The sequence below is a fragment of the Lolium rigidum genome, chromosome 3 (assembly GCF_022539505.1).
Source record: "Lolium rigidum isolate FL_2022 chromosome 3, APGP_CSIRO_Lrig_0.1, whole genome shotgun sequence".
Classification (NCBI taxonomy): domain Eukaryota; kingdom Viridiplantae; phylum Streptophyta; class Magnoliopsida; order Poales; family Poaceae; genus Lolium; species Lolium rigidum.
Window position 1 is genome coordinate 36007132 of NC_061510.1, and position 72089 is coordinate 36079220.

Consider the following 72089-nt stretch of genomic DNA (forward strand, 5'->3'; position numbering starts at 1 on the left):
AATCCATCACATGGAGTATATATGTGAGTGAGGGAAACTAGCTAAAGGCTCACCGAAGGCGACGCCGGATCCCTGGCCGGCGAAGACGAAGATGAGCGTGGAGATGAACTCGGCGACCGCCGCCTTGAGGGCACCGGTCTCGTACACCTCATGGTGCGACCCCACAGCGATCCTGCTGACCGGCATTTTCTCTCAGCTGGCTAGTTCTCACACACCTGCAGAGGAAGCTAGAGGAAGAAGATTGGCCGGAGCTGAGAGAGATGAGTTGGTGAGGAAGGAGCGGGGTAGGGAGGCGGTATATATACACCCGCGCGGGCTCCCTCGACCGACCAGGTTGGCGCGGGCAACCGGGTGTGGCCGGTCGCCATAAACCACTGGTGATTAATCAGATGGCGTGAAACACCGTATCAGGATCACGATCACGGTCACATGAGTGCTTGTTTTGCGTGGTGTCTGTACTACACCGGAAGCGCGCCACCCTGTAATTGGAAGTTTCTAGACGAGGTCAGGTGGAGGTGAAGGCACAGGCACGCTTGTTATTTTGGAAAACAGTTTTGCTATTTTGTTTGAATGATTGTGATTTTTTGGGGCCTAAGTTTGCACCGGAACCGTCGATATGATATTGAGATCCGCGCACAAATTTACATTTGTTCATTGGATGAACAAATTATTACTAATGTCAATGTTAATTCTTACTCGACAGAGACATCATGCACCCTTTGGAGAAACCTCTAGATATAACTACATGGCGGACACGTATAGGTTCCATTATATCCGTGGAAGTACAGTTAGTTTCAAGGTTTGTTGGAAAGGGATGGACAGAAAATATAATGTTTAGTTTGCTAGGACAAAGAATGAAAAAGATAAGGTAATAGGCTAAAGTAGTAATATCTAAAGAAAAGAAAGAAAGAAAGAAAGAAATATGTTTCTTTTTTCCTACAGCTCACATCATACGGGTACGAAAATGCTTTTTTTTTTCTTCGGGCATGCCATCAATTGACACTAATGAGAACAGTTTCATAGGTGGAAAAATGTACATATGTTTGGAGGCGGATAGGAGTACTTTTGGTATTTCAAACATGGTTGCGAAACATATTCACCAACAAAAACCTTCTTGTCAAGCCATCCTCTTTCGTTGTCCAACCTCCGACCTAGACATGAATGTGTTCCACACTGCTGCATCAAAAGTACCGAAGGTGTGGAAATGGGAGGAGGAGACGAGTCTAGGGTCACAGGGTTCGGTGCTGACGGGGCTCTAGCGAGCCGAACTCATCACTAACAAGCTTGGGCGATGTGAGGCCGGTGCTCCGTAGACATATTTGCAATTTTTTAGATGATGCACATGCTTTTCCAGTATGCTGCGATATCATATATGCATTGCTAACAACACACAATTTACTTGTTGCGATGATCTACGTGTTTGCTATAAATATCGCTTGAATGCTGCCGATTTTCTTTTATTGTGTTGCGAGTTTTGATACCATGTTGCTCTCCCCATGTTTTCATCTTTTTTATCATTCGGTGTGTCTATTGCCTTCGATCCGGCCACCGGGTGCACAATTGCTTCAATGCCTGGCAGCCGTTCAAATCCTTGCCAGGCCTCGTGGTCCAGCCTCGGCTCGTCATCCAACCTTCTCTTGGAACGAAGCTCGTCGACCAGCCTTCGCCGCTTCGATGTCCTACTACTTTGCTTCTCCCAGCTATGACAGATGTGCAGTCGACTCTAGCTGAGCATGCCATGTTACTTTGTTCCAAACTCCACATATGTTTTGCTAGAGTGGAGAGTTTCTTGGTAAGACCATGGATTTCTCTTGGCACATCCCCAGTTGCGCCTGGAGCCTCTCCTCCGACCGATCTCAATTTCGGTCCTGCTAAAGTTGGGGAAGAAGGTCTCTATGGATGTTTCTCGCTCCGTGATAGGCCCTCCCCATTGGCACATACCCATGTGTTTGCTGCCTTTGAGAGAGAGGACACTTATGGGGCAAGGACCTCTGTGATGTTGATCATGCCCGAGTTGTAGGAGTTTGTGGGGAGTCGGCTCTTCCTCTTTCGTTGGTGAATCTGGAGGTAGACTCCCTTGTGGCTTCAGAGGTGGCTTCCACGACAGCTTCACTTGAGCCCAGGCATCTTCTTGTCTCTCATGCCCTCTTTTCTGAAGAGCTTTGCAACTTGCTCATATGTTTGGAGGCGAATAGCCCTAGTTTCGACAAAGAGACTGCTCGCCTTCTATCACGGAAGGGTACCACGCGGGGAGGGGGTCAAGAAGGTGAAGGATTATCTCAGAAGTAAAATCAAGAACCGTGGCACAACAAGGAAAGTGTCTGTTTGATGCATGGTTCTTATCTATTTGGGGTGTCGTGTTCGGAATCTTTGATCTTGTGTTTTCAATGGTGTTTCATTCTATGTGGGTATCAATGTGTCGAGAGTTGGGGTCACAGCGGATTGGAAGAGTTGGTTCATCTGCGTTCTGGTGATCAATGTGTCGAGGGTTGGGGTCAAAACGGGTTGGAGGAGTTGGTTCATCTGCATTAGGCGAGCGGGTGTGGTGTTGTTGTAAAGGTTTTCGCCCGATTTTCCGTTATTAACCGACCAACCTTCTTCTTAGTTCATAAATTGAGGCTAAGCTTTTGCCTCCGTTTAAAAAAGATGTTTCTATTTTTCCATTTCTCATTAATGTCGTCTCCTTTTTTAAATTTCTCAACATGCCCTTATTTGTCCAAGTATATTTTCATCTGCCCTAACGTGAATCCCATCATCAGCTGGTGGGGAACAAACTTCCCTCTTAGCACCAAATTTGCCAGAAACAAAAGGAATAAGCCTGATATGCAACCAGGAACCAGCAGCACAACCATTTTGTCATTTTAAAAACAGGCACAAACTAGTTAAACACATTTGTCAATATATGTTTATAACCAGAGTTAGTTGCCGGTCGACCGGTACACGTGTACACTCTTCGAAGAAACATCTAGCTATTGCTACATGGCAGACATCTACCACGGAACGTACTAGTAGTGTCAAAGTTCGCTGGAGAGGGATGGAGGATAGAGATAATGCTTGTTTTTGTTGAAACAAAATGGGAGAGATAAGGTTGATCGACTGAAATAGAGGCCTCGCCATAAATAAAGAACATACAATGCGGAGTAAGCATTTGGTGCACATGGGCACCACTGCTCTCAGTTTTTTAAATATTAAAAAAATTATATATCCGTTTTTTAAAAAATCATCACATTTATTCTATGAATACATATATATGTTCCGAATACTCGTGAGAAGTTTTGGTAGAAATTGCATTGTATTTTGAGCTACAGGAAAAAAACAAATTTATGTATACGTATAGAGACGTATATTTGTCAGAATTTTTTATTTTTTATATAGCTCAAAATATAACATATTTTTCTCCGAAATTTCTACCGTATCTTCGGAATGTTTATATGTATGTAGGTATTTAATTTCAATATTTTTGGAATACAAATAATATGACTTTATAGCACCAGGAGCACTGGTGCTCACGTGCTAAAGACACTTTTCGATACAATGCGTTCTTATGTGCTATAGCTCACACTATAGAATGCGAAAAGGAAACGCTTCTTTTGGCATGTCATCGGTGAACGTTAGTACTCCCTCCATCCCACCAAAAGTATCTTAAATTTATCAAGGCTCACAAGTAAAAAAAGACACTTATTAAGTTTTGTATATTAGTATCACGATACTTATTATAAATCGAAGGAAGTAAATAATTTTGTTCTTTTATGTGGGTTCATGTGGAATTTTTCTGAAGTCACCAGTATAAACCTTGCGAGTGCGATACAACTATTGGGTACACGCAGGTATATAAAAGATGAGATGGGAAAATTTTGACTCGACTCTATCGAAAAGTAATTTTGGCTCTCGAGCACCAGTGCTCTTGGAATACTAGAAAAATTAAAGATATATATTTACAAATTTAAAAATATTATGAAATCACATTCTAAAAGTAGATAATGATATATCTCACTAACGTGCAAAATCTTAATTTCAAATATTTTATATTTTGAGCTACACAAAAAATGACAAAGTCTTGTCTTTTTTAGACATTTGAGATCACTATGCTTGCAGCTATATTTTTATCAGATATATTACTAGCTACATCATGATTTGTTTTCAGAATGTTTTAAAACTCAAAAATATATTTTTTGTTTTTTTGAATAAAAAGATTACTAGTGCCCATGTGCACCAAATGATCTCCTCTTTCGGTGAAAAAGACCACGTCCCGTGTCACCCCCCCCCCCTCCTAGGCAACACCGGGGCTAAACCCTAGCCGCCAAACAACCAAATCCCGGTGACCTCTCCCGTCGCCACTACATCTGGCCTAGGCGGCGGTGGCGGCAGGCCTGGTGCCAAATGTAGCTCCGAGTTTCGGAAGGCTCGGCCAGCGAAATCCAATTGACGACATGCCGGAGATTGCTGGAATAGATGGTATTCAGTCGCGTGCAACTATATTTTTTCTAACCATTTGGTTTCAGAGGGAGCGATGTGAAGCTCTGGAGTCAGTTACCATCATGTGACATGTCCTTAGTACCATGGTGAAGTCTGTCGCGGAGAATGACATGGAAGCCGAGAGATCTGAGGACTGGTAATGGTGGTTCGAGTCCTGGTGGCGATGAGGTTTTGGCTTGATGACTCGTGACTAGAGCAGCGGCATCAGCAAGTGGAGACGAAAGTACATGAGAAATTCATAGTCTAAACTTGTAAGGTGAAAACCCAAGTTCTGGCCTTAATTGGTTGTGCCTGGCATTGGTCTTGTTGAAGGCATTGTTTTGTGAGCGCAAACTCTCTCCTGTTTGAAAACCTATGATCTATGATCATGACGATGACGACATTGTGCATTATTTTCTTCTTGGAAACTTTGCTTTCAGAGAAGATGGATTTCTGGTGCTTTCTTGATGGTGTTTGGTCTGCTGCTACAAGGAACTGACTGTAGCGGGGTTTTTTCTGGTTTTTTTTTTGTTATGTGCATCTGTATTTGCCATTAGGGTATTGCGTTGTTACGGGTGCTAGGTGTAATTGTATATTAGTATATTCTCTTTATAAAAAATTGTGCACCAAATATCTATCCCGACTCTATCCACTATTTTAGTAGCCAACTATTTACAAGTCGGCAGAGGCATGCACAGTAAAGGACCTTGGCATCGATCATGTGTGATGTTTCGTTCCGAAGAAAAAACACGGTGTGGTGGTGTAGTAGTTTTGTCTGTTGCACGCGTAGCACGAGGGGTGTTATACTGTTATCGATGCTGAGAGAGAGAGCCCTGGGCGAACTCATTTGGATTGCGACAGCAACCGGCCGGGACAGCGTCTCCGGTGTGGTGCGGGCGCGCTGCCAGCTCACGCGCGCCGGCCGCGAAGCTGTCAGGGTGGCGATGCTACTGGTCCGTGTGGGTTTGGAGGCTGCCTGACGTGACCTCTCCGCCGGGCGGCGCCGAGATCCGGCCGGTGACGGCGACCGTGGTTCCGCGGAGGCGCACGGAGAGCCTCCCATTGGCCGCGCGGCGTCGCTTGGTTGCTTCTAGCTCTAGAATTTCCAGCATGTGCTCGATCCAAAACCAAGCGCGACGGCCGACGGCGATGCTCCTCTTTAATTTCTTGGTGAATTTATTGATTGGACGCAGGTCAATTTTAGCAGAATTTCATGGCGCTGGTCGGTCGAGATTGTTTGATCTTTCTTCCGCAGTTCCGCAGCGTTAACAAATGCTACGGAGTAGCTATAAACAATTCTGTGCTCCGTCTCATCATTGCCGTCACTCGACAAAAACGAGCATCCAGCCCATGTCACCCTTTAACTCGCCTGGTTCGACGGGGACACGTCACCCACTAAAACAGCCAGCTCCTTGGCTCCTTCACGCTAGACGCGCCACGCCTGGTGCTCGTCACCATACCTGCATATACGAGACTAATAATTGGCTGACAGCCTCGACCAGGATTACAATCCTACCCTCTGCCGTCCGCTTCTCGAACTGTCCACGCTCCATTCACTCAGAGGTCACGGATCCAGACATTTTATACTGCTCCTTCCGATCCATATTAATTATTACTAATATAGATGTACATGTATATATTTTAGTTTAAGATACATCCAATAAGAAATATGAATATGATGGAGTACCTCTATCCAAAGAACGCAAGTCTATATCCAAATGTATCTAGATATTTAAAGTGTATAGATACATCTGAATTAATAAATCTGTAAATATCTTCTTAATTGATGCAGATAGATTATTTCTTAACTTGAGACATTGTGTTACTATGCTATTCACTTAGGAGAGCCTTAATAGAGGCTAGTGCTGAGCATCATGGAAATTTGGCCAAAAAGTTCCCTGTCCCAACCGTCTGAATCGTCAATGAAACACGAAATTTGATCCATTCAATCAATTTAGCACGCCTCTCACCTGATTAGCATATTTCATATAGAGTACTATTGGAGGATTGTTGCAGAATTTAATCATGCAGCTCATAAAAAATAGTGCAGAAAAAAAATGTGTCTGCAGCAAATTCTCCCTAGACGTAGCAAATCCCATCCTATGGCCGCAAAACTAGGGCAAAGCAGTCAACACATGTATGCAACATTAGTGGCAACGTTTGCAGCATCCCTTGAGAACCTTTGGAACATTAAAGTAACATTTGCACATAAAAGCAACATTTGTTGCAGTCTTTCAGATGACTAGATAGAATCATCACACCATTTCGCAACAAAACGCATGGAGCTTGTAGCATAGCAAATAAACGTATGTAGCATCAAAAATCCGTAAATTACTAACCTTTGTGTTGGAGCACCGATCTCGCTGCCTTACCACATGGACAATTAATTCGGCATGTCAACGCTAGATCCGGCGAGCCAAAACTCATTCCCCCGTAGTCCCACCTTTCTCGAGAACGGGATCGCGAAGAACTCTAGATCGAGCTCCCATCATGAGTATCCATGGCAACACCACAAAATGGTGATGGCAACACACAGTGAAGCGCTAATCTGGTGAAGATAGCAACCTACACGTGCAGTCTTCACGAACGAGTAGTATTTTTTTCCTTAAAATAAGTGTACTCCCTTCATTTTAACGAATAAGAAACCCTCGTTTTTCGTGTTTTTTTCTTTAACTAAGAATTGCTTCAAATATATAAATAATATTGGTTCAAAACTAGCATCATTAGAAAGTGTTTTCAATACGAATCCAACGATACTAATTACGTAGAATATAATAAAGATTTTGTTGCTCAATGTTTTGGTCAAAATTCATCTCGAACTTCGCGTGCGCCTTATTCATAGAAACGGGGTAGTATAAATTTTGCCAAGAGTCAAAAAATATACTAAATTTTAGCCAAATTTTAAATGTAGTATTCAACTTCTACAACATCAAATCAATACTGTTAGATAAATTATAAATATAATTTTTACATCTTATTTTAATCATCGTTAACTTTTTTTATAAACTTATCCCAATTTTGCTTGGTTTGGCTGTCGACAAAATTTATACGTCTACTTAAACTAGTATCCACGTGAGACATGCGTGTGTCTCGGCGCCAAAGAAGGGGATCGAAGGGCATCCATATCCACATGCACGAGCTGCTCCTTGGCTCCCACTATAATGCAACTGTGTGTTCGTTCATGTTCTTGCTACCTATAGGCTGTGTCATCTCACGTGCATCACCACGTTACGCGCGGAGCCCCTCTCAGATCAGATCGGCTTCAAAGAAGAAGAACGCATATATAAGAAGAAATCCAGATCAGCCGAATGGTCGATACAACTCGTTTGGATTTTTTTTTTTTTAACAGGGATCGGCCTAGAAAGGCCGAGAGAGATCATTCATTGAAAGCGGTGGAGTTACAAATCATGGAAAAAAATAGCGCGCTATTCCAACGCTAATAGCACGCTATAGCATATCTGGAGAGGCGACGGTACGCTATTTCGGCGCTATAGCGCGCTATTCGCGTTAATAGCACGCTATAACATGCTAATAGCGTATTTTTAGACCCACGCTATTCCCCGCTCGCTCTAGATCCTATCAGATCTAGATAGATCTCAAGACGAACTGCTCCTTCCGCCCCCATGACGGCAAGAACAGCGTCAGAGCCATCCAGATCTTGCAGCCCTGAAGCAACCTCGAGCTGATTCTTCATGGAGGGTGAGGGGACGCTGCTGCTCACCTCCGGCTCCGCCCTTCGGAGCTCCGCAAGCAGAAGCCACACCACCACCGGCCACCAAGCACCGCCCGTAAGCGTCGGCCACCAGATCTCCAACGGCATAGCGCCAAACTTCACTAAGGGAACAACAACTACTCCTAGACTACTATGTACAGAGGGGAACCGGCCTCCCCTTTCCCAGTCACTCCGGCCGGCGAGACCGCCGGAGGAGAGGGAGAGGGGAGCCGGCAGAGAGGAAGAGACTCTCAAGGGGACTGTTCACTCGCGAGAGCTGGGAAGGGGGGAAATCAACAGTCTCCAACTCGTTTGGATCGGTTGAGATCCCATCCATTACGTACTGTACTATACCTTCTTTTGAACACGTCCAATGTTAGCGTGCACACATTTGGGAATTTGATCTTGCTGCTTGTGGTAACACTTGCTTCTTCGAGCTTGGGCATACTTGCATGTGCATGTGATGTGATAGATCGCTTTGACTTATAGTTCTAGGACTGGGAGAACCATTCTGATCTGGCCCGATAATGCTTATCTGCCGCAGCTGATCATCACTTGATCCAATCGCCTTCAGTAGGTCATAATGCGTTGTCTTTTTTTTTTTCGAAACGGGGCAAAAGCTTTGCCTTTCATTGATATAGGAGAAAAGAGGTGGCCCGTTTATGAGGAAAACTGGCCGAAAAATCATACAACACGACACCACACGCCAGCCCCGAGGCTGCGCTCCACACGGGTCGACGACCAGCCAGGTCGACACCACACCTCAACGCAACAAAGCGGAGGCGAAAGACCGGAGCCACCGCTCCAACTACCACGCCGGCCCCGAGGCCGCGCTCTCCCCGGCCGAAGACGCACCCGCCTTCGCCGAAAACCACCAAAACACTCCACAAGTCCCCTTGTCCGGTGGACATCCAAAGCGAGGCCCCAAGAGGCAAAACGACGCAAGAGCGCCGCCCACGCCCGATCCCGCGAGGGATCTAGGGTTTCCCCCGGAGAGCCCGAGCGGAGAACAAGAAACACCCGCTTCGACGACGCCTTCAAGAAGTATGTGGCGCCCACAAGCGCCACCGTCGGTCGGTCCCGGCCGCCCGCCAAGACGCAGCTTTCGCCCGGCGAAGAGTTCCAAGACCTCGCGCCCGCCAAGAAGGACCCGGCACAAACCACCACCTTCAACCGCCGAGCAACCTCCAGGCCAACCTGTAGCCGCCGACGCGCAGAGGGCAGCACAGCCCGAAGCCAACGGAGTACCGCCGAAGATCACCGTGGGCGCCGCCGGAACGCCACATAGAGGGGACGCCGACCAACACCGACACGGGGCTCGATGACGAACGCCGAAGCCCACAGACTAGAACTCCCCGCACCGCCCGAAGCCGCCACCGCACAACCAACCCGGCCCAGAGCCAAGGCCAGCACCGGGCCACCCAGCGCCAAGACGAAGACGCCGCCAACGCCAACAGCAGCCGCGGCCCGCAAAGCCCGATAGGCCCAGATTGGGGCCCGCCCAACACCGCAGCCTCCCGAAGCAGCACCGCCGCCATGGCCAGCAACAGGCTCCTCTGTCGCGGCCTCCTCCTCCGTGGCCACCACCGCCGCAGCCTCCATCGTCGCAGCCTCCCGCTGCAGCCCGTCGCCGCGGCCAAACCGTAGATCCGCCGCCGCGGGCTCAAGCACGCGCCGCGACGCCTCAGGCACCACCGCCGCAGCCTCCCGCTGCAGCCCGTCGCCGTGGTCACCTCAGATCTGCCGCCGCGGGCTCGAGCGCGCGCCACGACGCCTACGCCGCTGCACCACCGCCAAGCCCCGCCACGCCTGCGCCACCGCACCATCGCCGCTCCCCGTCCGCGTGCCCTCCGCCACGCTCAGCCGCCGGCCCCAGCCCCCGCCGCCCCGCCCCGCGCCCGACGAGCTCCCTCTCGCCAGGGGACGCGGGGGAGAGAAAAACGCCCCGCCGCCACCTTCCCCGGGGGGCGCGCGGCCTGCCGCCCCTCCGGCGGCGCAGGAAGCAAGGAGAGGAGGTGGAGGGGGCTTCTGGCGGCGGCGGCTAGGGTTTCCCCCTGGTCGCCAGAGGAGGGCGACGCGGGGGGGAGAGGAGTAGGGCGACGTAAGACTCGCGACTAACTAATTTCTCATGACATATAATGCGTTGTCAATCTCATCCTCCTAGCTGCCTCCTTGCTGGAAGAGGGATTCATTTATTCTGCGAATCCTTTTGGATATCTCAAGCTGATATAATCAATTAGGTACTATGATATGATAATTTTGTATAATCATGGATTAATATGCCCTGGAGAAACTTGAAAACGAGACAGTTTGCACGAATTATTATTAGTTGGCCCTGCTGGTCAATGGGCGTACTGCATGCTTCTGAGCTGGACAGCTTAACTCGTGGGGACATAACAAATCACATGAGTTTGGTTAGGTGGCGGCTATAAACTCGATCATTAGGCCCCTACATTGTCATCACTTGATGATAATGTAGCACCCATTACCTTTTCCCCCCTTTTGGAGTAAAGACTAAAGAGTCACGAGTTTTTTTTTTTTTTTTTTGACACAAAAAGAGTCACGAGTATATGCACACCGGGCGCGGCTCCTCTGCAGTAAAGTAGATACTGTACCGGTACAGTAATTCGGTTGTTTTACCGTTCATTTGCATCCAACGGTGACCTGAACTTTACATCGCCATGAGCCTGTTGTCTTCCTCCTAGCTTGCGAAGACCATGCGCCTGTCCAAACGAAGTACTTGTGCCGGCTCTCGGGCTTGCCGAGGCGGTGACACGCACTGCGCATCGCAAGGCCCGCCGCAGACAGGCCCGTGTGCGCCTGTGCGGGAGCGCGTGAAGTTGTGGAACACGCCGCGGTACGCGCCCACGTCTTCGTCGGCGGCACTACTTGGCATCGCGTGCTCGCATGGGTCCGATAAGTACAACAGGTACCCGGTGTAGCGCCGCGATAGGAAGTTTAGGCCGGATGTTTTGGAGAACCGGGGCACAGGGGGCGAAGTAGCCTGGCACAGCGTCGCAGCAGTTTCGCCATCGCCAGCGCCGGCCACACGCCGCCGAAGAGCCCCAGCCCCCTGCGCGGAGGAAGCCCCCGTCGTCGTGAGGCGGACACCATTCGTGGCGCCCTTGAGACGCAAAGCTCGCGCCAGAGCACCCGCTCTGCCATGGTGTGCACGCGGCGGCTAGCCCACGCCACCGCTCAGAGCGCCTCTGGGTACCAGCTGGGCTCCAAACAGCAGCACCTGCTTGTCCAGGATCCACACGTTCACGCCACGGACTCGGGCGCCGATGCAGCGCACTCCGCCGCGTAGGCCAATGCTTGCGTCGGGCCGCCTTCTCTCCCTCTCGTGCCTTCGCTCATAATTCCCTCCGTCACTGGGCCAGCCAGATACCTATCCCTTGTCGAAGCAGTCAACACACGGCGGTTCAACGTGATTGCATTTTGCTAACAAGAGGCAGAAGAAAAAACAACTTGTTTCAGATCACCGTTAGATGCAAATGAACGGTAAATCAACCTAATTACTGTACCGGTACAGTATGTACTCCTACTGCAGAGGAGCCGCGCCCATGCACACCTGTTCTTTAATCAACAGGATGTCCATAAACAAGGAAATCAATCACTCGCCTGTTTTCGTGTACTACTATTTTGGTCAGTTGGTCACCTGCTCCTTCATGCTAGCTACCGACATTTATTACATTTGATAATTACACAATGAGAATCTTTTTTCACATTTAATGTTTTGAGGAGCATGTCCCGTTTATTCATTTGCTAGATTCTAATAAGTTGCTCACTACCAGTTTTTGATTTGCTACAATACATTATAGTTGAAGAAAACAACTAAACGAACACCCTGAACATAGGTCTTAGATTAAAAAAAATCAAGATCCTTTGAAAGCCGCCTCTAGGGTCCTCACATCTTGACATTCGACATGCATCACGCCAAATGTCCATATTTTTCGATGTGCGTCTTTTCGGTTTCTACTTGTTTAGGTCATTGTCTGCCTGGTTCTCTTGGTTTTCCCTTTCCGGGTTTTGTCCCTACCTTTCCGCTTCACTTTTTTTATCAGTTCTTTTTATATTTCCTCCTTCTCTATCTTTTAGGTAACAGTGTTTCCAACTGAAGAATGTTTATTTAGATGCATATGAACATTTATATCGACACATACACACGTTTATTGATCTATTTTTGAAAATCCGTTTTGACATATATGACATATATGAATTTTTTTACTTCAAAATTAAATTTAAAAGGTACATAAATTTTATGATTTCAAAAATCATATATAAACAACTCACTGTTAATGGGGCGGCCCGAACTGCAGCTCATTTAGGAGGATATATAAACAACTAACGGTACTCTAGTGTACTAGCTTGGAGCGCCTATTGTTTTTTTTTTAAAGAATCGCTTGGAGCGTCTTTTTTGTTTTTGAGAATCACTTGGAGCGTCTAATACTCCCCCTCGTTTTATTCTGCACGACCCTGGCTCTGTAGCTGGAACGTCGAAATTGCCTGGGCCTTTGTACTCCGAGACGCCCGGTCCACTTTTAGGGCGTGTCAGAGCCTGCTAGACCGTCGTACGAGAACACGAACAAGTCCAGCCCACCAGTCCGATCCGTTCCGGGAAAGTTTTATTTTTTGCTACTACAATAGTTTATTTTTGCCGGTTTTGCTTTTTTTTTTTTTTTTTTGAGAGACACAGTACAACGCAGACGCTCACATACACGCGCATACACTCACCCCTATGAACGCACACACGCACACCCTACCGGTTTTGCTTTTACCGCTGTAAGTTTTGATATTTTGCTTTTTTTTATTTGATAGGCAAAGTAAAAAAAGCAAAACGATAACAAAATGGGAAAAAGCAAAGTGAAATTTAGATTTATAGTTTTTACCTTTTTTGCCCAATAGAGGGTAAAAAATCCCCTAATTCCCATAAAAACTATAATACCAAACAAGGTGAATAAGTCAGATTGAGATTTTACGGGGATTTTAGAGATTCACCCAATGCGCTTAGGGATTATCCCCTCTAATTCCCATAAAAACTCTAATATAAAACAATGCCTTATTAGGTGGGTCCACCCCTTTAAAAGGGAGAAAAACCCCAAATTTGGTCTACCACGTTGTCTAGGATGTGCATTTTTTGTCACGAACTTGCAAATCGTGAATTCTAGGTCACTAAGTTGCCCCGTGCGAGTGTTTTGGTCACTCTGTCAAGGTCAACGTAAGTTTGCTAACGTGGTTAATTGATATTTTTTTTCGAATTGCCCCCTAAAATTTGTTTTTCCTAATTTTCTAGTCCTCGGTTTGACTTTTTTATGGGGGAATTTGCAAAAAAATTAGTTGGTCACATCATCAAACTAACACTGGCTGTGACGGAATAACCAAAATACTCGCGCGTGGCAGCTACTTGACCCACAATTCACGATTTGCAAGTTTGTGACCAATGCGCACATCATAGCAACTTTTTAGACCAAATTGGATATTTTCTCTTAAAAAATCCTCTAGGCTCTCTATAGAAAGATTCTACTTACTTCAGTTTCTATAAATGTCTATATTTCTTACTCACGTTAAATGATGTAAATATTGAACATGTATATATAAAAGTCTATCAAAAAGTAAAAACAATAATACTCCTTCGGTTTATTATTGTAAAATATTATAGATATTTTAATATGGACTATATATGGACCAAAATACGTGAACCTATACATTGAAACATGTCGAGATACATGTATTTTCAAAAAAAGAACCTACAACTTAACTGCGGGAGTACCATGTGGATAATATATATGAAAGCGTAGGTCATGATTGTATCTAACAGTGCGTTTCGATGTTTGCATTCGGGCATGGTATTGGATATTGCATTGTTCATGCCCGAATATCTCAAATTCATGCTGTTTAAGTGGGTAGGTATTTAGGCTGTGTATTCGGGCCGAATGTTTAGGTGAACCTTCCTTCTTTTTTTTGAGAGCTCTTCCTGAGGTATTCGGCCTGAAAATTTTCCTCTCGCTCTCTCTTGTTCTACATCGTACATTGTCTTAGACAAAAAAAACCTTGAACGCTCGCTCACCTCCGCTCCCAGCGTTGATGCCCCCCCTCCTTCTTCGCCTTCGGCAAGGCTGGCCGCCACCCCATACTTCTCCATATCCTACGAGGCTGGCTGTCGTTGCCCCCACATCCTTCTCCATCTCTTGCGAGGCTGGCCGCCTCTGCCCCCATTGACGTGGGCATTACCCTTCGGGTAACCAATGTTGCCATATCCTATATTTCCTAGTTGGAGGCCCATGAAGGCACTCAATGACGAGGCGGGCCGCTGGAACGGTGCGGCAGAAGATTCCTTGAAGTACAAGACACGGAAGGAGCCAAACAAGGAAAGTCTGGAGATAGATCTACTGCAAACCTAGTCGTACTCGATTAGACCTCTTGAGACCTGGCCTCCTATATAAAGGCCGGAGAGGGGCCGTCGAGGGACACAATCAATCTTAGCAATCTTAGCCAACGAAGCTTAGAACTAGGTTACCCTAGCAATTAGCCATCTCGACGAGATCTCAGCCGAACTATTCGGCACCCCATTGTAACCTCGTTTTCATCATAATCAAGAACGTACAGGCAGGACGTAAGGGTTTTACCTCATCGAGGGCCCCGAACTCCGGGTAAATCGCTATCCCCGCTTGTCCGTGAACCGATGTCTCGTGTCGCCTGCGTGATTCCATCAACCCTAAGTCCCTATCGGAGGGCATTGCCGAGGAGCACCCTCGACAATTGGCGCCGTCTCGTGGGAACCCCGTCGGCACAAGGCAGGCATCGGCAGCATCCGATCATGACATCGGCGACTTCGCCGACAACTTCATCAAGCAACTTCGTCGACACCATCGTCGCCAATCCTCGGGAAGCCCGATTCGATTCGGCTCCTACGAGTTTACTCCACACAGCTGATTCCTCCCGCTCGAACTTCTCGGATCTACAAGGGAACATGGAGATGACCTTCGGCAGCGTCCACTACAACGTCAACGCAGAGGAATCCTTCGATTGCCGGAATCCCCCACTTCCGGATCGACGGGTTCAAACGCGTCATCGTCACTCGATCCGTCGGCCGGTCCGACGGGATCGACGTGCTCACCCGTGCCCTCGACTCCCCGCTCGGTGTCCTCCATGTCGGTAGGGTCGGATGATTCCTCATCTTCGAAACTAACTTCGTACTACCGCCCGAACCGCGACACCGGGCATGGGCTGGGATCAAGCGACACGCCGTTCATCCGCAACGCCCGCATTCATCGGGAGAGGACCGTATCGACAAGCACCATCCAGGGAACCACCCGAAGAACGGCACACCATCGGGTTTATGTCGCCAACAACACGGGAAACACAAGGCGCGAGGAGACGAGGACCATACCCCCCGTTCCAGTAGAAGGGCGAGTTTTGAAAACAGCGCCAACAACCGCGACAGCGATTACACCATCGCGGATGAGGAGTGGGCAGCAGCAAGGGCAGCAGTACTCAACAACACGCCGCTCTCCGCAGGAACTTCGGTTGGAACCCTCAATGCTTACCGCTCCATACTGGAGAAAAACCGGGAACACCTGTCAAAAGAGCAAGCAACCCTCGAGAGACGCCTATCTGCGGCGGACCGATCCAGCGAACGGCGAAGGGGCTCGCAAGGGAGTGCCTCCCGAAACACTCAGGGAACAGAAAAGCACCGGTCGAGACTATCCAGAGCTTTCGTAAGATGACGCCAGGGAAATAACGTCGAATCTGACCAAATCCTTTATGACTATGGATAGCGCCGGCATGCCACGACCGAAAACCGTTGCAGGAGCAACAGCCAACCTCGCCGCGTACCTCATCAACCAACGCCCCGAAGGGTCGATGGCTCAAGCTCATCGAGGTGCCCTGGAGAGTCTCGCAATATTGGGGAACAACCTAGTCCCGCCAAAGGAAAATACCACCGTCCAAGGCAGTGGGTCGAAACATCATGCGAGAGATGCTCGGGACGAAATTACCCAGAGCAAGATCGACAAAGCAAGGCGACGACGCGCCGCTAGGAAGGACGACGACAGCGATTCTTCGGATGAAGACCAGGAGTACGACGGCGAGCTCAGGGGAGCCGATTGTCTAAGTTACAAGATCCACGAAACGATGCCGCCCAAAAAATTTAAGCCTACCCCTACCGATGCTGCCAAGTACGATGGGCAACAAGAACCAAGATCCTGGATAGACGACTACCTGCAGACTGTGATCCTGCACAAAGGAAACCAGATAGCAGCAATGCAATGCTTGCAGCTTTACTTGAAGGATTCAGCACGGGCCTCGCTAAGGGGGCTGCCGAAAGGTTCTGTTAAATCATGGGACGACCTAGTAGATGCCTTCGTTGCCAACTGATGTCTACGCTCGCTTCTATTTTTGTAGACAGTGTTGGGCCTCCAAGAGCAGAGGTTTGTAGAACAGCAGCAAGTTTCCCTTAAGTGGATCACCCAAGGTTTATCGAACTCAGGGAGGAAGAGGTAAAGATATCCCTCTCGTGCAACCCTGCAACCACAAAGCAAGAAGTCTCTTGTGTCCCCAACACACCTAATAGGTGCACTAGTTCGACGAAGAGATAGTGAAATACAAGTGGTATGAATGAATATGAGCAGTAGTAACGGCGCTGTAAAAGTGCTTGCTTGGCGTGCAGTTGATGGTAGTAATATTGCAGGCGATAGAACAAGCAAGAAAAACAGTAAACAAGCAGCGATAGCAGTATTTAGGAACAAGGCCTTGGGATTATACTTTCACTAGTGGACACTCTCAATATTGATCACATAACAGAATAAATAGATAGATGCTAGACTCTACACCCTCTTGTTGGATGATGAACACCACTAACTGTGTAGGATTACACGAACCCTCAATGCCGGAGTTAACAAGCTCCACAATATTCAATGTTCATATTTAAATAACCTTAGAGTGCATAACAGATCAACATAACCAAACCAAGTACTAACATAGCATGCACACTCGTCACCTTCACACTACGAAAGGAGGCATAGATCACATCAATACCATCATAGCAATAGTTAACTTCATAATCTACAAGAGATCACAATCATAGCCTACGCCAAGTACTACACGATGCACACACTGTCACCATTACACCGTGCAGGAGGAATAAACTACTTTAATAACATCACTAGAGTAGCACATAGATAAATTGTGATACAAAACACATTGCAATCATAAAGAGATATAAATAAGCACTTCACTATGCCATTCATAACAGTGAATAAGTATTCTGTGAAATATAGCCTAAGAGACCCAAACGGTGCACACACTGTCACCTTTACACACGTGGGACAAGGAGTCTCCGGAGATCACATAAGTAAAACCCACTTGACTAGCATAATGACATCTAGATTACAAGCATCATCATATGAATCTCAATCATGTAAGGCATCTCATGAGATTATTGTATTGAAGCACATAGGAGAGAGATGAACCACATAGCTACCGGTACAGCCCCGAGCCTCGATGGAGAACTACTCCCTCCTCATGGGAGACAAGCAGCGGTGATGAAGATGGCGGTGGTGTCGATGGAGAAGCCTTCCGGGGCACTTCCTCGTCCCGGCGGCGTGCCGGAACGGAGACTCCTGTCCCCCGCATCTTGGCTTCGCGATGGCGGCGGCTCCGGAAGGTTTTCTCCGGTTTCGTCGAACTTGATAGGGTTTTCGCGACGGAGGCTTTAAGTAGGCGGAAGGGCAAGGTCGGTGGAGTCCCGGTGGAACCACACACTAGGCCGGCGCGGCCGGGGCTTGGGCCGCGCCGCCCTATCGTGTCCCCACCTCGTGGCCCCACTTCGTTTCCCTTCGGACTTCCGGAAGCTTCGTGGAAAAATAGGACCCCGGACGTTGATTTCGTCCAATTCCGAGAATATTTCCTTACTAGGATTTCTGAAACCAAAAACAGCAGAAAACAAGAATCGGCACTTTGGCATCTCGTCAATAGGTTAGTTCCGGAAAACGCATAAATATGACATAAAGTATGCATAAAACATGTAGATATCATCAATAATGTGGCATGGAACATAAGAAATTATCGATACGTCGGAGACGTATCAGCATCCCCAAGCTTAGTTCTCGCTCGTCCCGAGCGGTAAACGATAACAAAGATAATTTCTGGAGTGACATGCCATCATAACCTTGATCATACTATTGTAAGCATATGTAATGAATGCAGCGATCAAAACAATGGTAATGACATGAGTAAACAAATGAATCATAAAGCAAAGACTTTTCATGAATAGTACTTCAAGACAAGCATCAATAAGTCTTGCATAAGAGTTAGCTCGTAAAGCAATAATTCAAAGTAGAGGTATTGAAGCAACACAAAGGAAGATTAAGTTTCAGCGGTTGCTTTCAACTTATAACATGTATATCTCACGGATATTGTCAATGTAAAGTAATATAACAAGTGCAATATGCAAGTATGTAGAAATCAATGCACAGTTAACACAAGTGTTTGCTTCTTGAGGTGGAAAGAGATAGGTGAACTGACTCAACATAAAAGTAAAAGAAAGGTCCTTCAAAGAGGAAAGCATCGATTGCTATATTGTGCTAGAGCTTTTGTTTTGAAAACATGAAACAATTTTGTCAACGGTAGTAATAAAGCATACGTATCATGTAAATTATATCTTACAAGTTGCAAGCCTCATGCATTGTCGTCGTGGTGAACAGACAGATGCCATAGGATGGCTTAGATTGGGGCCGAATGGACGTTAGAGGATTCGGGGGAGGGTTTGCGATTAGATGGGAAGAACTTCCGGATGCTTTCCTCAAGAACTCAACCAGAGGCCGGTATACAAGAAGAGAGACAAGAGGAAGAACTCTTTACTAGATCGCCAGCTTCATTGATCTCAACATGATTACAAGTTCTATTCACTGATCTCTCTGTGGTCTCGCGCCCGTAAGAGGCAATACCCCCTCTCCTTATATAGGGGAGAGGGTGGCTTACAGAACAAGAAACCCTAATGGTATCTTTGACTGGACAAACTACTTTACAAAGCTACTTTAATCATAGGTGACGCCGGAGTCCTCTTTAATCGAAATGCTGATGTCCTCCGGCTTCTTTCGCCGTCACCTCTCTCTTTGGCGCCGGGGCTCGAATAAAGTCACTTTGCTTAGCTCATCCTTGTCTTCTTGCTCCGAAGAGAATCTTTGACCATCCTCGCCGACAGCTCCTCTTTTCCGGTATCCTCTTTACCGGGTTCCAGCATACCCCTTTGGGGATACCGGCTTAGCTTCACTTAGCCCAAATTCCTACCAGGCTTCCGGTAAGAACATTAAACCGGTATCATGATGGCTCAAACCATCCGGTTTGGCATGCCTTTGGCATACCGGGGGTTATCCCCCCAACATTAGTCCCCGAAGCTGGTATAGCCTGGAGGATTCTATCCTACAGACCATGCCAGGTTTTCATCTCTTTAAGATACCGGTTTAATCACTCATGCCTTGAGCTTGGTTCCGGCACCTTTACCCTTGTTCGTTTTCTTCTCTTTGCGAGGCACGTTCCGGCATCTCTTTTCTCCGGTATCATTTGCATTTATTCTTCCCTCGGCGAAGTCGAGAATATTTTGGGCCCCGCGCCTGTCAGTGACATGCGCACTGTTAACTGCTGCACCAGTGTCAGTTGTCACTTCGCTTCGACTCCCGCGCGTCCATTTAATGCACCGCTGCGGATCCCACTAGCCGTTTTGGATCCCGTGTGTGCCTCCGTGTGGCCTCCCCTTTTTTCGCGTGTACCTCTTTGCCACGTGGCGGCCCGTGGCGCGAACCGTCGCGGGCCGCGAGGCGAACCGCCGCGGCCCAGCGGTTTTCAGCCCATCTTCTCTCTCCTTTATAAGCACAACTGCTCCTTCTTCTTCCTCTTCTTCGCATTCCTCATCCTTCGCGCACAGCGCTCCTCGCCTTTGCGCTTCCGCCGCTCTCCGTCCGCCGTCGCTTGCTCCAGCTCCGGCGCCCGGCGAACTCACGCCGTGCTTCCGCCGGACCTCGCTGTGCGGGAATCTTTAGCAGCACCTTCACCGCGCCCACTGCATTCTCGCTCCTTCGCGAGCTTCTCCGCCTCGCCGTCGACGGTGCTCGTCGGCGACCGCAGGTCCGCTCCACCACCGGCGAACACCTTCCTCAGCGACCGCGCCGCTCAAGGTTGGTACCAATCTTGCTTTGCTCGCCATCTGCTTGCTTTTCAGATCTTGGGTCTACGGTGTTCTTATTTCCTCTTTTTCTTTGGTTTTCTTCTTACTCGTAGATCTTCACGCGGGGTTCAAGTGTGGGATTTCTGTTTTTCGCCTACCCATCCAATGTCTGACGAGGAATCTTCCTCCGCATCTTCTTCTTCTTTTTCCGTTAAGCGCCATAGACAATCTCCCGGCGAATCCACGGCTTCAGATCCGATGGAGACCGATTCCGGCAACCAGCAGGAATCCGGTAGCCGCCAAGAGTCCGGTGGCCATCTAGAATCCGGTAGCTTTAGCCAAGCTTCCGGTAGCCAAGAAGCGAGTAGCTCGGCCAAGCCTCTAGTAGTTCTAGCCAATCTTCCGGCGCGAGCCTTCCCCAATCACTCGCGGAGCCTCGGATGGGCTCCAATGTCACCGAATTCGAGATCGACTGGTTATACCGGTCCCGAAGGATTCCGGAAGGAGTCACTTGCCGGATTCCTGGCGACGAAATCGAACCGGACCCCGAGCCCGGTGAACATGTTGTTTTTCTTGCTCACTTTGAGCGTGGCTTCGGCCTTCCTGCCTCCCCTTTTTTCGGGAGTTTTTAGATTTCTATAAACTCCAACCTCACCACCTTCCTGGCAACGCCATCTTTTACCTTTCTTGTTATGCCACCTTCATGGAGGCCTATATCGGCATTCGTCCCACTCGTGAGACGTTTGCCCGCTTCTTTTGTTTGTGGATTAACTCCGTCCAGGGCAAGGAAATCCCTAAGCCCAAGCCGCCCGTGGAGTGCGGATCTTGCATCGTTGGCTCCCGCCGGGGAGCACTTTCCTTAAGTTTGCCGGCCTCGAATCCTGCCGCGCCTGGCAAGGAACCTTTTTCTATGTGAAGAACAGCGGCCGCGCCAACCTTATTGATCTTCCTCCGTTCCAAGCGGGGCCTCCTAGCAGAACCAACTGGAGCTACAACCCGAAGACAGATCATGCCGAAACCAACCGGGTGGTACGCTTCCTGGCCTCTTTGAAGAAGGAGACCAACATCTGCTCGGATGATATCATCCGCACCTTTATTTCACGCCGGTGCTTCCTCCGAAGCGCCGTGCGCATAGGATGAGCGAGATGTATGGCCCGGGCGATCCTACCAAGATCACAGGCCGTCCCCTTAGCAAGAAAGACGTTGTTCGCAAGGCTAAGCAGTTTTGCCAAACTGCTATGCCATTTGACTGGGAATGGGGCCTCCTTCCCCTCAGCACTACTAACCCTCCGACCCAAGAAGTAAGGGATTATGCAATTGGGGTTGCTTTTTGGCCGGTAACTTTCTGCTCTTGCTAATCTTCTTTTTTCATGTTTCAGGCCAAGGACCGCTTCCCCCTCATTGAAGCAGAGCGGCGAGGAACTTGCCGGAAGCGCGCCCTTGACTCCTTCGACCCGCATCCCTACATCTTTTGGAAGGATCTGAAGATGGGCAAGACCCCGGCTGCGCGTCTTGGCCGGACTCCGCCGGAGCCAACCGGGTCTTCCGATGACCTGACCACGCTTGAGGTATTTTCTTTTCCGGTTTCTTTTACTTTTCCACTATTGCTTTCCTGCGAATTGCTTCTTAGCCATATTCAATTCATAGATCCACGAGCACGTGCCGCCCTCGCGCGCCGCGGCCGGCTCCGAGTTTGTGGACAAACTCATGGCCCGGGGCCAAAACAACAAGCAGCCGGCATCTAATGCCGGTCCCAGCCGTGCCCCTCCATCCAAGCGCTTCCGGACCGAGCCCGTGGGGGAGAAGGAAGTGGGCGTGCGCCGCGCTACGGGCGCAAGGCGATGCCAACTCGCTTCCGGGTAAGTTTTTCATTTTCCGGCTTGCCTCTTTTTTGCCAAGTTCTTTTTCCGGTTGCTTTTTTCCAACTATCTTTCTTTCTTTTTCTCAGCCCTGCGCTCAAGCTTGGCCCAAGGCCATCGGGCTCTGAAGGTTCCGCAAGGACTTCAACCCCTCCTCCTCGCTCAAGCCCGGCACCATCTGGTGCCGGCAACACCTCTGCCTCCCTTTCGGGGGGCACAACAAATTCGGGGCGTGCGGCCCCTTCATCATCAGATCACCGCACGGAGGAGGATCTTTCCTTCTTCCCGGAGAACCAGGATACCGGCGCCAGCAACATCGGCGCCGGAGAAGAAGAAGCTGCCGGGCGGGCGGAGCCTCCGGCTCCTCCCGTCCTTGAAAAAACGACAACTTCTGCGCCGGAACCTTCCGCGCCGGAAAGTTCCAATCCGGGTGATGCGCCTAGCGCTCCCCATTCTCCACGAACCATCCTCATGCCGCCGTCAGGTGCTCCTCGCGCCAAGCCTTCCGGGGCCGCTCCTACCGCGCCGCCGCCCAAGACTTCCGGGGCCGCTCCTTCCGCGCCGCCGCCCAAGACTTCCAAGCTCATTAAGGGGAAGGCGACGGCCTCCAGCGCCCCTTCCGTCGGCCAGCAGCCTCTGGTGCCGCATGTCTCCAAGGCCGCCGGGGATACCGCCACGAAGGCCACCGGTCTTCTTGGCCGTATTACTGAGTTCCAACGCCAAGGCCGGGACCTGGGGCATCTCCTGCCCTACGCCCAAAAGTGGAACGCCGCGGACATGACTCCGGCGACCCGCGGTCTGGGCTAGGACAGGCTGCCGGCACCCGACCCCGTCGGGGACCGGTCTTCCGAGGAGCACTTCATGCGGCTTCGCGGCGCCGTGAAGGAGCTCGACAGCGCGTGGTACGATGCCACGAACAATCTGATGGTACGTTCTACTAACTTTTTTCAATCTTTACCGGTTTCTTCGTTTCCGGCTTTGTTCTATCTTTTCTTTAGTTTCATGCCGGTTTCTCTCTTGTCTATCTTCCCAGTCCCCGAGTTTTGTGGTGAGAGCGCAGCTCTTAGCGCAAAACTTAACTTAAAAACTTAGCGTGAAACCGGCACTGCCAGTCCCCGAGTTTCGGGTTAAACACCTTCTTCTTAGCGCACAACTTATCTTAGAAACGCGCAAAACCGGCACTGCCAGTCCCCGAGTTTCGGGTTAAGAACTTTGTTCTTAGCGCAAAACTTATCTTAGAAACGCGCAAAACCGGCACTGCCAGTCCCCGAGTTTCGGGTTAAGAACTTTGTTCTTAGCGCAAAACTTAACTCATTTCTTCTTCTTGAACAGCTCACGGCCGACGCTCGGAAGGCCCTCTTTGAGGAGCTCTTATGGGAGCATCGGGAGCTCGCTGAGGCACACGATAAGTGCCAAGGTAAGTTTTTGTTCTACCGGCATCTTTCTTACCGGAAACCTTTTTTCCTCCTAACATTCGCAATTTCTGCTTAACAGTGATCCCGGAAGCTTCCATTGACGCTCTCAAGGAGCAGCTCGCCGCCGCCCAACGTATAACTTTTCTCCTTTCTCCTGTTAACTTGGTTTCCTTTTCATATTTACTAGCATAATCTTGTTAACATCTTCTTTTCCGGGTTGTAGGGGAGAAGGACCAGCTCATCCGGCAGCATCAGGAGGAGCTGAGCGCCCACAATACCAGCTACCAGGAGCTCAAGTCCCAGCTCATTCAGCTGGGGCTTGACCATGCCAAGGCCCTCAAAGCCGCTGAAGCTGATGCAGCGGCCAAGATGGACGAGGCTCGGAGGACGCCAGCAATGCCACCGTGGTACCGCGGGCTGAGCCGGAGGAGCTGGCCAAGGCCCGGAAGGGTGCTCGAGGAGAAAGCCGCGCGGCTGGAGGAGGAGCACAAGGAATGCAACCGGCTGATCCCGCAACCGACACACTTGCCTACCGTGAGTCCTTTTCCTTTACATACTTTGACTACTGCATACGAGCCTTTTTTCCTCCGACCCTATTTTCTTTTCGTTATCTTTCCTTCCGGTCTCTTTTTCTTCCGGATTCTTTTCCTTCCGGTCTCTTTTTCTTCCGGATTCTTTTCCTTAGCCTTTTTCTTTCTTCGCACAGGCCTCTTTCCGGACTCACAGAAGTACGCTGTCAAGAAGGTTGACGCGCGCCACAAGGACCAAGGCCAAGCGAATCTTACCGTGCCATGGACGCCCAACGACCATCTGGTCGCGCTTAACGCGCGGGTGTCTCATATGCGCGCCATAGATCGCAATCTATCTGACATTCCCGATGTAGCTACCCAGCTCTTCAGGACCCTGTGGCCTGGCGAGGAGGTGCCGGATACCTTCTCCCTCATCAGCCGACCGTCTCAAGGGCGCCGGCAGGAGGATCCGCGAGTGGCGGTGCTCGCTGCCCGCGCCGGAGCGGATTCCGCCCTCCGCGTCGCTTGTTCCTGGTACCCGGAGCTCGACCCGGATGCCCTCACCGGAGTGCGCGAAGGCGCGGAAACCGATCCGGGACCCGATTCTCACCGCTAAGCGGCAGGATCGTGCGTACCATATCGCGGAGTACGCCGAAATGCGCACCTTCATCCCTCCCCCTCCGACGTCAAAGATTATCTTGATGAGGAGGAGGATGAAGCCGAGGCGGAGCCTCTAGACGACGCCGATGCTGGCGACGCTCCTCCGGAAGCTCCTCGCCGCTCGATTACCTGCCTTAAGATTTACCTCCGTCATGCTGTTTGGCCCTGCGTGCCTTAAAACAATGTCCTATCAAATTCTACCCCGGTATGCCGGGGTTTATGATGTAAAACTTTAAATCTGCTTTTGGTTGTGGCACAACAGTTTATGCCGGTATGTTATACCGGTGTTAATTATCTTATGTTTGCCTTAGCATATTTGCTCATGGTTTTGCTTTTATCCTGTACTGCAAAGATTTCTAGATTGTTTCCGCATCCAATTCGATGCATACTTGGTTCTTTTGCCTTGGCTCTGCCTGCCTTCTCTGGGCGTTCTTTGGCATATGAGCACAAGGTTCTTTCACCAAAACAAGCATCTTCTTGAACTTAGAAATAACTTCGAAATTTTGCAAAAAACCGGTTTAACCGGGGTTAGTTAAATTTTCCGGATTGTTCTTTCCTGCTCTCCCTCTCCGCAGTTCATGTGCTTATCCCCTACCGGTTTATCTTGCTTGCCATGAAGCCGGTTTGCGGACAACAGCAGAGTCGAAGACTCCGGTAGGATTTAGCACACTACTAAACCGGAAAGAAAAAACATTCAATAAGCAACCGGTAAACTGAAAAAATAAACAAGTTACATGCAACCTTATTGGGGTAGTCCCCGAGATTCATTGAAGGTTCCGGCATCTTTTATTCATAGCATATAAGGTACAAAAAAGGAACTTCTTACACCACCACTTCAAGAGTAGAAAGGACGCAACAGAGCTACGTTCCATGGACGCTTGCTCTCCTCTCCGGACCTGTCCGCCTTTCCTTTTTTCCATTCCTGTGCATCGATCAGGTAATATGCATCATTGTGAAGCACCTTGCTTACAATGAAGGGACCTTCCCATGGTGGCAAAAGCTTATGCCGGCCTTCCGTGCGCTGCACTAGGCGAAGTACGAGATCTCCTTCCCGGAAAACTCTCGGATTAACCTTCCGGCTGTGATAGCGTCTGAGGTTCTGCTGATAAATGGCTGTTCTTGCCAAAGCCAGCTCTCTTGCTTATTCTAGCAAGTCCACATCATTTTCTCTGGCCTCTTTGACCTCTTGCTCAGTATAGAGCTGTACTCTTGGTGAATCATGAATGATATCGGTTGGTATTACCGCTTCTGCTCCATAAACCATGAAAAACGGAGTGTATCCGGTAGACCGGTTTGGAGTTGTTCTTATACTCCACAGTACTGACGGTAACTCATCGAGCCAACATCCCGGTGACTTTTCCACTGCATCAATGAGTCTAGGTTTGATACCGGAAAGTACCAAGGCATTCATTCTTTCCACTTGGCCATTGCCTTGTGGGTGTGCCACTGAGCACAAATCCAACCGGATGTTCTTGTCCTCACAAAACCTTTTGAACTCACCTTGAGCAAAGTTGGTTCCATTGTCAGTGAGGATGCTGTGCGGGTATCCATACCGCAAAATGACATCTTTTAAGAACTTCACCGCTGTGTGCCCATCACATTTTGCGATAGGTTTCACTTCTAGCCACTTGGTGAATTTATCCACCATAACCAAGATGTGGGTCATGCTACTTCTTGCAGTTTTGAATGGGCCAACCATGTCGAGGCACCAGACGGCGAACGGCCATGTTAATGGTATTGTTTTTAAACCGGACGCTGGGGTATGATTTTGCTTGGCGTACCTCTGGCACCCGTTGCATTTTCTTACCAAATCCTCAGCGTTCTCCAAAGCCGTGGGCCAGTAAAACCCATGCCGGAATACTTTTGCTACTAGCGCCCTTGATGAAGCATGATGCCCACATTCTCCTTGGTGAATTTCCTCAAGCATTTCTTTCCCTTCTTCCGGTTCCACACATCTTTGAAGGATACCGGTAACGCTTCTCTTGTACACTTCACCATTGATGAATGTATATGCTTTGGACCTTCTTTGGATTCTCCTTGATTCATTTTCATCAGCCGGCAAGGTGCCGTTGATCAGGAATTCCTTAATAGGTTTAACCCATGACGGTGTCTCTCGAACTAAAAACACCGGTGCATCTATCTCCATGCTATCCACCAGCATCATTTCTTCCGGTATGGGTACAGCAGTCCCCGAGCTTGCCGGAGCAGTCCCCGAGCTTGCCGGAGCAGTCCCCGGGTTCCCTTCATCGATATCCATGGGCACTACGTGTGATTCCGGTACAAAAATTGATTCCGATTCCGGGCTTGGTTTGATCGATGGTACTCTTAGGTGAGCCAAAGCTATTCCGGGAGGAATTTCTTACCTGGATGAGCCCAGCTTGGACAAAGCATCCGCGGCTTCATTTTCTGCGCGCGGCACATGGTGAAACTCACACCCTTCGAAGAAGCCAGCAATCTTTTGCACGTGAAACCGGTACGAAGCCATGTTGGCATCTTTTGCATCCCAATCCCCGGAACACTGCTGTACCACAAGATCTGAATCTCCATAGCAAATGATCCGGTGTGCACCGATTTCTTTTGCGACCTTAAGCCCATGGATCAAAGCTTCATATTCAGCGACATTGTTCGATGCCCTGAAATGTACTTGCAAAACATACCGGAGGTGATCTCCTTTTGGTGAGGTGAGCACCACACCGGCACCTAGACCCTCTTTGAGCTTGGATCCATCAAAGTGCATTTTCCAGTATTCTATCCTCTGATCTGGCGGTTTGTATTGCATTTCCGCCCAATCCACGAGGAAATCCGCCAAAGCCTGTGATTTTATGGCATCTCTTCTTTCATACACCGGCACGTATGGTGATATCTGGATTGCCCATTTTGCAATCCGGCCGCTGGCGTCTTTGTTGCACATGATGTCGGAGATTGGTGCTTCACTCACCACCTTCATGGGGTGCTCCTCAAAGTAATGCTTGAGTTTTGTGGCGGCCATGTACACGCCATAAGTCATTTTTTGGAAGTGAGGGTAGTTTTGTTTTGAGAGGGAGAGCACCTCGCTCAGGTAGTATACCGGCCTCTGGACGATTTTTCCTTCCTCTTCTCTTTCAACCACAACCACTACACTCACAACCCGGTTTGTTGCCGCTATGTATAACAGCATTGGCTCTCTTTCTAGAGGTGAAGCTAGTATGGGTGCTGTGGCTAGCATTGTTTTTAGCTCCTTAAACGCTACGTCCGCCTGAAGGGTCCAGACGAACGTGTCAGATTTTTTCATCAGAGCATAGAGTGGCAGAGCTTTTTCTCCCAACCTGCTTACGAACCGGCTTAGCGATGCCAAGCTTCCGGTAAACTTTTGCACATCTTTTAACTCTCGAGGGACAGCCATTCTTTCTATTGCCCGGATTTTTACCGGATTGACTTCAATGCCCCGGCTTGATACCAAGAAACCGAGCAACTTGCCGGCAGGGACACCGAAGGTGCATTTTGCCGGATTAAGTTTCATCCGGAACCGTCTTAGGTTATCGAATGTTTGCCGGATGTCATTGATTAGGGTGTTCTTTACCTTAGTTTTTATCACAATGTCATCCACATAGACTTGCACATTCTTTTCGATTTGATCAAACAAGCATTTTTGCATACAGCGCTGGTACGTTGCACCAGCGTTGCGCAAACCAAAAGGCATAGTAACATAGCAATAAGCCCCGTGCGGGGTAATGAACGCAGTTTTTATTTGATCTTCCTTTTTCAAGGGAATCTGGTGGAAACCGGAATACGCATCCAGGAAGGACAACAACTCACACCCAGCAGTTGAATCAATCACTTGATCGATTCGTGGCAAAGGAAAAGGGTCTCTTGGGCAAGCCTTGTTTAGGTTGGTGTAGTCAATGCACATGCGCCACACCTTCGGAGCTTTTGCCTCCAGGTTCTCATCTTTCTTCTTTTCAACCATTACCGGATTGGCCAGCCACTCTGTGTGCGTGACCTCCACAATGAATCCGGCAACGAGCAGTTTTGTCACCTCTTGTCCTATGATTTTCCTTCTATCTTCAGCGAACCGGCGCAATGGTTGCCGCACTGGCTTGGCATCTTTCCGGACGTTTAAAGAGTGCTCAGCCAGCTCCCTCGGAACACCCACCAAATCATCAGTTGACCAGGCGAAGATATTCCGATTCTCACGGAGGAAGCTGACGAGCGCGCTTTCCTATGCTTGATCGAGTCCGGCACCGATTCGAACGGTGCGCTCTGGGTAAGCCGGATCCAGCACAATGTCCTTTGTTTCATTTGTCGGCTTGAATGCCGGTGAGCCCAAGTTTTCACTCATTGCCGCTAAGCTCAACTCTGAGGACTGAGCCAGCGCAACCACTGTTTGCATCCTTTTCTTTTCCTCCGCGATCACCAGCGACTCCGCTAGGTTTGATCCGGCAGATGCAGTTTCCAGTGAGACTTCATAGTTTCCCACCACAGTCAATGGTCCATGAGGTGCCGGCATCTTCATCTTGAGGTAAGCCGTATGAGTTGTGGCCATGAAGGCTGCCAATGCCGGTCTCCCCAGCAATGCATGGTAGGGACTGTCTAGATCCACCACCTCAAACTCAACATTTTCAACCCGGCAATTGTCACGACCTCCAAATGCTACGTCCACCCGAACTTTTCCTATCGGGGCGCAGGACAAGCCCGGAACGATTCCATGGAACGTTGTGCGCGTTGGCTGAAGCATGTTTTCTGTTATGCCCAGCGTATGCATGGTATGTTTGTACATGATGTTTATGCTGCTGCCATTGTCTATCAGCACCTTGCTGAATTTTACTCGAGTTTGCGGCCCTTTCATGATTGGGTCCACAACAAGAGCATATCCACCCGGATTCGGCATGATTTTGGGGTGATCCTTAGATGACCAGGTAATTTCTTGATTGGACCACGGCATGTATTTGGGAACTGCCGGCATCACGGCGTTTACTTCCATGGAGCGGCGATGCATACTTTGCCTGTCTGTTGGCTCAGTGACAAAGACAACACAGCACATATGCGGGTCTTCGTAAACATTCCGGCCTAAAGGTGCCGGTGGAGGTGGTTGGTTATCGTTTTGCTCCACACGGTTAACTTGCTGGTACTGCTGCCGGTTTGGCTGCACCGGTAAGGCGTTTGCCCCGGTAAGTGGCGGTGGTGGCGGTAGCTGTTGCTGCCGTGGCATGTCTTGTGGTGGTTGTGCATCTTTTACCGTTCCCTTTTGCATCAAGTACTTGGTCCAGGTACAATCCTTCGTCAGGTGGTTTGACGGGTGTGCCGGATTCGGTGTGTGCCACCGGCATGGTTGGTCCATGGCAGCTTCCATGGTGTATTTTGCGGGTTCTTGCCGTTTCTTTTCCGGACCCGTAGTTTCTTTTCCACCCATTGTTTCTTAGGACCCGCCCACGGCTGCGATCCGGTTCTTTGCCTCCGACCGCCGCCGGCCTCGTAGTTTTCTCCGCACAAGAAGCAACTTGCCGCGGACCGTACCTTCGATCCGGAAAATCTTCTCTTCTTTTGTTATTTCGGTTATCCCGGTGTTGCTCTTGACGCAGCTGTTCCGGCTCAGGTTGCACTGCCGGCTGCGTTGGGTCTCCCAACGCATAGCTGTCCGCCACACGTATCATCTCTGCCAACGTTGTCGGCATGTTCCGCTGCAGCTTTTGCCACAACGGTGAACCTCTTCTGCACCCACTGCTAAACCAAGCAATGGCCTCGTGCCTCGATTACCCCTTCACAGGAGTTCCTTGTAGTGTTCCACCGGGCCGGATAATCCCGGTCTGTTTCGTTCGGGCGCCGTACGCACAGTAGCGAGTTGTCGCGGCCTGTTTGGCCTTTGATAGGTACCGCTGAAATTGCTCACAAAAGCCTCCTCAAAATCCAGCCAGCCATTTATGCTGCCTGCCGGCAAGTTGTTTAGCCAGATTCTTGCCGGTCCAACCAAAAATGATGGTATGATTCTCACGGCCCAACGCCGATTTCCTCCTCCTGCTACGGTTCCTCCACCGCCTGCGACGTATACCGCGGTCACGTAATCCGCGAGCCAATCTTCCGGCTTCGTAGTGCCATCGTATGTTTTCGTGTCACGGGGCAATGTAAAGTTGCGAACTGGTGGTTTTTCTCTCATGATCCTTGGGCCAAAGCACTTTGGACCTGGAGGGCCTTCTTCCTCGATCATTTCCGACAAGTACACTCTATCCAAACGGTGCCTCGCATCCCATTCCGGTAAGTATCTCTCTCCCAAGCGTTCTCCCAATGGGTTCCGGTATGCTGCCGGTCTTGCAGAATCAGCTTCATCATAACATTCCGGTACCGCGGCCCTTGCCTGCCGGTACCTCGGGGGATCTATTTCCTCCTCATCGTACGCTGCCCTTGCAGCTCGATAATTTTGCCCGGTCTCATATCTACCGGCATGATTGTTTCCGGCATAGCCTCCTCTGGCGTAGCCTCGCTCTACCCCTTGGCTTTTTCTACCGGCATCATGTTGTCCGGCTTGCTGCTTTCCGGCGAGAACCGGATCATACACAGTCATCTGCTGCGCATTCACTTCTTTTTCTCTTCTTCTGTCCGGATGGGGGGACGAAGCCTGCCCATGGGACTTGCTACCGGCATTCTTTGTTGATCGCGCGGATTTTGAGGCCGCGGCCTTGTTCAGCTTAGCCAGCTGCTCAGCGTTCTGCTGCTCAATAGTTTCTAGCAGCTCTCTAACACGTTCTTGCTGTTTTGCCAAAGCATCTCCGGAAAGCGACTCGCATAGCTCTACCGCAGCCTTAGCAGCTTTTATAGTTTTATCCGGGCTACTGTACTTAGGTTTTTCCACGATGCTAACAGATGCAGAGGTACTTTTGCCGGCATGAATCTCTTTGCGCAAATCTTGATCTAGGTTGTGAGCTTTTAGCCGGTTTTCCGGCATCCTAGCAGCATGTGCGCTAACAGAAGCAAAGCCATGGGCAGCGTTATACTCACGTAGGGTTAGGTTCAGTTCGCGCTGCGCCCGGATGATGTCCTTACCGCTCTCGAGCACCTTCTGGCGCTGCGCCTCCAGCTCCGCCTGAGCCGCCGCCGGATCGACGTTCTGCGCGATGGGGGTGGCGAGGACGTTCATCGCCGCTTGGAGCGGTGTTTCCGGTGGCGCGGACGATGCTCCCGCTACGCCTGCGTCGCGCTCCAGCGGTGGCTTAGCCGCACGGGTCGAAACCGCACGACCAGCACCTTCTCCCACAGCTTCTTTCCCTGCACCAACCACGCCGGTCATCATTACCTCGACGCTGCCGGCGGCGCGGCCAGCACAGAGCCATCTTGGCGGGTCCGGTGCCACCAGCACCGGCGAGAGGCGCTGGCGCACAGGGACGGTGCCGAAGTAGACGTGATGGCTGCCGAACTCGATGACACGGCCGTTCTTGGGGAAGACGCCGCCGTTGGCGAAGCAGCCCGCGTTGTCGTTGATGAAGTCCATGGCGTAGATGCGCTGCACGAGCGCGGACACCGTACGTTCGCCGGCGACCTCGAGGATGCCCGCCCGAATGTGAACTCCTTCAAGCGCCACTTCATGCCCCACGGTGGGCGCCAACTGTCGTCGTGGTGAACAGACAGATGCCATAGGATGGCTTAGATTGGGGCCGAATGGACGCTAGAGGATTCGGGGGAGGGTTTGCGATTAGATGGGAAGAACTTCCGGATGCTTTCCTCAAGAACTCAACCAGAGGCCGGTATACAAGAAGAGAGACAAGAGGAAGAACTCTTTACTAGATCGCCAGCTTCATTGATCTCAACATGATTACAAGTTCTATTCACCGATCTCTCCGTGGTCTCGCGCCCGTAAGAGGCAGTACCCCCTCTCCTTATATAGGGGAGAGGGTGGCTTACATTGCAAGAAACCCTAATGGTATCTTTGACTGGACAAACTACTTTACAAAGCTACTTTAATCATAGGTGACGCCGGAGTCCTCTTTAATCAGAAATGCTGATGTCCTCCGGCTTCTTTCAGCGTCACCTCTCTCTTTGGCGCCAGGGCTCTGAATAAAGTCACTTTGCTTAGCTCATCCTTGTCTTCTTGCTCTGAAGAGAATCTTTGACCAGTCCTGCCGACAGGCCCTCTTTTCCGGTATCCTCTTTACCGGGTTCCGGCATACCCCTTTGGGGATACCGGCTTAGCTTCACTTAGCCCAAATTCCTACCAGGCTTCCGGTAAGAACATTAAACCGGTATCATGATGGCTCAAACCATCCGGTTTGGCATGCCTTTGGCATACCGGGGGTTATCCCCCCAACATGCATAGTGTACTAATAGTGCCCGCACCTTGTCCTAATTAGCTTGGGTTAACACGGATTATCATTGCATAACATATGTTTCAACCAAGTGTCACAAAGGGGTACCTCTATGCCGCCTGTACAAGGGTCTAAGGAGAAAGTTCGCATTGGATTTCTCGCTTTTGATCATTCTTCAACTTAGACACCCATACCGGGATAACATAGACAACGAGATAATGGACTCCTCTTTTAATGCTTAAGCATTCAACAACAGCTTAATATTCTCATAAGAGATTGAGGTTTTATGTCCAAACCGAAACTTCCACCATGATTCATGGCTTTAGTTAGCGGCCCAATGTTCTTCTCTAACAGTATGCATACTCAAACCATTTGATTGTGAAAACCGCCCTTACTTCAGACAAGACGAACATGCATAGCAACTCACATGATATTCAACAAAGAGTTGATGGCGTCCCCAGGAACATGGTTATCGCACAACAAACAACTTAATAAGAGATAAAGTGCATGAGTACATATTCAATACCACAATAGTTTTTAAGGCTATTTTGTCCCATGAGCTATATATTGCAAAGGCGAATGATGGAAATTTAAAGGTAGCACTCAAGCAATTTACTTTGGAATGGCGGAGAAATACCATGTAGTAGGTAGGTATGGTGGACACAAATGGCATAGTGGTTGGCTCAAGGATTTTGGATGCATGAGAAGTATTCCCTCTCGATACAAGGTTTAGGCTAGCAAGGTTTATTTGAAACAAACACAAGGATGAACCGGTGCAGCAAAACTCACATAAAAGACATATTGTAAACATTATAAGATTCTACACCGTCTTCCTTGTTGTTCAAACTCTTTACTAGAAATTATCTAGACCTTAGAGAGACCAATTATGCAAACCAAATTTTAGCAAGCTCTATGTATTTCTTCATTAATGGGTGCAAAGTATATGATGCAAGAGCTTAAATATGAGCACAACAATTGCCAAGTATCAAATTATCCAAGACATTTTATCAATTACTACATGTAGCATTTCCCGTTTCCAACCATATAACAATTAACGAAGCAGCTTCAACCTTCGCCATGAACATTAAAAGCTAAGAACACATGTGTTCATATGAACCAGCGGAGCGTGTCTCTCTCCCACACAAGCATTTATTCAAACAAAAACAAAAACAAAAACAAACAGACGCTCCAAGTAAAGTACATAAGATGTGACCGAATAAAAATATAGTTTCAAGAGAAGAAACCTGATAAGTTGTCGATGAAGAAGGGGATGCCTTGGGCATCCCCAAGCTTAGACGCTTGAGTCTTCTTGAAATATGCAGGGATGAACCACGGGGGCATCCCCAAGCTTAGACTTTTCACTCTTCTTGATCATAGTATATCATCCTCCTCTCTTGACCCTTGAAAACTTCCTCCACACCAAACTTTAAGCAAACTCATTAGAGGGTTAGTGCACAATCAAAAATTCACATGTTCAGAGGTGATACAATCATTCTTAACACTTCTGGACATTGCACAAAACTTCTGAAAGTTAATGGAACAAAGAAACTCATTCAACTTAACAAAAGCGGCAATGCGAAATAAAAGGCAGAATCTGTCAAAAACAGAACAGTCCGTAAAGACGAACCTGGAAGGGGCACTTAACTTGCTCAAACGGAAAAACTCAAAACTAATGAAAGTTGCGTACATATCCGAGGATCACACACGTAAATTTGCAGATTTTTTTGATTTTTTTACAGAGACTTCTGCGCGAATTCGTGACAGACAAGCAATGCTGTTTCTGCGCAGCAATCCAAATCTAGCATCAACTTTACCATAGAGACTTTACTTGGCACAAAAACATGATAAGGAGAGGTTGCTACAGTAGTAAACAACTTCCAAGACACAAATATAAAACAAAGGTACTGTAGCAAAATAAACACATGGGTTATCTCCCAAGAAGTGCTTTCTTTATAGCCATTAAGATGGGCTCAGCAGCTTTAATGATGCACTCATAGAAATAGTAGTTGAAGCAAAAGAGAGCATCAAGAGGCAAATTCAAAACAAATTTAAGTCTAACATGCTTCCTATGCATAGGAATCTTGTAAATAAACAAGTTCATGAAGAGCAAAGTAACAAGCATAGGAAGATAAAACAAGTGTAACTTCAAAAATTTCAGCATATAGAGAGGTGTTTTAGTAACATGAAAATTTCTACAACCATATTTTCCTCTCTCATAATAATTTTCAGAGGCATCATGAACAAACTCAACAATATAAGTATCAAGTGAAACATTCTTATCATGAGTCTCATGCATAAAATTATTACTACTCCCAACATAAGCATAGTCAATTTTATTAGTTGTAGTGGGAGCAAATTCAACAAAGTAGCTATCATTATTATTCTCATCATCAAATATAGGAGGCATATTGTAATCATAATCAAATTTATCCTCCATAACAAGGCGGTACTAAAAGACTACTATCATTATAATCATCATAAATAGGAGGCAAAGTATCATCAAAGTAAATTTTCTCCTCAATGCTTGGGGGACTAAAAAGATCATGCTCATCAAAGCCAGCTTCCCCAAGCTTAGAATTTTCCATATCATTAGCAACAATGGTGTTCAAAGCGTTCATACTAATATGTTCCATAGGTTTTTTAATTTTCGCATCAAACCATCCATGTCTTAAATCAGGAAATAGAATAAGAAGCTCACAGTTGTCCATTATGCCAAACTAGTTTAAACAAGAAACAAAAAGATGCAATTGCAGGATCTAAAGGAAATAGTTTCGAGCACAAACACAACGGCAACAGAAAAGTACTTTACCTGGGACCGGAGTATGAGTGCCTTTTACCTTTCCTCCCCAGCAACGGCGCCAGAAAATAGCTTCGTTGCCGGGATCCGGTGTGTGAGTGCCATTTACCTTTCCTCCCCGGCAACGGCGCCAGAAAATAGCTTGATGTCTACGCTCGCTTCTATTCTTGTAGACAGTGTTGGGCCTCCAAGAGCAGAGGTTTGTAGAACAGCAGCAAGTTTCCCTTAAGTGGATCACCCAAGGTTTATCGAACTCGGGGAGGAAGAGGTCAAAGATATCCCTCTCATGCAACCCCGCAACCACAAAGCAAGAAGTCTCTTGTGTCCCCAACACACCTAATAGGTGCACTAGTTCGGCGAAGAGATAGTGAAATACAAGTGGTATGAATGAATATGAGCAGTAGTAACGGCGCCTGTAAAAGTGCTTGCTGGCGTGCAGTTGATGGTAGTAATATTGCAGACAGTAAACAAGCAGTAAAACAGTAAACAAGCAGCGATAGCAGTATTTAGGAACAAGGCCTAGGGATCATACTTTCACTAGTGGACACTCTCAATATTGATCACATAACAGAATAAATAGATAGATGCTAGACTCTACACCCTCTTGTTGGATGATGAACACCACTAACCGTGTAGGATTACACGAACCCTCAATGCCGGAGTTAACAAGCTCCACAATATTCAATGTTCATATTTAAATAACCTTAGAGTGCATAACGAGATCAACATAACCAAACCAAGTACTAACATAGCATGCACACTCGTCACCTTCACACTACGAAAGGAGGCATAGATCACATCAATACCATCATAGCAATAGTTAACTTCATAATCTACAAGAGATCACAATCATAGCCTACGCCAAGTACTACACGATGCACACACTCGTCACCATTACACCGTGCGGGAGGAATAAACTACTTTAATAACATCACTAGAGTAGCACACGGATAAATTATGATACAAAACACATTGCAATCATAAAGAGATATAAATAAGCACTTCACTATGCCATTCATAACAGTGAATAAGTATTCTGTGAAATATAGCCTAAGAGACCCACACGGTGCACACACTGTCACCTTTACACACGTGGGACAAGGAGTCTCCGGAGATCACATAAGTAAAACCCACTTGACTAGCATAATGACATCTAGTCATCATATGAATCTCAATCATGTAAGGCAGCTCATGAGATTATTGTATTGAAGCACATTGGAGAGAGATGAACCACATAGCTACCGGTACAGCCCCGAGCCTCGATGGAGAACTACTCCCTCCTCATGGGAGACGGCAGCGGTGATGAAGATGGCGGTGGTGTCGATGGAGAAGCCTTCCGGGGGCACTTCCCCGTCCCGGCGGCGTGCCGAAACAGAGACTCCTGTCCCCCAGATCTTGGCTTCGCGATGGCGGCGGCTCTAGAAGGTTTTCTCTGGTTTCGTCGAACTTGATAGGGTTTTCGCGACGGAGGCTTTAAGTAGGCGGAAGGGCAAGGTCGGTGGAGTCCTGGTGGGACCACACACTAGGCCGGCGCGACCAGGGCTTGGGCCGCGCCGCCCTACTGTGTCCCCACCTCGTGGCCCCACTTCGTTTCCCCTTTGGACTTTAGGAAGCTTCGTGGAAAAATAGGACCCTGGGCGTTGATTTCGTCCAATTCCGAGAATATTTCCTTACTAGGATTTCCGAAACCAAAAACAGCAGAAAACAAGAATCGGCACTTTGGCATCTCGTCAATAGGTTAGTTCCGGAAAACGCATAAATATGACATAAAGTATGCATAAAACATGTAGATATCATCAATAATGTGGCATGGAATATAAGAAATTATCGATACGTCGGAGACGTATCACCAACTTCCAAGCAACATACAAGAGGCCCGTCGGGATCGAAGAACTGCGGAATTGCCGGCAGAAGCAGAAGGAGTCGATGCGTTCATACATCGGGAGATTCACGAAGCTCCTGAACGCTGCCGAAGACGTATCTGTCGATAGAGCAATCGACGCTTTCAGCGACGGTGTTCAGCGGGAAAGCTACATAGAAGAACTTGGGCGCAAAAAGCCAAAAACCATAACCAAACTAATGGAAATCGCCAGTAGTTGGGCTGATGGTGAGGACAACGTACGAAGGCCACGGCAGCGCAGCAATGACGAAGACGACGACCAGCCGAAGCACGACTCGGGTGGCCGAAGGGATCGTCACAAGAGACGGAAGAACCGCAACTACGATGATAACAACCTGGTAGCCGCAGGATATTCCGATCGACAGGACGATCGAGACGATAGGCACGACGGTAACCGGAACAACGCTGGGAACCGTGGTAACTATAAACCACGACAGCAGAGGACTCCCGAATTACCCTACGCTGAGCAGATCAACGCCCCCTGTTACTTACATTCGTATGTCGATTCCAAGGACGGCAAAACGAAATCAAGTCACCTGCTCAGGGACTGTCGGCAGTTCCTTGACATGCATAAACTCATCCAGCAATCAGGCCAGCAACAGCTACCACCACCACCCCCACCTCCACCGCAGCATCAAGTCCAGCAGGCTCAACCCCATCAACCCAACGAGGCGTTTCCACCACCACGTGGGCAGATGAGCATGATCCATAGGACGGGTGTCTCGAAAAGGGAGATGAAGAAACTCACCCGAGAAATCAACTTGGCAGAAAGCATCATGGCAAACATCCCCGAGTACGTCGAATGGTCTTCTCAGAACGTTACGTTCAGTCGAGCAGATCACCCGATGACCATACCAAAACCAGGACACGCTGCCTTGGTAGTCGAAGCACAAATTGGGGGGTTCAAGATGAGCAAAGTCTTCATGGATGGTGGAAGCGGGTTAAACCTGATATTTGTCGACACAATCAGAAGTATGGGGATCACCATGAGCATGCTGGAAGAAACACACACCTGCTTCCACGGGATCCTTCCAACCGCACCGGGCCACTCTCTTGGCAAAGTCTACATGAATGTTATCTTCGGCAGGGCCGACAATTTCAGGAAGGAAAAGATCGAGTTTGAAGTGGTGAGTCGGGAGTCACGGTATCACGCTATACTCGGGAGACCAGCGTATGCCAAGTTCATGGCTGTGCCGCATTATGCATACCTCAAGCTGAAAATGCCCGGGAACAACGGGACAAACATCACGAGTCTATGGAAGTTTTTCACGCTCGGACAATTGTGATCGCGACTTTCGGAGGATTGTCTGCAAAGTTCGGGTCACAGCAAGAAATCGTCGACCCTCCGCCCAAGCTGTCTTTACGAGAGATCAAGGAAGAAAAAGATGGCAGGGAAACCAAGAAGAAGCCAGCCGCCCTTGCCCTTAAAGCTTCGGCAGCAGAAGCTTCGACAGCAGAAGCCTCGGCAGCAAAGGGTTCGGCGGTTGATGGCACAGAAGGCTTAGGAGACAGCAAGACAATGGCAACAACCGCTCAAACCCCTGATGAAACCAGCAATGCTGCGGCAATCACTAACGCGGTGAAGAAGCCAGAAGAAGAGAAGAACCCCTTCCTTGCCTGAGCAGTTTACCAGTCCTTATTTTCTTTTTTCCTTTATTATAAACAGGGCCTTCCCTTTTTCGCCCTCTAGCATCATGCTTATCTTATTAATAAGAACTTAAGCTTTGATTCTTTGTTAAAGCATTGCAGTAACTACAAACTTCTAAGCCCCATCACTATGCAAACATAGTACAAGGCAGAAGATCGCGCTTCCAAAAAGCCTCTGCGAGTGCTAAAAGACGTTCACCTCCGCTATAGATGCCTCTACGAGTGCCGTAAATAGCAAGAGTTTGGAAATACACACAAACAACAACCCACGTTCGATATTTCACTTATGGAAATATCAAGGAACAACGGGCTCATCGACAGAACCACTACACCCGAAATATTCGGGGGTGCCTGTCGAAATTCAAAACGGTTGAAAGCAAAGTTGCGCATACAACAGGTTTAGCAAAACCTGCAACACGAGCTGATCACTCAAATGATTTGCTAACCAACCAATATATATACATCTAAACGAGCAACTAAGATTCGCTCAAGATAAAAATTGCCAACGGCAATAACATGGTAAAAGTACATATGCATGTACCTACCGAATAAGAAGGCATCATTACATAATCCAAACATTTGGATAAAGTAGCCAAATTATCTATTTTCAAAACAGACATTAAATCCCTGAAATTATCCTTGCGGGGCTCCTCTTTCTTCAGGTACCCTCGAGTTCTCCTCGAGTCTGTCGACAATTATGTTGGCCGGCAACAGTACCTTCGGATACAGTGCTTCCAAGTCTCCGGTCGCGTTGGCAATCGATAGCAGACCTGCCGAAGGATAACGGGCAAGTACAAGGGCAAGTGTAAACCTGGCCCCTGTAAAAACCTGCGCACGTACCAAGTCTCGAATCTTCTTGGCATTACCAAATTCAGACATCAACGCGAGGAGCGTCGGGGGAACTGCGTTCAAAGGGAACATTGTCTTCCAAACTACCCTCATAGCCTTGTAGCACTTGTCAAAAAATTGGTGGACCTGCTGGACCCGATCCTGAAATTTTGCGACAGTCGAAGCCTTCGAGTGCTCCCGCCAGAAAATCTCTTCGGCTGAGGACAGCTGAGTTAGTGCATTCACACGCTCGTGAATCCGTTTGTTCTCTTCGCGCGGTTCAAAGCTATGACTGGCACGGAAATAAACAAAGGATCAGACAGGATACCATCGACAAAAAGGCGCAGAGATCAAGGAACTCACAGTTCAAGCTCTCGGTAGCTTTATGTAGCTCAGTAAGAGCATACCGCTCCACGTCGGCTGCAATCTCGCTCTTCTTGTTGACAATCGCAGCTAAGGCATAAGTACTGCGCAGGTCCTTTTCCATCTGGGTGATCCGATCCTTCATCCGTTGGATTCGATCACCTTCGGGAAGAACGCCCGAAGAGTCATCAGCAAACGAGGGCACCGGGAAAACTCCGCGAGCAACAGCGTTAAAGGATGATAGATATGGAAAAATTAAGCGTCCAACGTAACCCCCATCGGGAGAAGTACAAGAAATTCCTATCAGGAGAAGTACAAATGAAGATATTATGACAAAAGTGTGTTGGCAACATTGCCACCACAGTGTTCATTACAAACTTAAGTTCTCACAATAGAACAATTTTTCACACTAGCCCAAGGATAAAATTGTTACAATAGTCAAGGAGCTTGGGTCTGAGTCGACAAGCTGGGGCCAGCCGATGCCTTTCCTGCCGAAACTAGTTCAAGGAGCTGACGAGCACAAGTACGAGCAGACACCGTAAAGGCGCTTAAGTCAACAAATCGCCCATCTTTCTCTTTCGGCAGCTCCTTAGTCATTTCTTCGATGTCGGCCTTAAAACCGTAACCCATCATAAGTTGGAAGGCAAGGAGGGCACCATAAGTACGCGAGGTACGCTTGAATACCTCTATAACTTCCTTGGTGTCGACGGCAAAGGCATCAATCAGCTGCCCCAGAGTCTTCTCCTACTTGATCTTCGGGAATATCATCGAATGCATCCGCGCCAGAGCACCCTTTCCCTTGTCAAGAAGCTCCCGGGTAAGCTGGTGGGTGGCAAGAACCATCGACACACCATTCGCCGGGGAGTTGCTCGGAACTTTGTCCAAAGCAGTAGCAGGGATGCTGGCGGCTTCTGCAAGAAATTCAATAGGAGGAAACCATTGATGAAGAAACGGATCTATAAAAAGTAATAATCTACAAGAGATGCGTGAAAAAAGCTTACCAAGTAGAGCCAAGGCAGATTGACGAAGGAGCTCATCCTTCTCTGCAGCTCGAGCTTCCTCCTCCTTCAGCCTCTCTTTGAGCTTGCTCAGCTCATCTTTTAGGGAGTCGACCTCCTGGCGAGCTATGGCAGCCTTTTTGATGGCACCATCTAACTTTGAAGAGGAAGACTTAGCTTCCTCTTGCAATCGAACTTTCTCCGCCTCCAGGGAGGTAAATTGAGAGGCGAAAGCTTCTAAAGAGGATATCACACCTCGTAGATCCTTGAAGAAAGGGAATGTTTTACAAAGATCATTAGGCAAAGACACATTCCAAAAGATTCCTGTTAGACTCGATAAAGACTTACAGAAGGAGGAGCTGTGGCAGCAGCAGGAGCATCTTTCCCTTTGGAAAGGGAGGAGGCAGTCGATGCTTGCGCCGCGGGAGCCGCTTTAGGAGCCGAAGCTTCGGAGGTGCGGCGGCTGGCGAGACAGCATCAGATCTGACCCTCTTAGGTGGAGGCTCAATGAAAGCATCATCACTACAAGAAGGATTTGATCGACCAAGTTGTGAGAAAAATGTGAGAAGATCAAGAAGCTGAAAATAGTAAAAAGAAGAAAAACACTTACATATCAAGGAGATCATCTTCGTCGGCAAAGCCGCCGATTGATCTCTTCACAGGTGGAGCCCTGGTCTCCTCCGCAGCTGCATTAACAAAGGCATCATGATCAGCGTCATCATCGCGCACTGATCCCTCTGTGTCGCAAGTGTCATCGGCTGATGGAGGGAGATTGGTATGAGTAGTTTCAGAATCTATGGGGTCATCATGATCGCTTGTTGGGTTTGTACGCTCAACAGTATGAAAGTCAACAGGTTCTGAAGAGCCTCTTCCTTCGAAAGTATCATTCGGTAGGTTATGTAAATCCCCGGAGGCTGCGAGGATCTGTCAAAGGAAAAAACAAATGAGAACAACAGTAATTATGTCGACTAAGTAAATAGCAGCATAACAAGAATTTGAGGAGGGAAGTTACCTCTGGAGGTGGATGATCGGCATCAAAAGGGGTGTACGGAGATGTTAAAGGGATCGAGTCTTCTTGGCTGAAGAAAGTGAGGCGACGGACTTCATCGAGCAGTTCTTTTTCCGACAGTTCGGCAGCGTTAATTCTGGTTTCATCCTTTGGACCCGAATACAACCACATTGGGCGAATTCTAGCCATAACTGGTTGGACTCGACGTTTCAGAAACACTGCCGCTACCTCAGTACCAACCATGATTTGGCCATCAGCTTCTTTAATCCGAAGAAATCTGGCAAACAATTCGTCGGCTGCTACTTTTTCGTCGGGAGAAAGAATATTTTTCCAGGAACTCTTAGGTTTGGCTTCAAGGATGTCGACAAAACGAGGAAGTTGAGATTCGGGTGACAAGGAATCCTTGACGTAAAACCACTTCAATCTCCACCCTTGCACAGACTCTCTCATTGGGAAGTTGAAGTAGTTGACATCCGAACGGGCAACAAATCCCACTCCTCCGGTGACAAAAGACCCGTTACTGCTGCTGTATCTCTTCACATAGAAAATCTTTTTCCACAACCCAAAATGAGGCTCAACGCCCAAATATGCTTCGCAGAGGGTGATAAACACGGCAATGTGGAGGATTGAGTTGGGAGTGAGTTGCCATAGTTGGATTTCGTAAGTACGCAAGAGATGAAGGAGGAATTCGTGAACGGGAAGCGAAAGACCTCGATATAAGAACGACAAGAACATCACGGTAAAACCAGCAGGAGGAGTAGGTCGAGAAATCGCACCTGGAAAGATCACATTCCCCTCATCGGAGGAGATCAATCCCAGGCTTCGGGATCTCTTCTCGTCACGCCTGGTGACGGTCGAAGCTACCCAATCTCCGGGCCTGGCTACTGAGCCTAGCGGCGCCGGCGGCGCCGGAGTTGGGGGAGGGGCGCTTCGAGCGCCCTCCTTCGGAGGAATCAAGGAAGATTTGGCGGCGGTGCCTCCGCTCGTAGAGCTGGCGGCGGCGCTAGCATTCTTCTTCTTCACCATCGCAAGATCCAGGAAAAACTGGAAAGCAGTGGTGGCGGCGCGAGTAGTTGTGAACGAGAGAAGAGGAAGAACAGTAAAGGGATGAATGAAGGAAAAGATTAGGGATTTCTATCTCTTGGGAAACTTAAGGAAGGCCTCGTATCGTTAGTGGGCCTTTTCTCCAGTTAGTGGTTGCGGAAATCGAGGAGGTGCCTCGCTAACCGTGTAAGAAGAGCAGGAATTGCTCGAAAACAGGGCTGGCAGGTCGCATCTTATCAGTCAAAATTAAAGGGGCATAAAAACGTCATCAATGATGTCATGAGAAATGATTGCATACGAAGAGATAAGAAAGTATCGGGTGGTCAACTTGAGCCTACGCACGGATTGCGAGCATCCGCACCTAGGCTCGGGGGCTACTCCCATCGGGAGCGCTGGCGCGCACCCGATAGAATAAAGATTCAAAGGAAAAAACGTGACTCGAGTCTGCACCCGAACGTAAGCGCCTGTGCTCAGACACTCGGGGGCTACACTCCCATCGGGAGCGCTGAACGCGCACCCGATAAAACTTTTTTCGCACTCCAGGATCATGCCCGGGGACTTGATTCTGTGTAGGGTAACGTTGTTTTGCCATGGGCAGTTAACCAACAAAAGTTGGGCACGTTATTCGTTATCCCTTGCTTAAAGAAAATGTACCGGATGGTCTATGAAGACTTGCAGGAAAAAGCTTCGGCAGAAGAAAATGCTCGAGTGGTATAACTTGAGTCTACGCACGGATTGCAAGCATCCGTACCTAGACTCGGGGGCTACTCCCATCGGGAGCGCTGACGCGCACCCGACAGAAGGCAAGAATAATCGAGGAGAAGAACTTTGGAAGAGGACATGCTTTAGTCTCTACCCGAACTATGTTCGGCTAGACACTCGGGGGCTACTGACGTGGGCATTACCCTTCGGGTAACCAATGTTGCCCTATCCTATATTTCCTAGTTGGAGGCCCATGAAGGCACTCAATGGCGAGACGGGCCGCTGGAACGGTGCGGCAGAAGATTCCTTGAAGTACAAGACACGGAAGGAGCCGAACAAGGAAAGTCTGGAGATAGATCTACTGTAAACCTAGTCGTACTCGATTAGACCTCTTGAGACCTGGCCTCCTATATAAAGGCCAGGAGAGGGGCTGTCGAGGGACACAATCAATCTTAGCAATCTTAGCCAACAGAAGCTTAGAACTAGGTTACCCTAGCAATTAGCCATCTCGACGAGATCTCAGCCGAACTATTCGGCACCCCATTGTAACCTGTTTTCATCATAATCAAGAACAGGACAGGCAGGACGTAAGGGTTTTACCTCATCGAGGGCCCCGAACCTGGGTAAATCGCTCTCCCCGCTTGTCTGTGAACCGATGTCTCGTGTCAGCTTGCAGGATTCCATCAACCCTAAGCCCCTATCGGAGGGCATTGCCGAGGAGCACCCTCGACACCCATCCTTCTCCACCTCCTGTGAGGCTGGCTGCCGCCTCCATCAACCTCCCTAGTTGTAGCCACACCAACTCACGCGCAAGATGGGTTAAGAATACACCTGGAGACCTCGACCCTCATCTAGCATCCACCCTTCCCTGTTTTGCTTGTTCTCTTTCTCCCGCGTGTGTTGTTGATTTTGTCATCCACCGCCATATGAATTTTGAAAGCAAGGACCAAGCCTAACTGAACCCAGTGATGAATTCAGCTAGCGACAATTAAGCATACAGAAACATGTGGCGGCGGTGTTGGTTGGTTGCTCATGTTGTTCTCCATCACTGGTCTACCTGCGGATTTGGACGAAGGCACATAAAGAGCATACACCTAGAGCACAAAAGGTTCTTCCCATTTTGAGAAGCACTCGCAAATTGAAAGTAGCAAACTTGATTCGATGTTTGCCTGACTAAACAACCTTTATTAGTAATCATGGCTGATGATCATATTTTGTGACGACGAGGTGCCTTCTTTCTTAATTTATTTTGGAAATTCTAAGCTTATCTGACCATTCTACATTATGTTTGTTTTTTTTTTGTTATGTGATGTGTAATTGTTAAATATATTCCCATGTTACACATATATCATTTTCAAACATCTAGAGAAAAATCATAGTGTCATACCATGGCAATTCAACACTTTGACTATCCAAAAACCTCAATATCAATTGTGGGTTCTAAACAGAAATATTGGTATTCAATCTCAATATCAATATCCTAGGTATTGGGCATTTAATTAGCCCGATACAACGCCAAGCCTCTCAATGCAAACATCCAAATGAAGCCTTATGGTATTGGTTTGACATCGTAAGTAATGACTCTTTTTTTTTGGAAAAATGGGTCAAACTTCACAGTACTTGTCTTTGATTAAAAAAGATCATAGCCTCACTTTACGAAACAGATGAGGTATTCATATCTAGGGCTTTACAGGTTTCCTACACCTACCTTGTATTGGCCACGGTAGAAATTTCCGTATGAAGTTGTTCTAAACCAAACCGTTCAAAAGGTAGAAACTCCCATATGAAATTGCGAAGCCCGTTCAAAATCCCCAGCTCCCGCTGGGAGGAGAGAGCCCAACTCCAACGGATAGATCTCCGCGCGATTTCAAAATTCGAAAGCTGCTTCGCGTCGAATCTACGCGTTGTTCGATCTCTTCGAATCACCCCCCCAGCCCACGCCGCCGATGAACGCGGTGACGGATCGGCAACGACTACTTGCCCTACCCGCGCCTCGCCATCTGGGCCGTCCATCTCCGCACCGACGGCCACGCCCGCCCTGCTCCGTTTTAAATAGACACGCTCCTCCGACCCCCGTCCCCCCCACTCCTCCCCCACCGCTGCTCGTCTCGGCCCCTCCACTCGCACCAGCCGCCGCCTCTCCAAGGTTCGTCGCTCGCCGCTTTCCCCCGTAGTTCCTCCGATTCCTCGTCGTGCGTGTCCCCTGATTCGTCGGCTGTCGATTGATTCGGTTGTTCGTGCGGATCTCCTTCTGAAATGTTTTGGGGATTTTTTCCTAATTCGTCCTGCAGAGCCTCGATCGAGAACTAGCGGCGGCGGACATGGGCCAGATCCAGTACTCCGAGAAGTACTTCGACGACACCTTCGAGTACAGGTCGGTCCCCTAACCCTAGCCCCCGATCTCTTCCCCCTCCTCGGCGCGCCGCCGACGGCCAAACCCTAACTTGCCCTTTTTTGCTCGCTCCGCGCAGGCACGTCGTCCTCCCGCCGGAAGTCGCCAAGCTCCTCCCCAAGAACCGCCTCCTCACCGAGGTAACCGTCCGGACTCCCCCACCGCATTCCCGCAACATCGCCTTTTTTTACCGGTGCCGGATCGGGTTTCTGATGTGGGTTTCTCCCTTGCAGGCCGAGTGGCGCGCGCTGGGCGTGCAGCAGAGCCGCGGGTGGGTGCACTACGCCGTGCACAGGCCGGAGCCGCACATCATGCTCTTCCGCCGCCCGCTCAACTTCCAGCAGCAGCAGGAGGCCGCCTCCGCCGCGGCCCAGATGATCGCCAAGTGAGGATCGCCACTGGCGAGGGCGGTGGCGACCGGGGGTTTGGACTTCGCGAAACCCTAGGCCCCTTTCCATCTCTGAAAGGGCGGTTGTGTCACTTCTCGTTGGTTGCGACCTAGTTTCTGTCGTCAGGATCTAGTGATGTCGGTGTGTCCACTATGTGTTTGTGGAAATGCCTGGAAGGAACTTGTGCTGTGTGTTTTTGTCTGTGTGACTCTGTTATCGTCGGTACTCTTGAATGCTAAGTTTTTATGTGATGCTGGTACTGTCGGTAGATCTTCCTGAGATCCTAGTATTTATGCTTGCTTTATTATCTGGTTACTTACGTTTGTGAGCTTAGTTCATGCTATTGTTCATCTTATGTTAGCAAGAAAAGTGAACGTGGCACATTGGTTAAGGATGAACCGTGGACTGATGATTGCCAACAGGTAACAGCTCAATTGCAAGTCTTTTGCACATTTCTACATCAATTGTGGCTTGATAATGTCAAGGAACTTGCAGTGTGTTTGTGGAAATGCCTGGAAGGAACTTGCAGTGTGTTTGTCTGTGACTCTGTTATCGTGGGTACTCTTGAATGCTAAGTTTTTATGTGATGCTGCTACTGTCCGTAGACCATCCTGTGATCCTAGTATTTATGCTTGCTTTATTGTCTGGTTACTTATGTTGTGAGCTTAGTTCATGTGACTGTGAATCTTATGTTAGCAAGAGCAGTGAACGTGGCACATTGGTTAAGGATGAACTGTGGACTTATGATTGCCAACAGGTAACAGCTAAATTGCAAGTCTTTTGCACATTTCTACATCAATTGTGGCTTGATAATGTCAAGGGTTCGTGGATTCTTGTTGAATGCGTGCTATGTCTGGTACATATTGTCCTAAGATATTTAACTGTCATTGAGAGAAAAACTGCTGGGTTAGAGGTGCTGAGGTTTATTGGCATGGAGTTGCATTGTTTTAGTCTGTGTTATCATTGGTACTCCTGAATGCCAAGTTGTTATATGATGCTGGTACGGTTGGTGATCTTCCTGTGATGATGATCTGCTCGTGTTTATGCTTGGTTTATTATTGTTCCCTCTGTTTTAGGAGTTTGGAGTTCTGTAATTGTGAATCTTATGATAGGAAGAGGAATGAAGATGAAGCATTTGTTACAGAAGAACTGTTAGTTTATTGTTCATGCCCCTTTGCACCTTTTGTTATTGTTCATGCCCCTTTGCACCCTTTGCACCTTTTGTTACAGAAGAACTTTCTTGTGTGCTGTTGTAAGATTTCCAAAAACTTTTGCTGCCATCTTCATGAAAAAGTTGTTGGTTGGTGTTTTGCCAAGGTTTAACGCTTAGTCGTTGTCATCCTTTTTTGTGGTACAGTATATGAGCACACTTTTGGTTTCAGAGGAGATTAGGTAGTAATATGCATGATCTGTTGCTATCGAGGTACAGATTGAAGTGCCTTGCAGCATCTTTGGTGCAGACGCTCTGTTGGTGGTGGGGTGTTACCTTGCTGGAGTGAAACAGGCGGCTCTCCATCAAATGTGTGCTTGTGTGAATGAACTGATTTTGTTGTAACTGGACAGAATGACTGCATCACAGCATCAGTGAGCCTTGCATCAGCAGCATAATTTTGCATCAGCTGGCCAGTTGGATCATGTTTCTAAAAGACACAGGCTTTGCGACAGCTTCATCGAGCAGCAATTCTCTCCCTGGTACTGCTTATATATGTTCTGATGAACATCTGCGTCTGTTCAGCTGTGAACATTGGCATCACGAAAATCTGAAGATTGTTTTTTTTTTTTTTTTTTTTTTTTTTTTTTGCTGAACGAAAGGCTCGACAGAAGGATGAACACGAACTGCATAATTTAGCAGTATGGAATAGGAAAATGATTCTCTTCCCCCGGGGGACGGAACGCCCCGCGACCTCCTATTCGCGCGCGTGACGCGTGTCCAAGGGGGCCCACCTTATCTCCACCACTTCCTTCCTTCTTCCTCTCTCCAGCACACGTTTTTGGCCCCAGTTTAACGCCATTAATTTCTCCGGCGAGTTCCCCAGCCAGCCACCGCGCTCCGCCGCCCCGGCGAGTTCCCCAGCCAGCCACCGCGCTCCGCCGCCGTGCCTAGCCACGCGCCCGTATCCCCTCCACCCCACCGCCGCCGAGGACCCTCAGCTACCGCGTCCTCGTGCCTAGCGACGCCGCATGCCCTGATCCAGCCGCCGTGGCCCCATAAGCTACCGCCGCCACGCGGCAAGGTTCGTCTCTGGCTGCTGCGACCGCTCCTCCATGATCCGGCTCCGCGCCGTTGACTTCCAAGCCGGCGCCGCCTCTTGCTCCGCCGCCGGCGTGACGTCCTGGACCTCCCATGGACCCGGTCGTGGCCTCCTCCTCCCAAGGCCGAGGTAGTCGACGGCACGTCGCCATCGTCCGTGCTGGCCTACGGCTGCCGCCTTCCTCATCGGCCATATAGGTGCAACCCCAAGCGGTCATAGCTGCAAAAGGGTGGTGATTTTGCTACCGTCCGCATCTGAAGATGCTACTGTAGGTTGGCGATGATGCTACATTGTTCGATGGCGTGGGGTGCTGCAAACGACACACGGCGATGCTACCAATCGTGGTCGGGGTTGCTTCCAATGGTGTTATGTGCTGCTACCTGCGGGATTGTGTTTTGGGGATTTTGTGGCCATATGTTTCGTGGATTTGCAACATAGGAATTATTTTTTTGCTACTTTTTTTTCGCGATGTTGCTACAATTGTAAAATATTTTTGCTACGAGGTCTCCAGCGAGGTCTTCAATGAGTCTCCGGCGAGGTCTCCGGTGAGTTCCCCGGCGAGTTCCCCATCAATGTATCCAACAATAATCATTTTTGCTACAATAGCACACTTTTTTTGCTACGATCTTTCCGGCGAGGTCTCCGGCGAGATTCCGGCGAGCTCAGACGTTTTCTTTTATTTCATGAGCGAATCGTTTTTTGCTACATGAAGTTGCTGCCGGGGTGTTTATTTTGCTGCCGGAGGTGTTTTTTTGCTACATACAAATCTGACCGTCCAATGATGTTGATCCGACGGTTGGGGACCCGGGGGCTGGGGAATCAGATCCCCCGGGGGACGCCCAGCACTGTCCTATGGAATATGTGATTGTTCCTTCCAACATCTGAATTACCACAGTATTTCAGAACTCTGGTGTGTGTAGGTAAGTCGTCGTGTTGCACCGGTAAAACCTTTCCGGCCGCGGCGCCGAGGGTTGATCGTTCTCTGAAAGTCTGAAACCAGTGGGCGGTTGGTTCGCGTCGTTCTCGTTCTACCGAAGACGTCGGGTGTGGCTTGGGCTGGCTGGCCGAAGCTCCACCACACAAACACACGGCCGCCCGCCGGGAAAACGCCATGCGTGCTCCGGTCTCGCACGCTTGCTCCAGTCTACACTTGTCTTCCTCTGCCGTCACGCAACCTCGCTCCGGCCGCTGGTTTTAGTGCCAGGATCATGGTACTGCTACTGCCAAGGTTAGCGTTCTAGACGAAGCACCCAGAAGTGACAAGTGACAAGTACTCTACCACGCGGCCGCGACCCAAAACCTTCAGACGATCTGAGGAAAAATGCCGGTGGCCATGCTCTCGCCCTTGCTCTTCCTCTCCCCGATCCCCACGCGGCACCGGCCGCTGCTGCTCCCCTCCCTCCCGCCGCGCGCGGCCTCCAGGCACCTCCTCCGCGCCCGGCGCGGCACCGCCCGCCTCCGCGTGGCCGCGCCCACGTCCGTCCCCGGGGAGGCGGCGGATCGGTCGGAGCGGGCGGAGCCGAGCACGTCGGCGCCGGATTCGGGGGAGAAGTTCGTGTGGCGGGACCACTGGTACCCCGTCTCCCTGGTCGAGGACCTCGACCCGCGCGTGCCCACCCCGTTCCAGCTCCTCAACCGCGACCTCGTCATCTGGAAGGACCCCAAGGCCGGCGACTGGGTCGCGCTCGACGACCGCTGCCCGCACCGCCTCGCCCCGCTCTCGGTACGCGCCCTCGCTCCCCTCATCGGCGGCTAATATTGTTGCAATTTGTACTCACAACGATGCTCCGCCCGTTTCTGCGTGCGCAGGAGGGGAGGATCGACGAGACGGGGTGCCTGCAGTGCTCCTACCACGGCTGGTCCTTCGACGGCGCCGGCGCCTGCACCAAGATCCCGCAGGCCGCGCCCGACGGGCTCGAGGCGCGGGCGGTGCGCTCGCCCAGGGCTTGCGCGACCAAATTCCCCACGCTACTGTCCCAGGGGCTGCTCTTCGTTTGGCCCGACGAGAAGGGCTGGGAGAAGGCCAAGGCCACCAAGCCCCCAATGTACGTTTGGGTCAAGTCTCGAGCCTGCGTTGTGGCTGTTTCCATTGAATTCTTCAGTTGAGAGGAAACTACATTTTTTTATGTTTGTTTGGTTTCAGGCTGCCAAAAGAGTTCGATGACCCGGCTTACTCCACGGTGACGATCCAGAGGGATCTCTTCTATGGGTATGATACGCTGATGGAGAACGTCTCCGACCCGTCGCACATAGAATTTGCTCACCACAAGGTAATATGCTGTCTTCTGGTTTCAGAATGCTTACTTGCCTGCTGCAATGGGATTTCATGCTACCTATTATTCTCCGAAAGTTAAAAGCTGTGGATACAACGGAGGAACATTTGTTCTAACCAACTGCTTATATTTTTTGCTGACCGTGGAGTATAATCTTCAAGTTTTACCCCTTAATTTTTTGTTTTCATGTATCCCTAAGTTCCTTAGCAATGTCTGCTGGCTCACAAAAGTACCCCCAAGCTTCTAATTGCAATTGTTCAGTATTGAGTTACTTTTTGTACCCTCAACTATGAATGGTTTAGTATAGTATAGTATAGTTTGTTCTCTTCACCTGTGCTGTTCCTGTTGTTCCTAAATATAAGATGTTTTGGTAAGCCAAATGGACATGCAAAAACATCTTATATTTAGGAACAGAGGGAGTACCTGCTTATGCTAAACTTGCACTATTATGTAGTAGCTGATTGATGCAAACCATATTAGCCATCTATCTTGGACCTTTCGTGTACTTACAAAGTTCAGCTGAGCCAGTTGTTTTGGCCTCATTACCCTGCCGAGCTAAAACAATGACTTTTAAGCTGGACTAGAATCTCATGCTAAGTTGAAGATGGAAAAATGACTTCAGTTTATCTCACTTGTCTACTTTATCTCGGTTATCTACTTTAGGCAATGAATCAGCAGCATTACGCATGCTTCAGAGTTTTAATTCCTCTCACAGGTCACAGGACGAAGAGATAGAGCCAGGCCTTTGCCATTCAAAATGGAATCAAGTGGTGCGTGGGGATATTCAGGGGCAAATACCGGTAATCCTCGCATCACTGCAACTTTTGAGGCCCCTTGCTATGCACTGAACAAGTACGTTTCAGCAAAACACCCTGACCATTTTTTTTTTCATTTCTTTTTGTACTTGCATTTTGGTGTAATGTGGTAGCTTATGTTACCAATTCCACATAAAAAATTGAATCAATTTATGGCTCTGATCTTCTGGTAATTAATTGGTTTACAGAATAGAGATTGACACAAAACTACCAATTGTGGGAGATCAGAAATGGGTAATATGGATTTGCTCCTTCAACATTCCAATGGCTCCAGGGAAAACTCGTTCTATTGTCTGCAGCGCTAGGAACTTTTTCCAGTTTACCATGCCAGGAAAGGCATGGTGGCAGGTATATGCCTATGTTCTGTTTGTTTTCCTTTTACCTCCTTGTTCCTCAACTGGTTTTCAACATTATCATATTTTGGTTAAACATATTGTCTTCATATCCCTGAAACTCCGTCTCTCTCTATTTGTGATGCAGCTTATCCCTCGATGGTATGAACATTGGACCTCAAATTTGGTCTATGATGGTGATATGATTGTTCTTCAAGGCCAAGAGAAGGTCTTTCTGTCTGCATCCAAGGAGTCATCTGCAGATGTTAATCAGCAGTACACAAAGCTCACATTCACACCCACACAGGCCGACCGATTTGTTTTAGCATTCCGGGCATGGCTAAGGAAATTTGGCAATAGCCAGCCTGACTGGTATGGAGGTCCTAGCCAAGACGCATTACCTTCTACTGTCCTTTCAAAGCGGGAGGTAAAGACCATATATTTTTATATGCTAATGTTTACAGTGATTATGCTTGTTTACTTCTTTTACATCCTTATATTATGAATTATGTATGGATTCTATGGAGCATTCCTCTCTTTCTTTGCGGGGAATACTCGGTATTTCTGGAACGTGAAAGCCCATTATCCTTGTGTTTCTCTTCATGGTTGTTACAGTCTTTTTCTGTGATATGCAATTTATGTTTTGTATTGGGCTCTTGAGTCTGGAAAAAGAAACGAAAGGCAAACCTTGCTGCTCTAGTAAAAGGAAACATTACTATGTGAACCTATGAAATACATAGCATCAAGTTCTCACATAGCTTTTTATATATGCTAATGTGAGAACTTGATGCCCTAGTAGTTCATTGATATGGGATTTGTCCGTAGACATATAAAATACACTGAACTTGATAATATGTGAGAAAAAATCTGGAAACAACGTTATCTGTTCAAGTAGACATCAGAATCTACATATTTTTTTTGATGTTTCTGCACATCGTAATTCTTCTGTTTTATGTTCGATGTTATGTTGACCAATTCGCAAACTATTTATGTAGATGCTGGACAGATATGAGCAGCACACCCTGAAATGTTCATCCTGCAAAGGAGCTCACAGCGGGTTCCAGACCCTGCAGAAGGTCTTCATGGGCGCGACGGTGGCGTTCGCTGCTACTGCTGGGATCCCCGCAGAGGTTCAGTTCAGAATATTGCTTGGTGCCGCTGCTTTGATCAGTGCGGCTCTGGCCTACGTGTTCTACGACCTCCAGAAGAATTTTGTGTTTGTAGATTACGTGCATGCTGACATTGATTAGGATAAGCTTTTTGATCCTTTTGTGAGGATCTGGTGTAGTGACACCAGACGACCATGCACATATAACCTTGACAGGGAGTATAGTTTTCAGTGAATACGTCCCAGTATGTTTATACCAGGCACTAGGTCTGTATGACTGTATTAGCACTTGTTAGCATACCACGTGATCCCCTGCACGTGAGAAAACAAATTGAAATGTAATGTTGCCTTTTGGCATTCTGATTGACAATCCTCTCAGTGGATGATATTATAGGCGTATATACACATTGTAGTAGCAAGTTAAATGCGGGCATAAGCGCTGTGTTGCAAATGGTTCTCTGTGAGCTTGTTTCTTCTTTCAACATTTTGTGGTTTTGTGACGAGGGTTTTTACGGTAGGGACAAACAAATGACAGCCCTCCAAGCCAATAGATTAGACATCTCATATTTATTAATACTTGTTGACTCAAGTAGTTGTATATTTACATCAAAGGGCAAATTCGGTACATCCAAAAATAAAATCCGGCACCAATGATGGAACAGATTGTGGCTTCCATATCTAGATTGTAATCTCTTAATCTTTCTCTTAATAACTTTCTTATTTTAACCTTGGGAGCGCCTAGGGAGCAGTTGACTGAGATTTTGCTTTATCTCAGTCGATGGCTTAGCATCATCACACCACTTACGAATGAAGGACATGCACAGATCCGACAAACGGCATGCAAAACAGCATGTCCACGCGAATGTTTTGCTAGTTAGACATCTACCAATTAAACAACATGTGGTACCTCGTTTTAATTTAGATAGAGGTAACTGACAATAGTTCCTCCTCAAGAGTTCAAAGGCACTTCACCAAAAATGAAAAAATAAAGTAAATGTGCTTTAGGATTTTCAAAAATTTAATCGAAAATTGTCAGCCATTTAGAATTGAAGAAGAAGCAAAAATAAAATAAAATAAAAAATACGGAACCAAAAAAATATCCTAGTTGCATATTTCTTGAGAAAACTGCAACTCATATTAAAAGTCGGTTCCTAGTTGCACATTTCTTGAGAAAAATGCAACTCGTATAAAAAAACTTCTAGTTGCACATTTTATTTAGAAAAGTGTAACTAGTATCGATAACCGATTGCTAGTTGCACATTTCTTAAGACAAATGCGACTCAAATTAAAACCATATGGAGTTGCACATTTCTTCGAAAAGTGCTACTCGCATTGAATATAGGTTGCGAGTTGCACATTTCTTGAGAAAAAGTGCAACTCATATTGCACATCGATTGATAGTCGTATACTTCTTAAGAAAATGGTAACTCGTTTAAAAAAATTCTAGTTACATATTTCTTGAGAAAATGTGAAACTCATATTAAAAAATCGGTTGATAGTTAAACTTTGGTGGAAAAAAGTGCAACTCGTCTAAAAAGAACTTCTAGTTACACATCTCTTTACAAAAGTGTAACTGATATCAATAATCGGTTGCTACTTGCACATTTCATAAAGAAAATTGAAACTTGTATGGAAAACTTCACTCGTTGCATATTTCTTGAGAAAAAGTGTAACTCATATGGAAAACCCGATGACGTTGCACTCACTTAAGTTGCTTTTTTTCTTGATAAAAGGTGCAACTTGTGCAAAATATTTTACTAGTTGCATATTTCTTCTTTATTAGAAAGCTGGTTGTTAATAAACTTTCTTGAGAAAATAAAAGTGTATCTCGTAAAATAGCAAGAAGAACTATAAACATATTGGATCTACTTTTGTCAACAAAAGATGCAATCTATATAAAGGACAAAAATACAGAAAAATGTAACCAACATAAATAATAAAAATGTAAAAGACATAGAAAGCATGGTTACACTTTTTTTATGAACATCAAATGAAAAGTGTACAAATAATATAAATAATGATAAAGAAGACAAAAGAAGCACAAATGTCGTGTATTTTGCAATTTGTATAAAATAAAATAAAATAAGTAGAGTAAACTATATATAAACATACTAGCGATTCTACGTCCTAAACTCTTACTGTGGTGGTTGTGACCACGCGCTCTGAATCAACAAGTCCTAAGTTCGACTACCTAGCTCACGATGTATATTTTTATTTCCGTCCATAGATTGCACGAATCACAAAGACGGATCTAATGGTTGTCTGGTCAACTGAGACATGAGAAGATCTCAGTCACCCGAGACTTAGCAAAACCGAGAACGCCTAGGGAGCAGTTGACTAAGATTTTGTTTTATCTCAGTCGATACCTTAGCATCATCACACCACTTACGAATGAAGGACATGCACAGACCCGACAGACGGACATGCAAAACAGCATGTCCATGCGAATGTTTTGCTAGTTAGACATCTACCAATTAAACAACATGCGGTACCTTGTTTTAATTTAGATAGAGGTAATTGACAATAGTTCCTCCTCAAGAGTTTAAAGGCACTTCACCAAAAATAAAAAATAAAGTAAATGTGCTTTAGGATTTTCAATAATTTAATCGAAAATGGTCAGCCATTTAGAATTGAAGAAGAAGCAAAAATAAAATAAAATAAAGAATACGGAACCAAAAAAATATCCTAGTTGCATATTTCTTGAGAAAACTGCAACTCATATTAAAAGTCGGTTCCTAGTTGCACATTTCTTGAGAAAAATGCAACTCGTATAAAAAACTTCTATTTGCACATTTTTTTAGAAAAGTGTAACTAGTACCGATAACCGATTGCTAGTTGCACATTTCTTAAGACAAATGCAACTCAAATTAAAACCAGATGGAGTTGCACATTTCTTCGAAAAGTGCAACTCGCATTGAATATAGGTTGCGAGTTGCACATTTCTTTAGAAAAAGTGCAACTCATATTGCACATTGATTGATAGTTGTATACTTCTTAAGAAAACGGTAACTCGTTTGAAAAAATTCTAGTTACATATTTCTTGAGAAAATGTGCAACTCATATTAAAAAATCGCTTGATAGTTAAACTTTGGTGGAAAAAAGTGCAACTCGTCTAAAAAGACCTTCTAGTTACACATTTGTTTACAAAAGTGTAACTGATATCAATAATCGGTTGCTAGTTGCACATTTCATAAACAAAATTGAAATTTGTAAGGAAAACTTCGCTCGTTGCATATTTCTTGAGAAAAAGTGTAACTCATACGAAAAACCCGATGATGTTGCACTCACTTAAGTTGCTTTTTTACTTGATAAAAGCTGCAACTTGTGTCAAAATATTTTACTAGTTGCATATTTCTTCTGTATTAGAAAGCTGGTTGTTAATAAACTTTCTTGAGAAAATAAAAATGTATCTCGTAAAATAGAAAGAAAAAATATAAAAATATTGGATCTACTTTTTTCAAGATTCAATCTATATAAATGACAAAAATACAGAAAAATGTAACCAACATAAATAATAAAAATGTAAAAGACATAGAAAGCAAGGTTACACTTTTTTTATGAACATCAAATGAAAAGTGTACAAATAATATAAATAATGATAAAGAAGACAGAAGAAGCACAAATGTCGTGTATTTTGCAATTTGTATAAAATAAAATAAAATAAGTAGAGTAAACTATATATAAACGTACTAGCGATTCTATGTCCTAAACTCTTACTGTGGTGTTTGTGACCACGCGCTGTGAATCAACAGGTCCTAAGTTCGACTACCTAGCTCACGATGTATATTTTTATTTCCGTCCACAGATTGCATGAATCTCAAAGATAGATCTAATGGTTGTCTGATCGACTGAGATATAAGAAGATCGACTTAGCAAAACCGTTTAACCTTTCCATGTACTGTTTCATGGTACATTGCTAACAAAACTATCCTGACCAATGCGTACCGTATACTCGTATGAAAAAGAAAAAAAGCCATGACTTGCAAATAGATTTCTTATCTCTAACAAACAAAAGTTAGGATATCCCTACCGGCAGCACCAAAGGAAAAGAAATAAATAAAAACAACAGAATTTAAACGAAACAGACTAATGTAATTCAAATATTTATATTTGTTTTATAAATTTGAACTAAATTTAACTAAAAACAACCTAAATCCTAGATCTAGTAGTCGCGGCGGTCGAAGGGCTCCAGTCGAGGCCGCGGGCTCCGTTGTATGCTGTCTTGTCGCCATCGTCGTCGTTGTTGAGGTCCTCATCTCAGGAGGATGAAAAGCCGTTGGACTCGCTGATATCAACATCGATGACTGCACAATTGTCCTTTGTCAAGCTGAACTTCGCGAACTCTTATTTGCCTCCGGCATATCGTTGGTGGATTTTGCTCATCCAAAGAAAGACCGGAAGTGTGACATGTCCTTTTATTTATAGAAATCGAAGGACTAATTTCATTTTTGTCGCCATGTGTTGGTTATCGTTATACCCTTGTTGCGCGGGAGGTGGGTATCGTATCTCGCGGCCAACTACTACATTGATTGTTGGTAGATATGTTTGTTCATTACAATTCCTAATGATTCTTATTTATGTACGCATATTACGTAACAAAGCTTCTGGTTGTTCAACAAAAGATCTTTCAGTTAAGTCTACGATTAATGATATACTCGAAGTGTGGCGTGTTCTTGTAGATGTAGAAATAGAAGGAGTAATTTCATTTTGTCGTCATGTTATTGGCTATCTCTATGTCGTATTGTGAGGCGGGGGTGGGGCACCGTATTGGACGGCTAACTACTCCATTGAAATGTTGGTACACATCTTCGACTCATTACTTCTCATGATTTGCTTATTTATATGCACAATACTAAAGCTTCTGCCTGTTCCGCAGAAAATCTTTGGGTTATATGGTTAAAGATATACTCGAAGTGAGATTGTATTTATAGAAATCTTAGAAGCAATTTAATTTTTGTCTCCATGTTATCTGTTATATCGAAGTATCAATGATGATGATAACACGTTATGATAGTCGAACGCGTGACACCTCAGCCCCACCACTTCCTTTCCAGTATAAAATCCCAAGCTCGGAAGACCTCTGGAACAACCCACAAGTAGAAGCCCAACCCAAATAGAGAGACGGCTTTGGACGGGGATCATCCAAGATCTACCTCGCCTCCTCGGCGATGTCGATCTATTCCATCATCATCTGGACCGTGCTCATGCCCACATCCACTGGAACGTCGTTAGCCTCTGCGAGGTGTCGTCCGAGCTCGACGAAGACCAGCGCATGGACATGGATTTGCTCGTGTTGATTGATGACTGCATCCATATACTGCATCAGCAGCGGCGGCGGCTCAACGTGGCCGTCGCAGTGCTTGTCATCGCAGACGCAAACAGACGAAAAACATCCGTTTGCATCACCCCGTTGGAGATAGTCGAACACTTGGGGTCAGTTTGGTTGATGGGACGTTTTTGTGGCATGTGCACAGATCTTTCCCCTAGAGCCATGATGAGGCCATGATGAACTGGACCAATACCAAATTCGTGTGATTATCTAGTTTGGATGCTAACAAGTTATTTCAGGTCCATTTATCCACTTTGTTTGACAGACGCAATGCACAATCTCATGATCCAGAACTGAATATCAGCCAATTTAGTTGCAATATATGTACTGTTCGGGTAACCATTTGTCACACATGGTGACCTTACCATGCAGTACTATGCACAACTAAGTGGAATATGCAAATAATAGGAAGAAGTAAAATAAATGTTGTTCGGTCCTAGCTACTAGCAAACAACAGTTCGTTAAGATGTTCCCTAGCTACTAGAAATAGCATTTCATCACGATGTTTCCTAGCTACTAGCAAATTGGTGTTCAGTACAACATAATGTGGAGGAGCGAAGTGTTGGACGGCATGAAAGTGTTCTTACAAGTTCGTCTTCCTTCTTTCTTCAGAGTCTGGTTGTGCCTCTGTCTGTCCATATTGCGTCAGCCCACTTCTACCTCTTGCTCTTCCAAGCCTGGCTATCACCCTCACTAACACAATGGCCATAATCAATACCATTAGGCGTCACATCGTCCTCATCCAGGAACTCATCAATACGCTACTGTAAGATCCAGTTTCGTAGAATGCAACATGCAAGAACAAGCTTTACTTGGGTGGAGAAATGATGGAAAGGCTTCTGATCAACTCGTAGGATAGAGTGTCTCACATTAAACACTTCTTTGTCATTTTTGGGATAGTGTCTTCCAGTGAACTCATTGAGATGATACTGACCTCAAGGGTGGAAGAGAACCAGGGCAACAAGCATAACCCAAATCAGCAAGGTAAAACTTGCCCTCTAGGACTATCATGCCATTAGGTCTCTCCAAGTTGTCTAGAATCATCGCATCATGGGCCGACCCTTCCCATCCTGTAAGAACATATGTGAACCACATAAAAAAATCAATATTTGCCAGCACATTTTGGCTTGTGTAGTGTTTCCTCTCTCTATATGCATGCGACTCGTTTCTTGGAACTCTTGTAGTGATATGAGTGCCATCAATCATACCAATGCAATCTTGACATGAAATGAACAACTTGTTAGGTCTTGCTGAAGTAGAACAGTGTGATGCACACATATGTTCAGTTGCTCACCTTGAAATATGGAAACAGTAGCTGTCTTTGATGTTGGTGGGAGTGTGGGCAGATGGTGGCTTGATCGTCTCTTCTCTGAACTTCCCAACTGCATACATGACTTGCTTGAAATAGCGAGATATTATTTCATTGGATCGCCTCACTATGCTATGAATTATTCGGAATCTCTGGATATATCCAAGAACATGAAGAAACATTGCCACTTGCTCTTCGATACAGCGGTTGATGTTATCTTTAAGCAACCCCTAACCCTGAATGCGTTCAACATGTTGTTAAAAGGGGTTCTTTTCATCCTCGATATCTGGATAAACTCTACATTGTTGTTGTTATAGATGCAGTTCAGATTGTTCATCCGCTCTCTGTCACGTTCGAACATAGGATCATAGGTGATAGTCGTCCTAGCATTGCAACGAACCAGTCGCTCTAGGATCGCAAACATCCATGCATGGATCATAGCTATGACCGCAACCGTGTGAATGAAAAGCTTATGTTGCTCGTCCTAATTTATTTTGTGCTGCGTATAGAGAACAATAAGTACGATAAATTCAGCTATGTAATGGCGATATCTGCTTTAGTTCTAATGGTTTCATCCGGTAGAGGGTTAGAGGTGCTTACAGAGTTGCTTGAAGCCGACGTCATGGCATCGGCGGCGGAGAAGACGGGGGAAGATGGTGCTCCACATGAAGCGAGGTCGCTGTTGTGGCCAATATGCGAGCCCCGCCGCCTAGGGGACGCGAAACGGGAGGGTGACAAAGTCGGTGAGGTAGATCTTCCTAGTACGACTTGCCGGTGCCGCGAATCTAAATCGTCGCCGCGGTCTTCCCTCTCGGAGAGCGAAAATGGAGTATGGTTTCTTCTCCAACTGAGGTGACCCACTTTTCGCTCCATAGCGGGCGACAAATTTTCCCCCTCCCGCTAGCTTTTTGTACACATTTCCCAGCACGTCCGATTTCCCTCCATTTTAGCGCATGTCTCAGCGACAGCGGACGAACCAAGCGTGTCTAGCGGGCACGTCCCAACACCGCTTCAAAATTCGTGCGAGTCAACAAAGTGAAAAATGGTTGCCAACCAACCTCAAGATTTTTACAACCTTGATACCGAAAACGACTTTCCAAGCAGCCGAACTTGCCGCTCACCTCAGAGTCTCACGACGTGCATGTGGACGGAGGAGATACATGACGGAGCACGCGACAGTCACCGTTTCTTGTCTGCTGCGATCATCTCAGTGAAAATAACGATGGTTACAGACTGAGAATTTTTTTAAAATAATACGAATTATTTTATAATTTCCAGAAGTGACATGCGTTTTGAAAAAATTCAGATTGTGTGACTCAGTCGGTTTCGTGCAAACCGATCGGTTTATTTTTTTCCAAACGACCCACCAGGGGGATCGAATTTTCATTACCATGGAGATAACGAAAATACATCACAGTTTACCACAAAAGAAAAGCAAAAGGAAGGGGGGGCTTGATGGCGTGTATTTCACACGTTCGTTGGGCAACCCCAAGAGGAAGGTATGATGAGCACAGCAGCAAGTTTTCCCTCAGAAAGAAACCAAGGTTTATCGAACCAGGAGGAGCCAAGAAGCACGTTGAAGGTTGATGGCGGCGGGATGTAGTGCGGCGCAACACCGGAGATTCCGGCGCCAACGTGGAACCTGCACAACACAACCAAACTACTTTGCCCCAACGAAACGGTGAGGTTGTCAATCTCACCGGCTTGCTGTAACAAAGGATTAACCGTATTGTGTGGAAGATGATTGTTTGCAGAGAAAACGGTAGAAACAAGTATTGCAGTAGATTGTATTTCAGTAAAGAGAATTGGACCGGGGTCCACAGTTCACTAGAGGTGTCTCTCCCATAAGACGAACAGCATGTTGGGTGAACAAATTACAGTTGGGCAATTGACAAATAAAGAGAGCATGACAATGCACATACATATCATGATGAGTATAGTGAGATTTAATTGGGCATTACGACAAAGTACATAGACCGCCATCCAACTGCATCTATGCCTAAAAAGTCCACCTTCAGGTTATCATCCGAACCCCCTCCGGTATTAAGTTGCAAACAACGAGACAATTGCATTAAGTATGGTGCGTAATGTAATCAACAACTACATCCTTAGACATAGCATCAATGTTTTGTCCCTAGTGGCAACAAGCACAACACAACCTTAGAACTTTCGTCACATCGTCCCGGTGTCAATGCGGGCATGAACCCACTATCGAGCATAAGTACTCCCTCTTGGAGTTAAAAGCATCTACTTGGCCAGAGCATCTACTAATAACGGAGAGCATGCAAGATCATAAACAACACATGTATAACTTTGATAATCAACATAACAAGTATTCTCTATTCATCGGATCCCAACAAACGCAACATATAGAATTACATATAGATGATCTTGATCATGATAGGCAGCTCACAAGATCCGACAATGATAGCACAATGGGGAGAAGAAAACCATCTAGCTACTGCTATGGACCCATAGTCCAGGGGTAGATTACTCACTCATCACTCCGGAGGCGACCATGGCGGTGTAGAGTCCTCCGGGAGATGAATCCCCTCTCCGGCAGGGTGCCGGAGGCGATCTCCAGGATCCCCCGAGATGGGATCGGCGGCGACGGCGTCTCAGTAATGTTTTCCGTATCGTGGCTCTCGGTGCGGGGGTTTCGTCACGGAGGCTATTTGTAGGCGGAAGGGCAAGTCAAGAGGCGGCACGGGGGCCCACACCACGGGGCCGCGCGGCCAAGGGGGGCCGCGCCGCCCTAGGGTTTGGCTCCCCGTGGCCCCTCTTCGTCTCTCCTTCGGACTTCGGAAGCTTCGTGAGAAAATAGGCCTCTGGGCTTTTATTTCGTCCAATTCCGAGAATATTTCTTTACTAGGATTTCTGAAACCAAAAACAGCGAGAAAACAACGAAGCGGCACTTCGGCATCTTGTTAATAGGTTAGTTCCGGAAAATGCACGAATATGATATAAAGTGTGCATAAAACATGTAGATAACATCAATAATGTGGCATGGAACACAAGAAATTATCGATACGTTGGAGACGTATCAGCATCCCCAAGCTTAGTTACGCTCGTCCCGGCAGGTAAAACGATAACAAAGATAATTTCTGGAGTGACATGCCATCATAAACTTGATCATACTATTTGTAAAGCATATGTAGTGAGTGCAGCGATCAAAACAATGTGTATGACATGAGTAAACAAGTGAATCATAAAGCAAAGACTTTTCATGAATAGCACTTCAAGACAAGCATCAATAAGTCTTGCATAAGAGTTAACTCATAAAGCAATAATTCAAAGTAAAGGTATTGAAACAACACAAAAGAAGATTAAGTTCCAGCGGTTGCTTTCAACTTGTAACATATATATCTCATGGATATTGTCAACATAGAGTAATATAATAAGTGCAATAAGCAAGTATGTAAGAATCAATGCACAGTTCACACAAGTGTTTGCTTCTTGAGGTGGATAGAAATAGGTGAAGCTGACTCAACATTGAAAGTAAAAGAATGGTCCTCATAGAGGAAAAGCATCGATTGCTATATTTGTGCTAGAGCTTTGATTTTGAAAACATGAAACAATTTTGTCAACGGTAGTAATAAAGCATATGCATCATGTAAATTATATCTTATAAGTTGCAAGCCTCATGCATAGTGTACTAATAGTGCTCGCACCTTGTCCTAATTAGCTTGGACTACCTGGATTATCACCGCAATACATATGCTTTAACCAAGTTTCACAAAGGGGTACCTCTATGCCGCCTGTACAAAGGTCTAAGGAGAAAGCTCGCATTTGGATTTCTCGCTTTTGATTATTCTCAACTTAGACATCCATACCGGGACAACATAGACAACGAGATAATGGACTCCTCTTTTAATGCTTTAAGCATTCAACAACAATTAATTCTTTTCTCATTAGAGATTTGAGGATGTTTGTCCAAAACTGAAACTTCCACCATGGAACATGGCTTTAGTTAGCGGCCCAATGTTCTTCTCTCACAATATGCATGCTCAAACCATTCAACTCGGTGTAGATCGCCCTTACTTCGGACAAGACGAACATGGATAGCAACTCACATGAAATTCAACAATGAGTTGATGGCGTTCCCCGATAAACATGGTTATCGCACAACAAGCAACTTAATAAGAGATAAAGTGCATAATTACATATTCAATACCACAATAGTTTTTAAGCTATTTGTCCCATGAGCTATATATTGCAAAGGTGAATGATGGAATTTTAAAGGTAGCACTCAAGCAATTTACTTTGGAATGGCTGGAAAATACCATGTAGTAGGTAGGTATGGTGGACACAAATGGCATAGTGGTTGGCTCAAGTATTTTGGATGCATGAGAAGTATTCCCTCTCGATACAAGGTTTAGGCTAGCAAGGCTTATTTGAAACAAACACAAGGATGAACCGGTGCAGCAAAACTCACATAAAAGACATATTGTAAACATTATAAGACTCTACACCGTCTTCCTTGTTGTTCAAACTCAATACTAGAAATTATCTAGACCTTAGAGAAACCAAATATGCAAACCAAATTTTAGCATGCTCTATGTATTTCTTCATTAATGGGTGCAAAGCATATGATGCAAGAGCTTAAACATGAGCACAACAATTGCCAAGTATCACATTACCCAAGACATTTATAGCAATTACTACATGTATCATTTTCCAATTCCAACCATATAACAATTTAACGAAGGAGAAACTTCGCCATGAATAATATGAGTAGAAACCAAGGACATATTTGTCCATATGCTACAGCGGAGTGTATCTCTCCCATAAAGTGAATGCTAGGATCCATTTTATTCAAACAAAACAAAAACAAAAACAAACCGACGCTCCAAGAAAAAGCACATAAGATGTGGCCGAATAAAAATGTAGTTTCAGGGGAGGAACCTGATAATTTGTTGATGAAGAAGGGGATGCCTTGGGCATCCCCAAGCTTAGACGCTTGAGTCTTCTTGATATATGCAGGGGTGAACCACGGGGTGCATCCCCAAGCTTAGAGCTTTCACTCTCCTTGATCATGTTGCATCATACTCCTCTCTTGATCCTTGAAAACTTCCTCCACACCAAACTCGAAACAACTCATTAGAGGGTTAGTGCACAATATAAATTGACATATTCAGAGGTGACACAATCATTCTTAACACTTCTGGACATTGCATAATGCTACTGGACATTAGTGGATCAAAGAAATTCATCCAACATAGCGAAAGAGGCAATGCGAAATAAAAGGCAGAATCTGTCAAAACAGAACAGTTCGTATTGAAGAATTTTAAAATGGCACCAGACTTGCTCAAATGAAAATGCTCAAATTGAATGAAAGTTGCGTACATATCTGAGGATCATGCACGTAAATTGGCATAATTTTCTGAGCTTCCTGCAGGGCAGTGGGCTCAGATTCGTGACAGCAAAGAAATCTGGAACTGCGCAGTAATCCAAATCTAGTACTTACTTTTCTATCAACGGCTTAACTTGGCACAACAAAACTCAAAACTAAGATAAGGAGAGGTTGCTACAGTAGTAAACAACTTCCAAGACACAAAATAAAAACAAAGTACTGTAGGTAAAAACATGGGTTGTCTCCCATAAGCGCTTTTCTTTAACGCCTTTCAGCTAGGCGCAGAAAGTGTAACTCAAATGTTATCGAAGGGTGGTACTTCTACAGCGGGATGTGGACTTTTCTCAACCAGGCATATTATATTAGATACATAAGTTTCAGCATCTCCCTTTTCATTAGTCTTAGGCGTGCTACTCTCATCAAACAAATTTTCAGGAACAAGCCAAGCATAGTTATTTTCTAGTGCATCATTCATAGCTAGGAGCTTACATGGTATTGGTGTTTTGATCTCCCCACCATCATCAATATTATTAGTGTATCTTATTCTATCCATATCCATCTTTTCAAGGAGACTAACAAAATTAGTAGGGGAACCAAGCATATTAAATTTAGCAAAGACCTTTCTAGCTTCTCTTGCTAGACCACCAAATTCTCTAAGAAGGGTTTCTAATACAAAATCTTTCTTTTCCCCTTCTTCCATATCACCAAGTGTGAAAAACATGTGTTGGTTTATAGGATTAAGATTAACAAATTTAGTTTCCAACAAGCGAACTAAATGCGCAGCAGCAATTTCATAAGTAGGCGCAAGATCTACCAAGTGTCTATCTTCAAAATTTTCAATGGTACTAACATGGTTGAAGAATTCTTCTATATTATTTCTCCCAACTATAGACCCACGTCCTACCGGTATGCTCTTTGTGGTAAAATCAAAAGGAAACATGATGAAATAAGTAAAGTAAATGCAAGTAAACTAATTTTTTTGTGTTTTCGATATAGCAAACAAGATAGCAAATAAAGTAAAACTAGCAACTAATTTTTTTGTGTTTTGATTTAGTGCAGCAAACAAAGTAGTAAATAAAATAAAGCAAGACAAAAACAAAGTAAAGAGATTGAGAAGTGGAGACTCCCCTTGCAGCGTGTCTTGATCTCCCCGGCAACGGCGCCGGAAAATATGCTTGATGGCGTGTATTTCACACGTTCGTTGGGCAACCCCAAGAGGAAGGTATGATGAGCACAGCAGCAAGTTTTCCCTCGGAAAGAAACCAAGGTTTATCGAACCAGGAGGAGCCAAGAAGCACGTTGAAGGTTGATGGCGGCGGGATGTAGTGCGGCGCAACACCGGAGATTCCGGCGCCAACGTGGAACCTGCACAACACAACCAAACTACTTTTCCCCAACGAAACGAGTGAGGTTGTCAATCTCACCGGCTTGCTGTAACAAAGGATTAACCGTATTGTGTGGAAGATGATTGTTTGCAGAGAAAACGAGTAGAAACAAGTATTGCAGTAGATTGTATTTCAGTAAAGAGAATTGGACCGGGGTCCACAGTTCACTAGAGGTGTCTCTCCCATAAGACGAACGAGCATGTTGGGTGAACAAATTACGGTTGGGCAATTGACAAATAAAGAGAGCATGACAATGCACATACATATCATGATGAGTATAGTGAGATTTAATTGGGCATTACGACAAAGTACATAGACCGCCATCCAACCGCATCTATGCCTAAAAAGTCCACCTTCGAGGTTATCATCCGAACCCCCTCCGAGTATTAAGTTGCAAACAACGGACAATTGCATTAAGTATGGTGCGTAATGTAATCAACAACTACATCCTTAGACATAGCATCAATGTTTTATCCCTAGTGGCAACAGCACAACACAACCTTAGAACTTTCTCGTCATCGTCCCAGGTGTCAATGCGAGGCATGAACCCACTATCGAGCATAAGTACTCCCTCTTGGAGTTAAAAGCATCTACTTGGCCGGAGCATCTACTAATAACGGAGAGCATGCAAGATCATAAACAACACATGTATAACTTTGATAATCAACATAACAAGTATTCTCTATTCATCGGATCCCAACAAACGCAACATATAGAATTACATATAGATGATCTTGATCATGATAGGCAGCTCACAAGATCCGACAATGATAGCACAATGGGGAGAAGACAACCATCTAGCTACTGCTATGGACCCATAGTCCAGGGGTAGATTACTCACTCATCACTCCGGAGGCGACCATGGCGGTGTAGAGTCCTCCGGGAGATGAATCCCCTCTCCGGCAGGGTGCCGGAGGCGATCTCCGGGATCCCCCGAGATGGGATCGGCGGCGACGGCGTCTCAGTAATGTTTTCCGTATCGTGGCTCTCGGTACGGGGGTTTCGTCACGGAGGCTATTTGTAGGCGGAAGGGCAAGTCAAGAGGCGGCACGGGGGGCCCACACCACAGGGCCGCGCGGCCAAGGGGGCCGCGCCGCCCTAGGGTTTGGCTCCCCGTGGCCCCTCTTCGTCTCTCCTTCGGACTTCGGAAGCTTCGTGAGAAAATAGGCCTCCGGGCTTTTATTTCGTCCAATTCCGAGAATATTTCTTTACTAGGATTTACGAAACCAAAAACAGCGAGAAAACGACAATCGGCACTTCGGCATCTTGTTAATAGGTTAGTTCCAGAAAATGCACGAATATGATATAAAGTGTGCATAAAACATGTAGATAACATCAATAATGTGGCATGGAACACAAGAAATTATCGATACGTTGGAGACGTATCAGGGCTCGCCGCCTAATGCTAACGTTCAGGAACTTATTACAGAACCATGCTAAGGAGTTTTTTAAAGCAACCCTTGGTAACAACGAAAGGGATCTAGGTGAACAAAACAAATCCAGCTTCGACAAACTGACTGCTAAGAACTTCAGCTCGACATCAAGGAGCGGCGTCATCTCTTTTTGATCCATCAATCTCCATATTCTCCAAGCGAAGTTGATCACCACGACCATTGTTCCTTGTAGAAGGATTCCTAGCTCCAGTTGCAGCAGCTAGCCGTAAGAGGCCATCAGCGCCTGCACGGAGCTCAGAAGCATCACGCTCGCCATGTAAACCTGCCCAGTAGTTCATAAACACAGCAGCATAACTGATTAGGTCAAAGGGGGAGTTGATCAGTTTTTTCTCAAAACAAGCTCTATTTCTAAGCTTCCAGATGGCCCAACAAATAGCTGCCAAGCCAGCTATCTGTGTATTGCGGCTTGCACGAAAAAACTGAGGGAACCACCAGAAGAATTGCAGGAAACTTCCAGGTCGGGTAGGAGACTTAATGGCAGTGGCTACTGCAGACCAAACAAATTTGGCTGCAGCACAACCAAAGAAAAGATGATTAATGGTTTCTTGCTCTTCACAGAACTGACAAGTAGGGGACCCCGTCCAGTTGCGTTTGAGCAAATTGTCTTTAGTGGCAATGGCATTATGCCAAATCAACCACAGCCAGACTTTGATCTTAAGTGGAATTCTGCTTTTCCAAAGATGCTTAAAGGATCTATCCCTTCCTCCACCACAAATCTTTCTATAAACAGATTTCACTGTGAAGTTGCCTTTCTTGGACCATTTCCATCTGGGCATGTCACTTACATCTGATAAATGAGTTTGGGTCATTAATTGAAATAACCCAGCTTCCTGAATGATAAGATCAGGGGTCAACCATCTCCTATAGGAAAATCTCCACCCCATGGTAGCTGCCTCAGCCACAGTGACATTCTGCTCATTGCATATATCAAAAAGGACAGGGAACATATATTTGAGAGGGCTGGAGCTGCACCAAGAATCTCCCCAGAAACTAGTCATTTTTCCATTCCCAATTTTCATTCTTCTACCACAGAGGTAAATATCCCTAACTTTCAACATGTCAGACCAAAGTGGAGAGTCTCCAGGTCTATGTTTTGCATAAAAAATGCCTTTGCCTCTCAAGTATTTCAAATTCATAAAATCCTGCCATGGGCCAGGGTCATGCTCCAATTTCCACCACCATTTACACATCAAGCTAATATTAAACTTGGACAAATCTTTGATCCCCAGGCCACCTTTTTGTTTTGGTTTACATATCCATCTCCATTTAACAAAATGATATTTTCTTTTATCAGCACTCCCAGCCCAAAAGAATGACCTGATAGGTTTATCAATTTGTTCTATGTTTGTTTTATGCAAGAGCCTCAGAGACATCTGGTATACAGCAGTACTAGCAAGACATGCATCAATCTTGATCACCCTCCCTCCAATGGACATGGAGTTCCCAATCCATCCACTCATCTTCTTCTTAGTTTTTTCTCCCAAAAAACTCATATCTGCAACTGAAGCTCTCTTGGCACAAACAGGAGTTCCCAAATACTTGATAGGCCAGCTACCTTTTTGACATTTGAACAGGTCAGCATAGAAACTTTGTTTAGTATCATCCTCCAAAATCATCAGTACTTCACTTTTCTCAAAGTTAATCTTCAACCCAGACATAGATTCAAAGATGTACAGCAGTAGTTTCAGATACACAGCTTGTTTGGGAACATCTTGAAGTAGAAGGATGGTGTCATCAGCATACTGCAGAATGGCAATCCCATTCTGAACCAGATGATCTGCTAAGCCAGTAACCAGACCATTATTTTGAGCCAAATGAACCATTTTGGCCAAACTATTGGCTGCCATATTAAACAGGAAGGGGGCAAAGGGATCACCCTGCCTCACTCCCTTATGGCTAGTGAAATATGGGCCCACTTTGTCATTAACTTTGACACTGAGGGTCCCACCAGAAACAGACTTATTAATCCAAGTCAGCCAGTTATTGCTAAACCCTTTTTGTTTACAGCAATCAAACAGAAATCTCCAATTAACTTTATCATAAGCTTTCTCAAAATCGATTTTCAAGACAATCCCCTGATTTTTCCTGAATTTATCTTCTTTTAAGATTTCTTGGAGCAACATCACACCATCAACCATATATCTCCCTTTGATGAAAGCAGTCTGGCAGGGGAGCAGAAGTTTATTCATCACAGGATTTGCTCTAACAGTCAGGACTTTGGTTACAATCTTGAAGAAAACTTGCAACAAACAAATGGGTCTAAACTTTTGAATGATATCAGCATCAGCAGTCTTGGGAATCAGGGTTATAATCCCATAATTGATTCTTTCCAGGCCAATTCTATGTTCAAACAAATCATTGAAGACATGCATGATATCAAACTTAATAATGTCCCAGCAATGTTGATAAAATTCTATGGGGAAACCATCAGGGCCAGGTGCTTTATTTTTCTCCATGTGATCAATAACATCCTTGATTTCTTCTAAGGAAAAACGTTTATCCATCTCTATACAATCCAAGGGATTAAGCTTTTCATCATTTGTCCAAACATCATCACTCAATCTGATCCCAGAATCAGTCACAGGTCCAAACAAATCTTTGTAAAAGGCAGTTGCATGCTCCAACAAAGCAGCATCTCCTTGAACAATAGAATCACCTTTTTTCAAAGAAAAAATGGTTCTCTTCCTTTTGCAACCATTAGCTGCTCTGTGGAAAAAGGCAGAGTTACTGTCACCATGGAGGAGCCAATTTTCTCTTGATCTTTGTTTCCAGAAAGCTTCTTCATTATCTAAAACATGCATCATTTCTTGCTGAAGCCAAGTTTTCCTTTCTCTTTGAGTAGGAGATAAGGGTCCCAACTCTTCCAGCACCTCTAAATCATTCAATTCAGAAGAAATATCTTTTTTCTTTTTGATGTCAGCACCTCTCAAATTAGCACCCCAACCTTTCAAGGCTTTCTTGACATTTTTCAACTTTTTAACTAAAATGCCCAGGCTATCACTGGCAAACACCTGTTGGTCCCAGCATCTTCTGACTCTATCCAAGAAACTGTCCTCTTTAAGCCATCTTTTCTCAAATCTGAAATCTCTATTTTTAACCTTGATATCAAGAGTATCAAGAATTAAAGGATTATGATCAGACACCTCTCTCACCAATTTATGGACCGTTACAAGGGGAAAAAGATCTTCCCAGGAACTACTCATTAAGAATCTGTCCAGTTTTTCCAAGGTAGGATCAATATGATTGTTGGTCCAAGTGAATTGACCTCCAGCCATATGAATCTCTCTCAAAGCACAAGTATTAATGATGGAGTTAAAAATGTCAGACCATTTATTGTGTGACATAGATTTATTTTTTTCACTGG

General features: G+C 46.6%; 3 protein-coding genes and 1 pseudogene across 3 annotated transcripts in view; 2 read left to right on the forward strand and 2 right to left on the reverse strand.

Moving 5' to 3' along the window:
- The window catches only part of LOC124701432 (aquaporin TIP1-1), a 1665-nt gene extending 1422 nt beyond the window's left edge, over positions 1-243 (reverse strand). Inside the window, exon 1 of the mRNA XM_047233482.1 lies at positions 54-243. Coding sequence (XP_047089438.1) covers positions 54-186 — 133 coding nt within the window. The 5' untranslated portion in view covers positions 187-243. The remainder of the gene's footprint in view (positions 1-53) is intronic.
- Positions 244-10810: 10567 nt separating this feature from the next.
- LOC124694664 lies at positions 10811-11840 on the reverse strand (annotated as a pseudogene).
- Positions 11841-46430: 34590 nt separating this feature from the next.
- On the forward strand, positions 46431-47366 carry LOC124695588 (cyclin-dependent kinases regulatory subunit 1). Its single transcript, XM_047228415.1, has 4 exons — positions 46431-46480; positions 46626-46708; positions 46806-46866; positions 46960-47366. Exons 2-4 carry the CDS (start codon positions 46656-46658, stop codon positions 47113-47115), a joined length of 270 nt encoding a protein of 89 aa, XP_047084371.1. The 5' UTR covers positions 46431-46480; positions 46626-46655; the 3' UTR covers positions 47116-47366.
- Positions 47367-50631: 3265 nt separating this feature from the next.
- Positions 50632-54320, forward strand: LOC124701433 (pheophorbide a oxygenase, chloroplastic). The gene is made up of 7 exons (XM_047233484.1): positions 50632-51090; positions 51177-51412; positions 51511-51637; positions 52356-52492; positions 52644-52803; positions 52936-53214; positions 53783-54320. Exons 1-7 carry the CDS (start codon positions 50689-50691, stop codon positions 54035-54037), a joined length of 1596 nt encoding a protein of 531 aa, XP_047089440.1. The 5' UTR covers positions 50632-50688; the 3' UTR covers positions 54038-54320.
- The last annotated feature ends 17769 nt before the right edge of the window (positions 54321-72089 follow it).

Excerpts from the sequence above, each read along its gene's own strand:
- LOC124695588 (XM_047228415.1), top strand. The coding sequence starts at position 46,656 with ATGGGCCAGATCCAGTACTCCGAGAAGTACTTCGACGACACCTTCGAG. Across the intron at positions 46,709-46,805 it reads GACGACACCTTCGAGTACAG|GCACGTCGTCCTCCCGCCGG; the intron begins GTCGGTCCCCTA and ends CGCTCCGCGCAG. Across the intron at positions 46,867-46,959 it reads AGAACCGCCTCCTCACCGAG|GCCGAGTGGCGCGCGCTGGG; the intron begins GTAACCGTCCGG and ends TCTCCCTTGCAG.
- LOC124701433 (XM_047233484.1), top strand. The coding sequence starts at position 50,689 with ATGCCGGTGGCCATGCTCTCGCCCTTGCTCTTCCTCTCCCCGATCCCC. Across the intron at positions 51,091-51,176 it reads ACCGCCTCGCCCCGCTCTCG|GAGGGGAGGATCGACGAGAC; the intron begins GTACGCGCCCTC and ends CTGCGTGCGCAG. Across the intron at positions 51,413-51,510 it reads AAGGCCACCAAGCCCCCAAT|GCTGCCAAAAGAGTTCGATG; the intron begins GTACGTTTGGGT and ends GTTTGGTTTCAG.